We start from the raw sequence: 72,089 nt of genomic DNA on the forward strand, positions 1-72,089 counted from the left end.
GTCCTTCTTTTCTTCAGGGTGCCCCCTACATGCTAAATTTGGCGGTGTTATAGGTAGGTAAAGGGCAGGGACCAATGGGTCCCTTCCCTAGGGTGGTTTCACCCCCTATTCTGCCACTCTCCAGTGGGAGGTGGGCAGGAGCCTGACCCTAGTTGGCTGAGTCCCCCCCCATCCTCAAGATGGCAGGGACTCGAGATAGTGCTTCACCTCGCCTCCCGCATCTGAGGGGTGGGGTTGGCAGAGGTGGGCACACCTCTTTTCCTCACTTGTTTTTCCCGCCGGTTCTCCCGCCCAAAGTGAGAGGGTAGAACCAGTGGGGACCAGTTGCTAAAAGCAGCAATTGGTCTGGAGAGGCTCACAAAGGCGGTATATGCCTTTGAAGCTTCTCTTTCTTTAACCCTGCCCATCCTGGGGGAGGAGGCTTGGCACCTCGTCCCAAGATGTGCATTGTTTCAGGCCCCCGAGAGCAACAAGCTCTCGACCCAGGGGTCCAGAAACAAGTCTGGTGGTGGCAGCCTAAGCAGCCACTCAGTCAGGTCACTAGGAGTTGGTCGAGTTTCAGGGGGCATCTCTAAGATGCCCTCTGTTGTGCATTTTACATTAAGTCCCACACTGGCATCAGTGTGGGTTAAATGTGCTGAGAAGTAGGATACCAAACTTCCCAGTCTTCAGTGTAGCCATTATGGTGCTGTGAAGTTCGTAATGACAAACTCCCAGCACCATATACTCTCAATGGCAGTACTGCACTTGCAGTGCCCAGGAATGGACTCTGGCACTGTAGGGGTACAGGGCTCATGCACCTGTACCCTCACCACTGGCATAGGGCACCCAGCTAGAGGGGTGACTGATGTAGGTCAGGGTAGTTGTTTGTGGGCATGGCACACATGGATGTGTGCCATGTCGACTCTTCACTTTGTTCTGCACCAAGACACGCAGCCTGCAAAGGCAGTGTGTGGGTGTCAGGGTACAGGGCCTCTAAGGGTGGCACAATAATTACTGCAGGCCTTAGAGGCCTTCTCTGGTCACAGTGCCCTGGGTACCTGTGGTACCATTTACCAGGGGCTGACATGTGGCCAGAAATGCCAATTGGGTTTAGGCTTCAATGCAGTTTTACGGAAGGAACATAGGCCCTGGGTACCTGATCAGCAGGAGCCCATGGTACACTCAGTCAAAGAACATCAGCAATTCAGCAACAAGTGGGGGCATACCATGCAAGAAAGAGGGCACTTTCTCGCAAGGTTTCAGCAGAGTATGAAGGTTGTGGGTAGTATCACCTTTACGCCTTGGGTGTTTACACTGAGTAGTCTCTCTTTTGGAGAAATACTGCTTGAGTGAACACTGTTCTTAATATATACCTTTTCAAAATCTGTGGTATATTCCTCACGAGATTTTGGCTGTTTGCAAACAGTGTGATACAGGGTAAAGTCTCTGCATATTTATTTATTTATAAAGTTTTATATAGCGCGAACAATATCCCAAAGGATATCAGAGCACTTTACAAAGGAAGGAAGGAAGGAAGGAAGGAAATAAATCCAATAGACAACAAGTAAGAATAGACAACAGGAATAATTGCATAAATCCCAGACCAATAATCGCACAATTACCAGACAAACAAATCCAGGAGAGTAGTACAATAAACGGGTATGTAGCAGGCTACGAAAGGGGCTACACAATGCGGAAAAGAAGAGCATAGATCCAATATCGACATCAAGTAGGAATACACAACAGGAATACTCGCATGTATCCCAGACAAGTGACTCAAGGAGAGTAATACGATAAACAGGAATATAACGGGCCACGAAAGAGACACACAATGCGGTAAAGAAGAGCAGCATCACATGAAGGCACAATGGTTGTAGCAACAATGATTTCGAGCAAGTGATCCTAGCCCAAGTTAAGGTAAAAATGTGTTCATTAGGAATCCTTCGGATTCCAGTTTGAAAGCAGTCGTTGAAGAGATTCTGCATATTTCTGGTGGAAGAGAGTTCCATATCCTTGGGGCAGCGCCAGAGAAGGCTCGGAGACCATAGGGTAAATATTGTTTACATTACCCACTTTTCTACACATGTCCACTTCATATCTCATTAGAGGTTTGCTATCTGTGAAGTCTTTGATACAGGCTAAAGGTAGTCCGTAGGAGGGCATTAGTTATGTAACAGGGTTTAAGTGTCTGGAGGAAGTTGTTTTTTGTGAACAGTTGTACAGTTTGAACACCATGTGTAGTAGGGGTTACCCATCTATGTATGGTTGATTGTCAACATGAGATCAGCTATCCATAAAGTGTATGGTAGAGGGTCACATTTCACACATAACAGAAGCTTGCTTCATCTAAGGGGGTTGTCTGTGTGATGGCATGAATGATGCTTTATATTATTGTGAGCTATTTGGCACTTACTTTCATACCTCCAATTCCATACTCCTTTGAGAGTTGCTAGACCGTGCGCGACGGAGGGTTGGCTGCAGACCCTGCTACCAACCACTCGCAGGTAAGCAACCCCACTCTTCGCACAGTTTATGCATGCATGCCACGGTGCTGCCCAATCCCACACGTGCAGGCAGTCAATCTTCTGCCGATCAGCAGCAAGGCGTAACGTGAGCCAGCAAAAAAAAAAAAAAAAAAAATTACATCCATTGTTCCACCCCCCTCCCAAGCCAATAGAGGCCTCGGGGAGCTCATACCCCAGGGCCTAAACGCATATGCCTGGGTCACTTAAAAAAAAATACGTGGATTTGTGGGTGCATCTCCCTCTCCCCGAGGGAGTATTGGCCTCAGGGACCCCATTCTCCGGGACCTTCTTTTTTAATAAAGAGGAGGGGGTACATGCACCCACCCCCTAAAGGCCTGGTGTCTTTTTTATTGTTTAATACAAAGGGTAGGGGGTCGTTTGCCCGCAAGCTTCTGATGGCCCAAGGTCTCCATCCACCAGGGCTTTATATATTATGAGTGGGTGCCCCACAAAATAAGGGGGGGGGGGGGGGTAGCCGCAGGGCACCCGCATGGCAGCCAGCATTGGTCCCGCATGGCAGCAGCAGTTGCTTCTGTTCTCTCCCTTAGTTTCCCTGCCTGCAAGAGCATGGGCAGGGTAACAAAAGTGTGCTCCCCCCACGTGGTAGCATTTTCAAAGCTTCTGTTGGGTAGGGGCACACTTGCTTTCCCTGCTCGCGCTCCTGCGGGCAGCGAAAACTACAGCGTCCCAGAAGTGGGTTCCTCGGGACTCAGTGAGGAAGGCATCCATGAGGACTCTACAGGCTCGGGAGAGGCCACATGCTCCCTCCTATAATTTATTTGTTTGGCAATAGGGGATGGGGTCCCAGAGGCCTTTTAAGGCTTGGGGGAAGAGGGTGTGCACCCCCTCACTTTGAAAGTATACTTTCCCCCAGGGATGGGGTCCCTGTGGCCCACCTGTGGCCCGGGGGATGAGCGCATAAACTACTCCCATGAATCTATATTTTTTTTAAATAAACAGCAGTTGTGATCCCGCTGGAGTCCCGTGGCATCGCAACTTAAAAAAAAAATATATATATATATATATATATATATATATATATATATATATATATATATATATATTTGTTTTAGAGGTCAGATTCATAATTTAGATAGATTTGAGCAGACTGGGATTCAAAGATGCCCACTGGGGCTGAATTATTCAAAGTAAATGTTGGCAATTGACACTTAAGAATAGAAACGATACTTATATAGAGAGTAGATGCTGCTATACCCACTAGGGTAGTTAAGTGAATATTTACAAAAGAAAAACATTTGCTTGATTTAACAAGGGTTGTGTTAGTATACAGCGGTTGAATAAAGTTTTATTCAAATTGTAATTGAATGCATTGGAACATTTATAATTGCAATTAGTTAAAAATTCCGCCTAAACTAATTGTTGTATCAACAGCTACTTTAAGAAAATATATGAATTTTCTCAAAAGATGATTGCAGGAAAAACTGACTATTCCGTTTTGAAAGAACTACCAGTCTTTCATCTAATACACTGGTTTTGTAGTAACACAACGTGAGAGGGTTTTCACATACTGTGGTTAAAATGGCCGATTTACAAATGGTTAAGCTATTAGTGAACAAGCATGCTGGGCAGGCGAACCGCGTCTTTTCAAGCTGTCCTAATAAATTATTTGGCCAGAACATAGCGTTGTCAATCTTTACCTGCGGGAAAAGGAGAGCGCGATATTACGGACCATTCCTGGGTGGTCCTTTGGAGACGACGCACCCGTTGGTTTGGAGAGCAGCGGCTGTACCTAGGAAGAGAGGAGTAAAATATATTTATATATTTTTTGGTCACAGGTGGTGCTCCCTCTGGGCCCCCACTAGGCCTGGGGGGCAAGGTATCCTTTAAAACTAAGCCATTACAGGACTTGGGACCTAGTCCACTGTCCTGAGCCGTTTGCAAAAAAAGTTCTCATGTTACATACAGTCAATCAGAGGCTGGCCCCTGTAGGATCAAGATAGTCCAATATTTTTAGAGCTTACCATTTCCAAAACTACTGAACAGGTCTACACCAAATCACAAAAGGCACACCCTTTGGACCAAGATCTAGCACCCTGCCAAATTTGGTGCAATTCCATTCAGCAGTTTTTGAAATATAGCTTTCCAAATAATTCTACGGAAAATGCATGGGGACTGTGTTTTAGGACCCCTTTTTTTCTCTCAGCTTCAGCTTGACAGTTCACCCCGAACCTTTCCAGGAAGATGCAGAGCTGAATTTCCTTTGATTTTTGGGAACTTTTCATGAAGATTAGCCAAATGGTGCCAACGTTATTACCACACCAAAAAAGCTCTGCCTACGGAAAAGCAGAGCTAACTGTAACTACCAAGTGGTGACAGCCACTGGGATGGAGATGGAGATATATACACACACACACACACATATATATACACTTGCCAAAGAGATCATCTTCTATGATGATGATGTATGCCATGGGTTCTTTCTGTAAACAAAAATTTGTACAAGGTATTCACGGGTTATAGCCCATTTGTAATAATGGCAGTACACTTCTGGGATGGTCACAGGCTGTTTATTCCAGCTCTGACACTCAAGGTTACTAAATCGTGAGCTATGCAAAAGGCAATGAGCCGAGGATTAGGAATAAACCTTTGGTTTAAGGTTTTATTAATTGGCCAATGATGTTTTAGTGAGTTTTGCAAAGTTAGATGCTAATCTTTTGCAAATGGCATTAAGCCACTTTTGTTTCAGCTGCTGGTGATCCAAATAAGTGTTTCCCTAAGATACTGCAAAGATTTGTTACTGTTGCTATGCAACATTAAGAGGGCAGGCTCGCATTTGGAATGGTAAAACAAAAAACTCAGTCTTTTTTTTTTTTTTTTTTACAAGTATCTCAGGTATGTACGCATATGCAGCACAAGGGCAATACAGTTTAACATTCCGATGTGTTCCACGAGTATGGAAGACCTGCAGTCAGATTGTAAAGGAAAAAAGACCATACAGCGAAGATATTAAAGGTGTGATGAGAGCATTCAGAAATAAGAATTTACCATTTGGAATGTAACTTATTTCAGGATAATAGGGTGGATAATTGGATAGTCCACATACAACAAGATAGTTTTCTATAACAGCTTCAATCCTAATGTTAAAATTAAAAAGCCCAGCCAAAGTCACTTTGTGACTAGACCACGTCATACTAGATGAAGCAGAGCGGACTGTGCATGAATAACACTATCATCCTAGTAACTGGAGTCACAATCAAATTCATTGTTATTCAACGGGCTTCAAAGTGTAGAAAAACACCCTCACACCACACCAAAAGAAACAAATATTGGAATTCTTTTTCATAATATTTCGTTCACTCCCTAGGTCAACAATTTTGTAAAAGGTGCAAACATGCACATCAATCCCTTTTGTTAAATCCTCCGATAATCCACGCCAACCACTGAATAGAGCTGGTCCTTGCACATTTCATCTACTGCTAACATCTGCTTCGTAAGCAGGTCCTAATAAAACCAGTCCTCAACACGCTCCAATGGCTTCCTTTTGATGCCAAAATCAAAGTTAAGTTCCCAGGTACTGTTCATAAGACAAACCGAGACAAAGGCCAGGTATGCCTACATGAAGTGGCATCTCACAATACTACAACCAAAGCACTTTACTGAATGTCTGCCCACTGGATTAACCACCAATCACTCAAAAGGAAAAGGAAGAAACATGGAGGAATATTACTGGGCATAGACAAATGTAGACTCTGGAATGCTTTCTGCCCAAGTCTAAGATCTGAAACCATCTTCCCTGATTTACAAGACCCTTTTGAAATTAGCAATCATCCATCTGTCTGGACTCAAACTTCCTTCCAAACTGTACATCTTTCACAGCACTACCAAGAATTCTGAAATAACCAGGAGAAAGGCGGTCCTTTATAAAACTATAAAAGCTAGAAATAATCTTATCAGTGTCATATCAAGAAGACATCTTTTTTCAGTCAAGTATACATTTTGATTGAAGGGTAGCTTTAAACAAATGCCAACCAATCAATGGATGTGACATGCTCACAAACGCCCCACCATCTTTATATTACCTTCCTTCCTTCCCCTTATATTCACATAATCTGTTCTCACAAACTCTTGATTTCCTGCATGTTCACATTTCGCCCTCTTTCTGCTACCCCCATAACCACAGAATATACAAACAAGGCCAGGATATGCCAAGTCAGGCAACAAGAAGACAAGTGATCAAACAATTCCCAAGATCAAATCTCTCATTGTAGGGTTTTGGGACCCAGGAAGAAAATAGTGCTCTCCTTTTCTTATTAAAGGACAGAGGACACAAATCTCTTGAAAAGTCTTTCAACACTGGTTCCCAAAGAGTGATATTTTAGGGAAGGCCGTAACATAAAGGTAAGACATTAAACATACCCACAATTCTTCGAACTCCCTACCTATGTCCTGTGTAATAATTCCAAGTACCACTACATACAGTGTACTACACCATATAAAAATATTGGAGCGTGCATCTGTCACAAGCCACAGCACTGTAACAGCCAAAAATTAGCAGTTTGGACTAATTCATTTTCAGAGCCACAAGGAGACTTTTGTCAGTTTGTCACAATAATCACGAGGTAAAGAAATACCATTCTTTAACAGGATATAGATTTGTATAGATTCATTCAATTAATCTCTCTGCTTCGCTAACGGCTAGTATACTTCTCTTCAAGTCGAAGTATTTAAAGAAGGTCTTCCTATTCAAGTAATAGAATGATTACTGTCCCTGAAAAGACAGGAGCTCCGAGTTTGAGAAAAGCTGACCTAATATCGCCATGCTCACCTTGAGCCACAATGTCGAAAATATCACCCGTTTCCTTCTCAAAGTGTTTTTTGTACCATAAAAGTGCTGCGTGAACAATACCTGGGTCTGGGCGTACTGTTCTGTGCAAGAGCATCTATATTTTTCCAGTGTGGTAAGAACAGGTCAAAAGTCACGTTTTCAATCTAGCGCATTAGTGTTAAGGGCCGTAACATGATGCTCTACTTATTAATGGGTATTATTCTCTTCCACTTATCTGTATGCCTCAGATGCGTACTATGATTTTGACATGCATACAAAAAAACACTGCAAGTGAACAAACGTCAGGCTTCCACTGTCCCTCTCCTTCTGCTGCACCTGAAGATTTACCTTTGGCTTCCATGCAAGACAAAGGAAGTCCACCACCTTGTCAGAACAATGTACACCGTGTCTTGCTGGCCACAGCAGGATACATCAGTTCAGGGGCCATCAACACCTTAAGCAGAATTGATAATGGGGCATTTAGCCTCTTAACTATGCAGGTCATTCTTTAATCTGCTATGTAAGGTCTCAATGCCTAGGGTAGATGACCAAGGATGCAATGCTGCAGTGTATGGCACCTGCAACACTGCGAGAGAAGGACGGAGGGGGGAAAAAACACTCGTGTCTCTGCATGCCTCCCCTTGAAATTGAAGTTGTTAATACTCAAAAGGATTACTGCCCTGATTTTCCAGTTGTGTGAAGCAATGGTTATAGTGGGTGGCGAGTTGATCATGAAAAAAGGTTGGAACAGATCATATAAGGTCAGTCGCTCTGCCACTCATTCAAAGCTTTAACTGTTTACTGCTGCTCCGCGTGCGGTTGATATATGTGGACCTACTCTCACAAAGGGATCGGAGAGTTCTCATTCTGTTGAGGTGCATGTGACTTGTATTCCGGACACCCCCATTTCTTTGTAACTTAAGCAGCTCTTCTCACTTCACAGGTTTGGAGCTGTAACTGTTTGGGCAAGAGATATTTCTGAGCATTCCCTGTTGTTGACGGTTGTAGGAATGCATACATGTAGAAGTGTTGAGGCCTAGAGGTTAGACACAAGGCAGACTCTCTCATTAAGACTAATTATTTATAATGAAAACAAAATCAGTAGAGTTTAATGCGAGTCTCTGGGAAGCTTATAAAGTTCTACGGCATCAGGCCACATCCAAGACAGCGTGGAAAAAAATAAAATAAAAGGTGCTTCCCCTTGTGCCAGGGAGTTGAAAAGCAACTTGTTAGCTTGTGCAGCAGACTGTCCAAGCGCAAGCGTCATGCCACGCTGCAGAAGATTGCAAAGGCAGCGACTAAAAGTCCTTTATTAGAGTTCCTGAGAATATTAGATACTGGTAATAAAGAAAACAGGTAGAGTGTTTGAGTAGCAGTAACAAAGGCGATACACGAGTAACGGCAATTGTGATAGCAGCATTCCCGGTGACACTGACAGTTCAAGTTTCTACAAACTATTATGAGCCAATATGACTCCTAATTATGCTGTGGGGAATAGGACTGGAGGACTCATGTCGGGAGTACACGCCTTCCAACCCTGGGTGGAGAAGGGCAGGAAAGTCTAGAGCATTTTACACCAGAGGGTGAAATATCTATTGCAACATCCCAATTGCAGGAAGGCAAGGTGGCACAACTTTTTAAAAGAGTGACAAGCAGTTCTTCCCTAACAGTTTCGATATGGAAGTGTCGAGAAAGAAGGGTTGTGTACTCCAGAACAGGGACCTGTCCACTATGCTGGTTATTTACAAGCCACGCAAACCCAGAGATGAATAGCAATCCTACCGTCCCATCTCATTACTTAATAGAGGTGAAGGTTCTTGTTAAGGTCTTGGCCATTCGATTGCACGAAAATCTTTATGTACCTTATCTGACTTTTTCTGAATAAATTTAGGACACAAGTAAAAACTTTGTTTACATCTACGATAGTTGCCTCATGATGCATAACAATGATGCCTTAGTCAAAATACAAAAATATCGAGGTGTGTAAAAAGGTTTAAGGAACATATGGAAACCTCATTTACCGATAACAATACATTATTTTGGTATAATTTCTCTCTTCATTTATCATGCTAGAGGTATTCTCTTTTGTATACTCCAACAATAAGCGAGGTCAGTAAAAGTGGTGATCTCATTGGTGGTAGCCAGAAGTCTCATATTCTTTTGGGGATAGAATATCATACTTTATTTCTCAGAGTCAGAATCACTAGTAGACCAATGACAAGTTTAATGAAGTGTTTTTTTCCCTTTCTTGCTTTCTAGCCTACATGAATTTCCTCCACCGCTCAAGGATGCAAGAAACAGGTCTTGGGAAAGACATTTTTTGGTTCATCTCCCTTCCAATGCCCCAAGCAAACTTGATTCTCTCTCACCAGATGAAGCACCTTCCTGTCTGAACTCTCAATTTAAAACTCTCCACTAGTACTGGGTTTAGTCCCTTCCCCATCACAGCACAAGAAACAATGCAATTATCTGTATTGTGTGGTATAGCGGGGTTGACATTTTTACCCATCTGCTCCCCAACAAAATAAGAATGCAGCCTATTTATACAATTTTTCTGAAACTGATAACTTTATTTGCCCCACTAACAGAAACCTAGGGCAATCCTGTACCACAACGACTAATGCCACACAAACACTACAGTTTAAAACATCTACCAAAACCATAAACCAAGTCAGTCTCATTATGCCAATTCAAGAAAATGGCTGCAAAATCAGTTATCAACCACAAGCTGGAATAGATCAATACTCTGTACGTGGCTCCATTTACTATATAAAGCTATGAGTTATAAAAGATCCAAAATCAAGGCTCCCTGTTGTTCCTTAGCCTAATACAAGACCATAGTTCTTAATATCCACAAAGCCGCCACTACTGGAGCCAATGACCACATTTCCCCAGTGCAAAAAGTATTATATGACCAAACAATAAGAAATTAAACAACAATGTGGTATTAAACTCGTTGAAATTTACGACTAGCAATTTTGCAACCAGTGTGGCATTTGGCAAATCAGCCTATGTACTAATAGGTCAGCTCCTAAAAATTACAAATACGAGTTTGCCGCAATACAATCAACCGCATTAACATTCACGAGGTAGCCTGCAAACTGCGTCTCACTCTGTTTGGACAAAATTACAAGGATGGTGGCTTGCAAGGCCACCATGCTTGTCATGGTGTTAAAATGAAATTATTATATATATATATATATATATATATATATATATATATATTTTTTTTTTTTTTTTTAATGCAGCCCAATTTTCTTAACAGAAACAGGACTGCGCTGAAACAGAAGGTTTAAAAGAAAGAAAAAAAAAAGCACACCGTCAATTGGCCACTGCCTAGCCTTATTGACACATTTTTCAATATTCACAACCCGGAAGCAGCGCAGAGGGGACTCTTTCCCATTTGCAAATGTGTTACCAACCCATCTAGGGGTACAGTAAATGTTCCATGGTTTATGACGGGAATTAGTCACAAACCTAGAATATGTTCCATACCGGTAAGTATGTCCAAGGGACTAACAACACGTGCCTTTCAAATACTGACTGGGTGTCCAGTCACTATCCCATTGTATTATTCAGGAAAACGTTGACTCTTAAAATGGGATTGGTACATTGGAAAATCCATTTTTGCAATCGTGCCCTCAGATTCGGATTGCTTGCAATTGGGATAAAAATTGATAGCACATCTAGCCCTAACTATATATGCTTTTGAAAACCTTGACGCTGAAGCAATCAAATAAACAATAAGATGCTGTTTAAATTATCTCCAGATCTTGCCGGAATGTAACCAATATTATCACAGTGAGCAAAGTAGACAACATAAGATGCGCAACAAGCTCAGTACCCCAAAACAGAACGCTACAGTCATGTCCTAGAACATTGCCCGGCACCTCACCAATCAGAAACGGACGGCATACATTTACATGTTTAATCTTTATTAAAAACAAAGGCAAGAAGTTTCTTACATGAAATGTGATCTACATGATTAATTAGAATAGAGGTTCACATAACATAATACAAATAGAGAATGTATCACTGCTTTGTGCAAAATGCACTCGACTTGTACAGTCCAAAGCCAACACAAGGCAGAAGTGCAAGAGACACTTGTGTCAGCTTTAAAAACGCTGAAAGACAATATTTCAATATTCATTATGAACAAGTTAATATAAATGCAATATTTTTTATCTTTGCAGGTTTGCACAAGACATCTGAGGTACCAGACATTGGAGGCATCCGGGGGTCCCCATCCTTGGCACAAAAACAGCAGCTCAAGAGTGGCAAAAAAGTCAGTTTCCATATATCCTAAATGCATCACATTCTTACTACAGTAATATCTGGACATTAAGGGGAGAATGGGCTGTCTCATATATACATATTGGAGAGAAGAGAAATACTGTAGCCACAAAAGGTGAGTAATCATAGCCCACTCCTCCAGGTCCTCAATGAGGCAATGTAAAGACCATTTACAATAAGTATAAATGCAGCCGATTCCCAAGGTTAGCCTGCCACACTAGTGATTTTCTTTAGTGGGTGTTTTACTTTAATACTCCAATGGTCACAGCAGTTTTAACTAAATGGGATGTAATATGGCCATCAAATTAATTTAGACTGGACCACATCTATATGTCAATCAGTAAAACAGACTCCAAGTAACATTCAATTCAATACATCAAGTCTGGATTAATTGATAAAGCATTTCTGGTTTAATACGCCAAGCACCAGTAAATACTTCACCCTTACTTCGAAAGCAAATGTAAAGTATGCAAAACAAGAGTTTAGGATGACCTGGAAGAGAAGCAATTTTCCTTTCAACCACATGGTGCTTCAGAAGTAGGTCCATGTTAAGAGCGCCCACAAGAAAAGTGACTATTCCATGAAGAATTAGAACTTTAAGATCACCAAAAAGTAATCCTTGCCAGATTTCTGAGCGAAGGTAGCTATGCAGTGGTTCGAAATGAGCATTTCATGGAGCAGATTGGATTATAGCAAAACCAAGCTTTTGGTTCTTGATTAGTCAAAGGACAAGGAATGAACAAATTGGGGTGTTAAGCAGTGGCGTGGTGGAGGGATGGCTGACCTTGGACATTGCAATTCTACATGCTCAAAAATTGATTGGTTGCAGTATCATAACAACTGATGACATAAAATGTGATTTATAGAGACAACAGAAGAGCACATAATTCATCATCATTCCCGAAAGGAAAAATCACATCCTAGAAAATGGTTTAAAAATTGAAGCATTTACAAAAGGTGCACTGGTAAAAAATATATATATAAAAAAAAAATTAAGAGAAGTGGAATCACCTTCACAGAATTATTGCCACAAGTCAAAATTGCCAGCAGTTCCTTTAGGACAAATAGAATTGGCTCAGAGGTAAACCCTGAAGTACAGCTAAGGAGCAGAGATCAAATATAGAGGTAAACTGTGGATACTTGTCTGAGTGAGAGAAATATTCACAAAAAAGGATTAATGTGTATTGGAAACACAAACACATGGTTTTAGCCTGGAGGGCCCCTTTCAGCTCGAGTACAGAGGGTCTCCAAAAATCGACAAAGAAGTCCAAACCAGAATAAGCCCTTTTTAGAAAACAAAAAAGGCATTTAATTCAATTACTCCTGCATGTTGGATGTCCGGCGCCTCTAGATACTAAACTAAATATTGAACTGAGCCAACGTCACCCACTTTAAAACTTTAAATCAAAGGGGGAGGTTTAAAAAAGTTAAAATATCACAGTTCGATTCAGAAAACAGGTTCCATACAAAAAAAAAAAAAAAAAAAAAAAAAAGTCTGAAAAGAGTGTATGTTACAAAGTTACTGAAGCAGTGACCGACTTTAAACTTGAGCCTTAACATTATGCAGCGAATTAGCCACCACCTGACTCCTTAACATCTGAAAAACAAAGCAACATATCTTTGCAATTTGTTAAAGTAATTAAAGTATACGGCCAGGCTGTTCGCTCCCCGGATCGTCGTCGTTTTTCTTTCGAACTCCATTTCCGTCAGAAAATTATCCAAATCTGCAAGAGAAGAACGTAGAGTAACAAAACACAAAAAGCAATAACTGCAGCAGTCACCACTGAATCTGCAATGCTTCACCCCTCCAGCGTGCCATTCTGTAAGGTGCATAGGGAGCATTAAGACTTAACCCAACGCTGATAAATGGAGCTGGCTTGATTACCATTCCAACCTATAAGCTTTTAAAGGGAAAAAAAACGCTTAATGAGCCTGCTACTTAACTACGATAGCTGTAGATGATGAGGGACTATTCAGTCTACAGAGGGGTGAATCTTTAGCACAGAACTAAAGACTATTGAAAATAAGGCTTAATGAGACTTTCAAAGCACAGGCCATCCACGTGCATAAGTGAGTAACAGGACCACATGCAATCCTTCCCAAAAAATAAAAAGATTAGCGAGCCATTACTGAAATTGTTTCGAATGCGGAAACTGTTGCTAGCTATAAACAAAAGAAAGAGGAGCAATTTCATGAAACAAATATTTTTAACGCAACAATTAAACTGAGCTGGTACATTGCTGAAAATGGTGCCAAAACCACAACCCCTTTTGCCACCACTCAGAAGTCATAACGAGAGAAGAGCGATCCACACTACACAACGCGGCTTTACTTGCCATCCAACATCGCTTCACGCCTGCACATCAACCAACTCGGGTGGCATCGGCGACTTGGGATGTTTGCTCTCAAAGTGCTGTTTGAACGTCTTCGGGTCGGGCATCTGTGTCTGAAAAGGAAAAACGACCACACCACTTAACACTGGACAATAACTGAAAATAAGGTTATGTGAACAGCTCTGTACTACTTAGTACAAACAGAAATGATGGGTCAAGCTACCTGACAACATTAACTGAAAAGTTAAACGCCGTCATGACATCTTTATTTGCGTTAAAAGTTTTCAATGGTCCAAACACAGTAAAGTGCATATAATGCATGAAAACAGAATGCAACACATCACATAGTGGACTTCGGATCATACGTTTCTGAAAACTCGGTAAGGAGAAGCCAGCAATAAAGCATCACTTGCTTTGCTAACAAATTAAAAATATATATCATATTTAACTTTAAGTCCAAGAAAAGCGCACTGGGCACAGCTATGTTTGTGACCTAGTAAAAGGGGGTAAAATAGAAAAACAAATTAGCAAGAAAAAAAGATTCGACTGCAGATATTTGCAACAAACCTCTTTTCCCGTTTCTGAAGAAACAAGCACTGGCAAAGCAAATAGGTTTCGCCTAGGAGAGAGCGATTGGCTTGGCCAATGTCTTTTAACCACGTTGTACAGCAGTGTGGCTGCTATTCAGCATGGCTGCAAGTTAGTGATGTGGCGTAGAGGAGAGTGGCTTGGAGTAGAGTCCCACAATGGAGTGGCACAGAGTAGTACAGTGGGGGGAGTAAGTTACTAAAGTGCAGATAGATGCTGCAGACAGCACGACTGCAACATAAATTTGATCCTGTATGCCTGTGTTAATAGTAGGGAAGCACATTGCACGTCTAGAAATAAAACTAAAATGCTGATATATATTATTTAGTGTTGCAAAAAGACGCAGAAGAACAAAGACGTGGAAAAACACATGCACTTGGTACTAGCTCCAGAGAGAAGCTAACAAGGAGGAAGGAACACTTATGGGAACAAAGTAATCAAAAGATTAGAAAAGAAAGGAGAGTGACAATGAAAACAGTTACTAGAATGCTGTGGATGGGTTTCAAGCCGACTGAATTGTAAACAACACATCTCGCAGCAAGGTATAAAGATGCAAAATGACACAATGCAATAAAAAACAAGAATGAACTAATCCACGTGCACAAGTGCCCTGTCAAAACTGCCCACAGCCCTTTCCCCTCTTAGATGTTCATTTAGTGAGTGAACGAAGAAGTGGTTATCAAAAACCATGGCTACACATTTTAAAAGATGCTACTCTTCGATACAATTGCGGCAAGACCCTAACTAGAGTATAGACGTGGACAAAATATGAACACTTGTTCCTTTTCCATAACACTGCCCATGGTCACAAAGTGCTTGTGACGGCATCAGTCTTTGAAAACCCCAATTTGTGTGGGATTTGAGGACAGCATAGTTACATATAGGGTGTTGGTTATGGGGTGCGTGCAAGGAATGAGGGTGCATGGTGCAGACAATTATGGATTTGGCGCAACGCAACCTAAATTGGTTGAGGGCTGTGTTTGAGGTTGCCCAGACCACCTCTTATCTCAGAGTCATCCCTTTCTGCATGACTCTCCTGAATTAGATTGCAGGGGGTTACAGTGGTCCTGGGAGTGAAAATGCCAAGTCTTTTAGCCCTTGAAACTTGCTGGCAGGCCATTAGCAGAGCACTCAGCTCCGCCCTCTCTTTCTTCATATCTGCATCAGCAAAAAAGGTCGCCTGTTAAGCAAGTTCCATAAGAATCTTTAAAAGGTTCGCATTTCTGGGGCAGCGCTTGGCCAGTGGTTCGGAGTGGTCTTGGATTCTAAACTCAATAAATTAGGTCTACAACAAGAAGGCTAGGGTCTGGTGTGAGGACACCCTATGCTCTGCCTTGTTAGAAGGAGAACCTTCTTTCTAGAGAAGAAGTACAGCCAAGCTGTGGCATGGAGACAGGATTGTCATTGGACTGTGCCAACTCGAAGCAGTAGCCCTCCACCCCCTGCATTCAGCAGTTTAAGGACATCTCCAAATTTCCATCTGCCTACATACTGAAGGGCAAGAGTAGTGGCTTTTCAGCTTTGTACCAAACTCACTAATGCTGCTGGATAATTTTCGAATGCATCTCAGTTGACTCCACTAAGCCTTGAAGATCACCTCAGCCTTCCCCTCCACCCTCAGTGCTTGAGGTTATTAGAGACGTAGATGTAGGAGATGGCACTAATTTAGGGACTGATGACGGATTCCAAATCTATTGCTCGGTTGCTGAAGGACAATCCCCCTACTGACTGTCTTATAAGTCACATTACTGGCCGTCTGTACAAATTGTCTTACATTCTACACAGTACTGAGAAATACAACATCTGTCCGGTGATGTAATAAAATACGATTATAAAGAGCAAGGGACAGTGCCAGAGAGCTAAATGCTGCCTTGAAGAAAGGGGGGAAAAAAATCTGTGGCAGGGGCCCAATACATCTAAAGGCCCAAAGGGAGGAGAATCTTCTGCCATAGGACCTCATGTTAACCTCCTCTGGCCCCCTGGTGGTTCTTGAGAGAAGCAACATCACACGAAGAGCACCTTCCAGATGATCTGTTTGAGGCAGAGGCATTTTTGTCTTGCAGGTCTCCATGGCGGTCTTACACCTTACAAGGAGAGTAATAAATCCAGTGAAGTGGTGATAATCCAAAGAAGGTTTATTTGTATTCAACCACCGACATAAACAGGTCTGCTCTTCAGTGCCTCTCTGGTCAGAATGCCAGTCTCAACCTAGAACTCATGAGACACACATTCTGTTACCATGACCACTACAATCAGTGAAAACATACTCAAAGAATACTTGCAGGTAAATTACAACACAGAGCTTCGACAGAGGTGTTTTTTTTTTTAAATAAAGAGAATGTTGCATGAAAATACATTCAGAAGGAAATAGGAAGCACCCAGAAAAAGGTCCCAGAGGTCCCATCTTTGTCTCAAGAGCACTTATTAACTTCTTACACTACAGCTTTCAACACATCAGATTCAGGAGGTCCTGCATTACCACAGAGAAGTCCTTGCATGGAGACTCCACAACCTCAAAAAGGATGACCGTCTAGGAGCAAGCAAAATCCAGATAAACAATTCTCATAGTTGTCTACACTGTAACAGTGTAAGGAGATGCAACATTCCGATCAAAACGGAGGATGGAACAGACTGAGCTGTTGCTACGTTAGCAGCATAAATCCTTCAGTCGCCAGTCTCTTGGACAATATAGCGAAGTAGCGTGAGATGTCAAACAGGGGGCCAAGGAAACCAAGACAGCTCTGCTGCACAGATCAGTCACTTGAGAAAACGCACCAAAAGCCTCCAGTAAGATTGCTAATAATTCTGATCATTTATAGTTAGCATCTTTCAAGTAGCCAAAGTTTATCAGCCAAAAATAAATAAATACAAATAACCCTACACTCATTATTTTTAGGAGAGAATTCACCCGCAGCAAAGCTGATGAAATCAGCAGTAACAACTCTATTACAAGGCTTTGCTCCAATATCCTAGACCGTTATCAGGCTGGTTGTAGATCAGGCAAGAGCATCAAACTGTTTTTTTTCCTGATTATAGGCAATCTGAGGATGTAAGTTGACAGAGGTTTCAGACCCTAATCTTTTGTCCCTTTAAGTTGCCATCAACACACTTGATCATCCCCTCCCTACTCTGATACTTTTCAAATGTGAGATAAATATTACGTTTCTATGATGAATCTAAATTATTCTACTTAAGAGATGCATTTTCAAACATATTTGTTTGGCAGAAAGAACACACACCCATGCAGGAATAGTTCTATATCACTTGCATTTTATGCATTCCAAGAGGAACAAAATTTGCGTCAGAAGGGTCATGGTTTGCCATAACCAACTGTGTGCGCCGCTGATTTTACATTTTGTCTGGGACTCTGTCCAGTCCTTCAATACCGGTTAAGGATGTGCCCTCAAAATGCAAAAACTGTGCACTCAGATGTGCTTCGTGGGAGATCCTGTGGAGTCTCCAGTTCCTTCTAAGCCTGCGAGTCGGCCTTGCCAGCTCAGCAACGGGGAAATCTGGGGGGGCGGGGTTGGGAGCGCTCAAATCCTCAATAGCCAAACTGGGATTTCAATTGAGAACATTAATAATTCCCCAGAACATCTTAAACCCGCAGCTCCTCCTTTGTCCATTATAGACGATGACAATGACTTCAAGACAAAAGATCCCAATGCCCTGGATGAGACTACCCCATTTGGGCTGGAGCAAAAATTGTGTGGCTATACAATTACTCATCAAGGTAATAACAGCACTCTGAGGCCTCAAGGCACTCTGTCCCTAGACTCGGCTGGTGAACACTTCTTTTTAGTGTCAGGTGGCACAGACTCCGCGGCTGAAGAGAGTTCATCTACCTCAAGCGATGGAGATCAGTCTGATAACAATCGTAGTAATTTTTGTAAGGAAACCGGTATGGTGCAACGTAGGGAGACCCCGTTTAGTAAGCGAGAAGGGAAGCACCTAGAGAAGCATAGTCAGCTTAAATGAGACTATTCCGACTATCAACTTACCTTCCCCTACGGCGAAGATTCTGGCAAGCCCTTAGCCCCAGATAATCAGCGAGTCATATCGGATCCTTCAAAAGAACCCTCTTTGACTTCTATATTACTATCAATTAAGTAGTTCCAGGAGGAAGTACGGTCAGACAGCCGACTAGCCAATGGAACTGCTAAAAAGCTGCAAGGGGGTTTGAGAAGACAGAGTAAAACCTGCTCAGATATCGGGGAAAGGGTCACCATGATCGAAGGCCGCACCGAAACTGAAGCCACCACTTTGAAGAACTTATGCTTTTCTCAAAGCGCATGCATGACAGACATTATGTGGAAAATGGAAGACCAGAAGAACAGGGAGCGCCCAAACAACCTCCACCTTCTAGTGATACCCGAGAGGGAAGATCCCCGGCATTACATAGTGAAACTCCTGAAGGGGGCTTTTCCAGAACATACGGATTCGAACTGGGAGCATGAGATCCAGTGGGCTCACCGTTTTCCTTTCACTTTGAAAAAACAACATGCCAGTGGGGGAGAGAAGCCCAGAGCCTTCCTGTGTTCTTCGGAAACTTTTTGCTCAGGCAAATGGTCTACGAACAAGCCCAACCAAATTCCCAGAGGAGCTTTGAGGGGGTGTCCTTTTTTGCAAAGCTGGATTTTTGCCACACTACGGTGGAACGGAGGTGGCGTCTTCGTCAGCTATTCTCACCCTTTCAGCAGCTGGACGCACAAGTATTCCTAATGATCCCTGCTAAACTAAAAGTTATTCTGAACGGGTCCTCACGCACGTTTATGTCTGAAGCTAAAGCCCAAGAATACCTTAGCGAAATTAAGGCCAGGAAGAGACAAAGTTAGCTACCACCATGTACAACAAGTCTTAAATCTATATATTAAAACAACCCTTTTTTTCCTGCATCGGCAGAGTGTATGTGAAAGGCCCCTGGCAGGCCCGCTAGGTTCTGGTTTGGGCTTAGGAGGGAGGAAAAGAAGCCAGGGATTCAAGGGCGATCTAGGGCTGGACCAGGTTTAAAGCCTATGGTCCTGAAAGCGGAGGCAAAAGTAAGGGTTTCTTATTCCCTCATCTTATTGGCCTAAATAGGTTTAAATCTTTGTCAGAAATTTAAGCGGGGCTGGGTGGCGGGGTTTTACTACAGGTGATCATCATTCAGGTTTTACCGGATTGCTCTATTTTGGGGGGGGGTGGCGCTGAAGGGGGGGATGAAGGAAGGGCAGGGAGGGTTAGGTTGGGAAGGGTTCCTCTTGGGTTTGGTTTTCTGCAAAAGCTTGGAGTCTTCTCTCCAGCAAGATCGATTCCCTAGAGTCAGACAGGGCCCCTTTTGGGAGTTTGGCTATGTATAGCTTATATTTTGATGTACTTTTTTTATGCTATTCTCAAACATAGTATTGTATTAATATGACCAATGCAACATACTTTAGAATTGTTTCTATAAATATTTGTGGCTTAAATGATGTACGGAAAAGACAGAAGGTTGCCCAAGGGTTACGATTAATGGGGGCTGACGAGGTTTGCCTTCAAGAAATGCACATTGAGGGGGTCGCAGGTACATCTTTTAAATTCATTGGGATATTGTGTAATTGGGGGGGGGGGGGGGGGGAGGAACGGGGGGGGGGCACGTTTGAAAGGCGTAGGTATTTTGGCTCAACGTAACCGCTTAATTCAGTCCTCTCGCACCAAACCTGATCCTTATGGGAGATGGGTTTTAACAGAATGCTGGCTAACTACGGAATTTTCTTTTACTCTTTGCTCAATATAAGGCAGTTTTGCAGACGAATCCCGGAGTAATAAATTGGGTTTCTGAGGAACTAGCCCACTGGCCCCTCACAGTTATTGTATATGGAGATCTAAACATGAATCTACCGAGTAACTGGGGGGGTGAATAACCAATGGAGGTATACAGGCCGGAAACCAAAGGTCTTACAGGCCTTAAGGAATTTAATTCCCAGGATGCCTGGTCTAAGCTTAAATCTTCTCAGCCAGGGTATACTTTTTATTCGGCTCCTCACCATTCTTTTGCAAGATTGGACTATTTTCTGGTATAGCCTTCCCTCCTCCATGAAAGTAAAATGGATATTGTACCACGATTTTTGTCAGACCATGACCCGTGAGAGCATCACTGCTAGATTCGAGTTACCAAATTCATATGAAAAGCTGGATTCAGGACTTTCTAGAAAAAAACATTGGGTCGGCCCCTATTATGGTCTTCTGGGACGCACTGAAAGCGTGTATCCGAGGGGAGACACTACAGTTTTCTTTGAGAAAGAATAAACAAGAGAAGGCGCTGATTCAGGAGCTACAAAAAAAGTTGGCTACGGTGGAGGAAAAACTGATCGGTGCTGTCCAGTTGGGGGCAGAAATTTAAACTGTGCAGCTGGAAACGGCAGCCATTAGGGCAGAAATCGTTTCAATCCTGGCAGAGAATGCCGCTGCAAAATGGGCCACTGCACGCGAAAAGATATATGAATGCAGTGAGCAAATTGGCCACCAGTTGGCCATAAGAACTAGGCAGCGCCTCACTGCAAATGGGATACATTCCATCAGGAGGTATCACTAGTGACCCGAAGGAGATTCGTGCAGCCTTTCGGGATTTTTCTCTTGACCTGTATACCGAAGAAGGTAATGGATCACAGTAAACTAGACAGGAAGAGATTGATAAGTATCATTGTCACGCCTTGGTTCAGAGGATCATGGACAATTAGAAGACGCTCCCTCTTGGGAAGTAGTAGCCACAGCTTTGGCAAATTTACCAAATGGCAAGGCGGCAGGTACCAACTGTGTACAGGTCAAATTTTATAAAAGTTCTCTCCCCTCAGATCAGAGATATTTTTATGGCCCTGGTGGCTCAAATTTTCCAATGCTGAAACCCCTCCCGACTCTTGGGCGAAAGCCAAGATAATCATCTTTCCTAAAAAAGATAAACCTCCTTTAGAAATGGGCTCTTACCGCCCAATTGCACTCATTAATGGAGACTCCAAAAATCTACTCCAAAATCTACTCCAAAATCCTTGCATCTCGATTATCTACCAAAATTTAACGTCTAGTTTAAATATGGCAACACGGGTTTATCCCCGAGAAGGGTGCAACTGATCATATGTGGAGGATCATTACTTTGTTTGACGCACAGACCACTGAAGATCCAATGGCGCTAATACTTCTTGATGCTGAAAAAGTATTCATTCTGGTCTCCTGGCAGATTCTGTGGTGTGTCATGCAGAAAATGAACTTTGGACCCAAGGTCATTCAAGCTACTAAAGCATTATACTCTAGTCCTACAGCAAGGGTATTAATAAATGGGAAATTAAATGAGCAGTTCGAAATCACATGGGGGACCCGGTTGCTTTTCGCAATATATATATATATTAGACCCCTTTATTAAAAAGCTTAAAATCAATCAGGAAATCATGGCTATAATTAGGCATGGTCTAGAAACAAAAATTATGTCTTATGCGGAGGACCTAGCCTTTGTAACCCCGGATCCCGAGAAAGCTATAACAGTATTTAGGGGTTAATATCTTGGCAGAAACAGATTTTATAGTCCGCGAAAATTTGGACGCCATCGCTGTGGAGACCAAAAAGGCATTGAATCGGCTCAATAATTTACTTCTGACAAGGGTGGGCCGTTGCATTGTTCATAAAATGATTTTTTACCCCCCTTTTTTTATAGCCATCCCCCTAGAATTTACAAACCTAATAATGCAGAAATTTGATCTGTCTCTTTTATCCCCAATTTATATGGGCGTACTCTAAACACAGGAGATCACTCAAATACCTATCACTTCACCTCGAAAGAGGGGGCTGGGTGCACCCAAAATTAAGATTATATTATTGGGCCACGGTCCTGCAGGCATACTCAACATTGATTCAAGAACAACCTTCGATTTCAACAATGGGACTCCCGTCGCCCTTTGAACCATTATTGGGTCCCGAGGCCAGAGGTTGCTTGTGGCGCCAACTTGAATTGGAGTACTATAAAAAGGTTCGATTCAAGACCCTCATGGGAACCTACAAGGTATTTACAGCTGTATGCAAACTTCCAGGTAATTGGGCAGACTGAACCATTATACCCCTACCAATAATAATACCAACTTGCCTGAGATATTTGGGGGGGTCATATTTTCAAGATTGGTTCAATTCCTGCATAAAAAAAAACTAGGGGCTTTGTTCTCGTCAAATGAGGTCCTGGCATTTGAGGATCTCAAAACCCAATTTGATCTGGGTCATGGTGAGGCCTTTAAATATCTTGCAATCAGGGCTTTTTTAAAACTTAAGGTTGGCGGGCCCTTAGGGTTTACTAAATGCGAACTTATAGAGTATGCGAGCCCGCCATCCCTTGTATTGGGTCCATCTATGCTTTACTGAACAGCCTTATGCCCGATGACATGGCCAAAATTTCTAATAAATGACAACAAAAATCTGAAATATCCAACAGCACCTTTCACTTAGCTTTTCAATATGCTCTAAGCGACCTACTATCAGCAAATCTAAAAGAACAATTCCATAAAACTTTTTTTTTTTTTTTTTTTATATTTTACACCCAGCAGAACTGCGAAGTGGGGCACTGGTAAAGGCACGCCTTGTCCTCGCTGCTCGGAATATAGGGCAGATTCTGTTCACATGTTTGCCACGTGTGCAGAACTTGGGACACTGCTAAGTACAAGACTTTCTCAGGTTAGTATTGTCGCGGGATATCCTGTTAACCCCCATGACCATCCTGCTGGGGATACACGATACTGTTGATAGAAAGAGCGAAGGGGCCTTAATTTGTGTTGCTATGGCTATTTACAGGTTATGCATAACATCTGCTTGGATAGACCCAAATCCCCCACTATTCTCGCAGTGGCTGGCCCGGCTATTATCAATAGGAAATCTTGAGAAGGCTATTTATGCTAAGAAGGGTATTTGGGCCCAAAAGAAAGGGCTTATTATCTGGGAACCCTTGTCTAGCTGGCTTCACCAGGCTAACCCCTAATTAATTTAGGGAAGGAAGTAAATCTTTTTAGAGATTTACGTTGGGCCGTGAAAGTACTAGAATACTAGTCTGCTCATAGACTGGATGACTGGCTGTTTCTATTTTCCCATGTTATTAGTATGGTTGTATAATGCATCTTTAGCACCGTTTTTGATTAAGTTTTTCTTTACAATCTTAGCCGAATTCATTATATTATTCCTACTGAATGTACATTAGAAAATAGACTAATTGTACCGTATTGTTGCATTTTTTGTAGAGATCATCATGAAGGCCTATGAAGTGGTATGTGCATATTGATCTTTCTGCTATTTCCAGGGATTAATCTTAAAGATTGATTCTATTTTGTACACTTTCTTGTGGCTTCATTTGCACTGTTCTGTCTGATTGCGTATTGTGCACTTTTGCACTGGTCACTTTACATTAAGAAGTTACATCTTTGTTAAATTATGTAAAAGATCGAACTACAATTTTGCACTTCATATAATGAATTGTATCTAGGTCAGAAGTTTGTTTTTAGGAAAAACTACCTCTAATGTTATTGTGGGCCTGAATTGTTGAATAAGGTTGAAATTCAATTGGACTTTTCTGCCTTTGGCTTATAGATATGTTGGACTAAAACGAGGGGGGGGGGGGGGGGGGGGGAAGAGGTTTTGGCGTGGTCTCAAATGTCACTGTTTCTTTTGTAAATGGCATATTTAAAAATCATTAAAATATAAAGTCGTACTTGCTACACAAAGGATGTCAACCACCTAAGCCCATACCGGGTCTCAACACTTAAGATAATAGGAATCTCCTCTACAGAGGTCTTGAAGAAAGACAGGGTCTTAGCTTAAGTGGCAGAAACACGCTGACCGTACTTTTTTGAGATGCAGGGGACCATTAATCTATCCCCATTGACATGCTTTGTGTTTTTAACCTTAACCAAGTACCCATAGACCAAATAAACTATACCTGGTACTTGAGGTAATGTTACACAGATTACAGATCCTACTGGCAATTCCACTTAGAAGTGCTTCCTCCCTCTGGAGGTTGATCCCACCCGGACACGTTAGGTGTTCTGGGTGAGGACTCTATGATTAAGCATGCTACTAGTGAAAAGGAAAAAAAAAAAAAAAGAAGAGTAGAGGAATAATAATAAGATTCCCGGATTAGGAGAGGATTTATAGTGGCTCCACTCCTTGAGTTCTATGAACACCACCACTAAGACTCATCTCTGGCAATCTAACTAGGAGAACACTGTGATGAAGGTGTCAAATGCTGCCAAGAGATCCAATAAAATGGTAAAGCATGCATAGTTTTGATCTACAAACCAAAGAAGCATATCTATGTACACCAACAGACTAGACTTACTTTGTCTCGCTGAGAAGGAGCTTTGGACTGGTGAGCACACTATTAATTCCACAAGAGAAATTTATATCAGTAAGTCACATCTTTTCCCAGTACAATTCCAAGATAGGTAATAGGCGGGAAGTTGCTTGGCTCTTCTGGGTCCTGAGCTTGATGCTCAAGAGACTAGCCAAGGCCAGGCTTGAGATGCATTGATAGCTGGTGACTGTTCCAATATATTTGCTTCAAACTGTGGACATAAAACCTGAAGTAGCCAGAAATCCACTGGATCTTATAAGGGTGGCTGTAATATAGTAAGTTACCAGTAAGAAGACTTAAAAAGAGCAAGGGATAATTGGATGACAATGTAATTAGAGGCAGCACATTGATCACAGTCAGGGATTTCATGAAGAGAGGCTATGAGCTCTTATAGATCTTAAGAATTATGCAAGGAAAGTAGTGAATGTTGCAAAGCAGTTGAGGGGGAATAAACAAAGTCTGGAAAGAGTTCAAGATTTTATGACCGATTTTGAAAATATCTGTTCGCAGGTGAAGAATGTAATATGGAGGCAAAGTAAATTTTCTCCATAGCCATAACTGACATATTACATTCTTATATTATACTGGTCTCCTATTTGGTTTTCTTCCAACGCCTGTTCTGCATACCTCAAACAATGGGTATGCAGACCAGGTCTTGGAAGAAAACTAATAGGGGGATCATATAACAAGTGGTGGTCAGAATGTGAATGTGATTAATTTATCCGATTTTATCTTGGCACCAGAAATGCTGTCTGTACTTAAGAAAGGTATGGCTGTTTTGAATGTATATGCCTTCTGTGAGGACTAAGAATCTTTACCTCTGTATGAACTGATGTTAAGGAACATGGACTAGAAGAAGTAAAGGAAGATTCATAAAAGACTATGGAAAAGATACAACTCCAATTTGGAAATGTATATTTTATTCTACTTTGAGTGCTCAGGAAAAAAAATTCAAATTATATTTCTTGATAAAGTGAGTATCGCTTGCCCTCAGTTGTGTGTTTTTTTTATCTTCTATATACGTTTATGGGATAATCGGGTATTAGAATTGCACCTTAAGTCCACTCACCCCATGCGAGATCGCTAGTTCTGAAAAGAACAGATAAAGTTCAAAACTGATGTAGTTGAAGAGTTGGCATAAGGCAGAATTTGATCAGAATATTTTAAAGATCTTAAGGTACAGCATGATACCTTTAGCTAGGCTGAGAGCTTTGCAAAGATCAACAGAACCCAAGGTGAGTAAGTTAGGGCAACGCAATTAGTCTTGGATTGTTTTTCTCTGAAAGTATTAAACAGTAGTTCTGAGAAACTGATATTTTGAATGGATATAAAAAATTTTTAAAAATTCATAAAATATGTCCATGCTTATGTATAGGATCTCAGAGCAGCTGGATATTGCCTGAAACAGGTAACAAGCAAAACAGGGCTTTGGTCGCAAGTCTAGAAACAAGTTCAGTCCACGTGTTAAAACTCCTTAGACCTAATCAAACAAAGAGTGGGTGCAGCGAGAGAAAGGTGGTGAGGGTGGTCACACAGGCTTTCAGCGTGTATTGATCCAGAATAGTGCATCTAGATTTAATCAGTTATAATCCGTGCTTGAAATAGAAATACAGAAGTGTGGGAACTCACTATCCCAGAGTACTTGTATGTTCCTGAGAAGTACATAAACACCAAGAGTGCGGAGAGTAATTATTCAAGGAGATTTTCAATCTCCCTACCTAACATTTATAAACCCAAGTGGCCAGTCAACAAAAATATTCTGGATGAGGTTGTCTCACTCACGTAATGTGGCGTGCTTCATCAGAGACCACGTCACCCACCCTGGTTAGTTGGTACTATCAGGGCGGACACAAATTCAACTATGTTAAGGGTGTTCTTAAGATATATTGATCTTCTAAATAAAATAGGGATCCAGTTATTCTAAAATTACTGTAAGGTATACCACAAAGATTTCCTTTATTAGGTGGTTCCTTAGGTATGATAAAAATCCATGTATGTATAGTTACTGGATGCTTTCCCGATACTATGTCCTCAGGAACCTAATATTCCGTCAACATGTTTCTTCCCTTTTTAATTAGCATCTGTAGGTCTTTGGCATACTTCAGTGCTCTAAGGTATCCCTATTACTAGTTGTGCATGGATAAACACCCAGCACTGAGAGAATGAAATTCCTACCTTCTCCGTAAGCTAGTTTCACCTGGAGTATGGAGACAAAAATCATTAGGACTCTTAACATTAACATTCTCCATTAGAAGACACGAATATAAAAAGTCAACCATTCATAACCCGGCACCTATGTGAATGAGGCGACACTTCAAACACAATTACACACCATGCAAATGTTGTGACAAAGAACTTGTGGATATTCCATGGCAATACTTAGGAGTGCTCTGCTGGCTTACCCTATTTGGGATATTTCTATGCTTCATGGTCTGCAGCAGGGAGGTGACTCCTTTAGTCACACACATGTAATGCACCATGAAAATCATCAGTAATAACTAATATCCTCTCTCATCTCATTTATGATTGTAAAGTAGCTTTTGGCATCCCCGCTTGACTGCTAAATGTTATGCTTTTCAGTCAGTGTCCTTGCCCTGTATTGTGCTAAAAGTGATACTCCTAAAATTTGTTTTATCTCACAAGACAGGACAGCGCAGAAAGGTCTCCTCGTCTAGGTCCCGGGAATGCTCCTAATCAGTGCACAGAAACAATCTTTTCATTATGCTCCTGTAACAGATGAGCCCCAATGACTCACATGGTCTGGGAGATGCACCTGCAATGCGCATACTTCACACCTGCTCACAGCCGAACTCGGAAAAGCGTTTTCCGGGGTTCGTCCTGCATTTCAGCCAGCCAGCTGCCATTGTAGGGCTTGGCTAGAGCGTTAGGTCACACGTGATGTAGGATAACTCTGACGTGGGCAACTCCTCCAAAAGTTGGACAGGCCATAGTACAGAGGAAGTGACACCCAGTGGGAATTGTAGTTCCTGTAAATCCTGTATGGGAAGTTCAAGTCGTGTGATTAAATATCATGGGCCAACACTCCCCAAATGTAATGACTAATGTAAAGGATGACTGCTTTAAACTAAGGTTTGAGATTGCAGAGTTTGAGAAGGATAATACTCAAGATTTTCTTCTTCATCAAAAATGAAATTGGAGAGAAGAAAGACAGAATGCAGGCCTCCATAAACGCTCGACCTTTACTCCAGCATTACATCAACTACCTCCAGAGGTGGCAGCATTGGAACAAGCTGCTAATCTAGAGATACATGGGTTAAAAGATGGTAATACAAACATTTTAAAATCTTACAAGGCACAAAAAGGGAAGCACTGGAAGATACGAGTGAGGATCGGTCTATTGCAATGAAGCCAGCTTATAGGGGAGGTGGGGGTGGGGCAGTGGTGATACTACCAAAGAATATGCATCACAAGGAGTGTCTCTGCTTTCTCAATGACGAGAGAAATTACAAGAGATTAAGCAGAGATCCCACTATAGAGGTAATGGTGAAGATTTCATTTTGGGTACGAAAAGGCTTGGAAAGTGAGTGGATCATGAAGAAGGAAGAGGATTTCCTAATAAAGAAAGAGCCCCGGACCACATACTTCTATATACTTCCGAAAGTGCACAAAAATAAACATCCCCCACTGGGTCGCCTGATAGTATTAGGGATAAGCTCGGGACTAGAACCACTGTCACAGTTTTGTATCTTCTTCTTGAAACTGTTGGTATACACCATGCCCTCATACCTGAAAGACACTAAGCGTGCATTAAAAGACAATAAATGTGATCCAGAAAATGAACTGGATTACTCTAGATGTAGTCCATTTGCATAACCATTCCCCAAGAATCTAGAGGTGACATGCCTCAAAAAATCATAAAAATGTTAATAGATCTGCAAGTCTAGTAACTTGAATAATCTACTTGACCTAACTAATGTACCTGACCCATAAACTGGTCTCATTATTCCATCCTAGGCAAATATTTTACTTTGCAGTGCCACCTTTTTCTTCACCATCACATATGGGAGAACCTTCCAAAATGCGAGTTCTGCATTCCTGCTGTACAAAAAAACGATTTGGTTTGATTTAATAGACTAAACGTTTGCTCCAAGCAGAATAAGAAACTAGCCCACATATAGGGTACAGATGACCCCCGACTTGTCTCCAAGTTTACTAATAGCATTTATTTCCATGTGAGGGGAGGAATACATCTCTTTAAGAAAACACTTAATAAATATATTACTACAGCATGAGGTGGTAGTGCACGGTCATTTACAGATAGCACATTTTCTATTTAAATGGCCGAAAACCTTCCCACTTTAATGAAGTTTTTCTTATAAAACTATATAATGTATAAACAAATCAGTGGAAATTGGGTTTCAGCAAACATTTATCATTTGCACATCACCAAGTAAAGTGTTCTGATTTGTTTTCCTCCTATTAAAATATTTTTTCATAACACAGAATTACAAAACAAGGGCTTTCACAACTACTGACATTTATTTTGAAATGTTTATACAGTTGATTTTTTAGTTATTTAAATGTGTTAGAATGAAACATGACATTCTACAGTCTTTCATTTCAAACTTTTTGTACAGCACATTTGTTAGACTGTTCACTTTACAAAACCCTCGAATTATGCATTTGGAGAAATTAAAGTATTTGTAAATGTAAACGGACTTTTGACCTCGCTCTCTGAATACAATACATGTGACAAGATAAAAACAAGATTTAAAGGCATCTTTAAAGCTTGTTCACTTTGCGAGTAAACAGAATACATGTTTGTCAGCTCACCAGAAGGGGGGAGCAGGCCCTAAATATAGCACGCCATGATAAAATCTGACTCGCCATAGCGAGTGGGTGAGTAGATTTGTCGAGGCCTGGGCGATTGAGAAATTGCTTACATCTAGAGTTTGGAATAGGATGACACCTTCAGATTTGGGGTTAGATGGTGCACATAGACCATAGGACCTTACTGGAGGATGGAAATTGGAAACGGAGGTACACTAAAAATCAACGGACAGGAGCAGCCTGCTGCGCTAGGACCGTTTACACACATGCCATCTCAAGGAGGGTCTTTCGGTAGGAGCCCAAGATGTAACTGTAAAGACGGGAGTACATACAACATACATGCTGAACTAAGTAACAAGAGAAGGATTATCCAGAAAATATCATTAAGAGAGCAAGAAAGAGGGCCAGCAATAACAATACGGAGGCACTTATGTCACATGAGTAACAACCGGTCAATAGACCCATTTGTGAGGCAACATACTGTCCCAGCTCAAACAAGTTGAGAAAATTGATCAACAAACAAGAATATCCTAGTATCAGGCAAACTAAAAATTGAAAGACTTACGTTCTCATTTAGGAGTGGACAGAACTTGGGGGGAGAGAACAGCACGCACATGCCCTAAAAAACAGACTCCAGACGAGAGCATAACAGCCCCTATAGGACACCATCCATGTGGGGGATGCGAGGTATGGAGGTTTACAAAGAGATACACAGAGGTTAATTTGGGATTGCAGACCACATGGCATTTAAATAGCCTTAAGAACTGTAACTCCAATTATATGATTTGCGTGCTCAGATGCCCATGTTCATTAATGTATATATGAATGACAACTTGAAAGATACAAGTGAGAATAAATGAACACAGGAGCACTGTGAGATGCAGGAAGGATACTACAAAACTAACACATCACTTGATTGAGAAAAGACAAAGAATATGAGATTGAATGGTGTGTCATTGAGAAATTAAAATCTGTTCAAGCTGTGGTATCAGCCCTCTTGAAATATACAGACAAATAGATATATAGGCTTACAACTAACATAACTAGACTGAATGATGAGAGATTCCATTAGGACAACTGAACTCCTAGATGTATATTCTAGTCCTTTTATCACAATTACCCCACTTGTATCACTCTGCCTTGCTCTTAGTATACAAGTGCCTATTACAGTTATATTTGAGTGCAAGTACAACACAGGTGGATTTCCACCTGGAAGGGGCATTCAGTGATAACAAGTCTTTTTATATATATTTTTTATTTCTTGAAAAGGGGACTGCCTGCCTGCTGTTGGACCCTTCGAATACTGCTGAAACTTAAATACATTTGGGGAGGGTCCCCACGGGATCATTAATCACACAATTTGAACTTACCATGCTTAATTTACAGGAACTACAATTCCCACTGGGTGTCACTTCCTCTGTATGAGGGCCTTGTCCTACGATTGAAGGAACTGCCCACGTGACAGAGTAATTCCGGGTCACCTGGTCAGACAAGACCTCCTAGCCAAGCCCTACAATGGCAGCAGGCCACCTGAAATGCAGGACAAACACCGGAACAATGCTACTCCAAGTTCAGCTGTGAGCAGCGGTGAAGTAGGCACATTGCGGGCACATCTCCTTAACGACGTAAGTCACAGGGGCTTATCTGTAATAGGAGCATAATAGAAATATCATTCCTGGGTACGGGTTAGTGGAATTCCCGGGACCTAGACAAGGAGACATTTTTGTGGCGTCTTATCTCTTGGGATAAAAACATTACTTTTAGAAGTATCACTTTTAACAATACAGAGCAAAGACAATAAAAACCATAGAATTTAGCAGTCAGGCATGGATGCCAAAACTTACTTTACAACCCTAAATGAGATGAAAGAGGATATTAGCTATAACCTATAATTTTCATGGTGCATTACATATATATTTGTGTGTCAGGTGTGTGACTACATGACTCACCTCCCTGCTACAAACCATGGAACATGGCAATATTCCAAACAGGATAAGACAGCTGAGCAATCTTACGTATTGACATAGAATATTCACAAGTTCTTTGGCACAACTTTTGTAAGATGGGTAATAAGGTTTGCAGCGTCCCCTCATACACATAGGTGCCGGGTTGCAAATGGTTGTCTTCTTATATGGAGGTTTTCTACCGCAGCATGTTAATGTTTGGAGTCCTAATGAAGTTTGTCTATATACCCTCGGTGAAACTGTAGCTTACGGAGAAAGTAGGAATTTCCTTCTCACATTTGTGCGCAATAATAGGAATCCCTTTGAGCCCTGAAGAATGCCAGAGACCTGCAGAGGATGATTAAAAAGGGCACAGACATGCTGGCAGAATATTAAGATGCGGAGGACAAAGTACCAGGAAAGCATCCAATAACTACACATTACAGTGTTTTTAATCATGCATAAGGTACTACTTAATAAAGGAAATCTTTGCTGTATACCTTAATGTATTTTTAGAATACCTGAGTCCCTGTTTTATCAAGATCAATATATCTTAACTCCCTTAACATAGCTGAGGTTGAGTCGGCCCTGGTAGTACCAACTTCTCGGAATGGGATGAGGTGGTCTATTATTAAGCATGCCACATTACGTGGGTGGGACAACCTCATCCCAAATATATACTTTAAACCTGGGCTTAGATGTTAGGTAGGGCTATCGAAGCACGTTCCTTGAATAATTCCTCACCACACTTGTGTTTATGTTTGATCGGAGGATGTTCGGTGAGTGATCCTCTTGCTTTCCCCATGTGCTAAAAGAACTCCTGAGAAGTGCCAGTAGTCTCCCAATAAAAGTATTACACCCTTGCTGAAAAGTGCAGGTAATCTCCCCTTTGAATAAAAGAAGCACAGGTAATCAGGATCGGCCCATTTAAAACAGTGGTTATGTTTATTATGCCTTTAATGCAGCTTTTGTCAACGAAGAGGCTAGTATGTCAAACGTCAGTAACGAAAACTATTTATTATCTGTTAAACTTTTCAAATTCACAGATCAGTCAGTCTAATGAGTTCCACAAATGCAATATTGAGAGAACAAAATAAAGACTGGCCATATTAGAGAACAGACCGAACCATACCCTGCAAACGGGACAGGTGAACACAAGGGCTGCCTTGGCTGCTGCTTTCTGGTCTGCGCCATGTTTCTTTTTATCTGCCTGCTTCTTGGCATTCTTTTGCTGGGACTGAATCTTCTGTTGCCCGCGAGCCATTGCAAATTCCTGGAAAGAACACATAAGGGTGGCTTAAGAATGAGATTTATTAACCCATATTTGGGTGTGGAGGTCGTAAACTATGCAAGTCTAAGAAAAAGGCAGCAGAAAGGAATTGGTGACTATAGTTTGATACAATTGCGTCACATACTGTGACAGTGTATTTACATTCCAGCGCGCCCAGGCAAAGTCAGCCCTACCAAGTACCACATATCAGGGGTTAAACCAACGCATTTTAGTTTAGTGTCCGCATCACCACACTAAAATGCATCCGTCCCGCTTTCTTAACACCCTGACCACCCATACGTAGCACACTCTACAAAGAGATAACTTAAAGCAATGAGCATTGTGCTTTCAGCAGGTGCAATCTGTGCTGACCGCTGCCTGGACTACACGGTGGAAAACCTCTTAAGTTAAATAATTATTCACAATATATATGCTGCAAGAACAGAATTAAGTATTTTATTTTTAGCGGTGCAGGCCCAATACCATGTGGTTTCACTCAAAGCGTACTGTAAACACCTGGGAGTGACTGCCTTTATGTGAATCTCTGGGCTGCGCCTTGCCTGTTGTCGTCCGGTTAGGTACCACCTATTCTGGGACCATGCTGGTGTCTGATTGGCCACTAAGGCAAAAGGCGTTCGCTTTGATTTTCCATACAGCGCCCACCTCCACCAGTGGTGCCTCCTGTGAATAACATGGGACGTCTGTGCTGCTTAATACTGCAGAAGAGGTTGCATTCTGGGCCCCAGGCAAGATCATGTTTTCTTCGCCTGTCGGATGAGAATGAGTGAAAACAACTCACCTGCTGCCCTCTGTATTTTGGCACAGATAAGACTGTCAGGTGCAGGTCAACTGCCCAAGGCTCTAAAAGGCACAGTTCCACTGACCAGCCAGTGACTCTTGACTTGAGGACTGCAGTGAGGTCAGAGAAAACTGCAGCAGCATTAAAACCCCCGGGAGGCTCACACCTACCAGTGTGATGTAGACCTCGTCCTCCAGCCAGCCAGCCAGACTTCAAGTAAAGTTTTTTTTTTTTTTTTTTTTTTAAGTGTGAGCCTGGGCCCCAGTTTACTTGTGTGTGTGCGCAGTCAGTAGGTGTATCAATACATCAGACATCAGCACTGCTTTTGTTTGAGTGGCATCCTGCCTGGGGGCTAGCTGCAGTTTAAAACCCTAATGCCTATGCTGTCAAATGAATTCAACTTGCCACGTCACAAGTGCTTAAACAATGATTAGGAGGCAGGTTTATGAGTGTCCATAATTTGTTGATCATAAGAGATGCATGCATTGTATAAAAGGTCACATGTTTAATCTGCTTTAAATAAATAAATTTGCAAATAAGTATTTCTAAAGTACTAACAAGTCTTACTACCCAAAAAAAACCTTTATAGCAACCTTAGAATAAGTAAACCCTGGAAAATAAATTACGTTCCCAACTGATGCACTGCAGTCTACATGCAGCTGGTTAGTGCCAGTTCGTAACTCACTGAGCTTTAATTCAAGAAGTGTAACTTGTGACCTGAGGGTAACAAAAGGATCTGTCAAGCATAAGCAGTAACCGGCTGAGCTGTCTACACAAAATTTAAATCTGTGAACTGCGTGATACAAGTTGAGCTTAGCAGCAGGCATATTACCCCCAATGCTGCATGATGTGCCAGACTTGCGACTAGACTGCACAGAGATTTTTTACAGCAAGTACGCTGACCATCAAATAGTTTAGTGTAAATTAATCTTCATTATCAGGCGGTCTGCAGCAGTTTCAATGGGTTCATTTCTGATATTTATCTCTTTACATGGACGTTACTACTTTCTTTTACTTGAAGGGTCACATATTTGGCAGTAGATTGATTGTCACTCATACTATACTGAAACCCTGAAAATGTCACGCATTAGCAGTTTAAAGACTTAGCAGCTATGCTGAGAACTGTAGTCACGCAGTCTGTCTCCAGTTAGAGCCCTTCCATTTCTGGTTCTTTGCAGCAGTTTTAAGATCTGCTTAAATTTTCTCGTTGCTCAAATGGGTGCAATTTCTGATATTTATATGTTTCCCTCTTCTTCATTGCTTGATTTTGCTTGCGAGAGTGTCGCTCGTAGTCGTTGAAATGTCACTCATATTTACACTGAAATTACGGAAATATCACACATAAGGAATCTGAAACCTTGGCAGCTATGTCAAGTATGCCTGTCAGAGTGGGGTCCAATCACTTGGTGTAACGTGATATCCCAGAGTAACAGGGTCCGCTCACCCTACCAACAGAAACTGGCACCTTGCTCCGTGTTGACAATGCACACGGTTTCAATTCTGGGGCGTTCCTTTTACAAATAAATCACTGTTGTCAGGAGAGCGAGTCCAAATTGAATCAATCTAAGACTCCAACGTCAGAATGCAACAACAAAGCACATTGCTGGAAACATGGATTATTATGGAAAACCCTGTAGAATGCCGCCAGTGCAACCTACGAGGTGCTACGCAACCGAAGAAGTCGCGACATAAGCTCTCTTTGCAGCATTCACACTACACCAATAACACGGTCTACAGCGCAGCAGTGTTCGCTCGGTGCTTATCCAACAATAACACGGTCTGCGTGTTTGCCAATCCCCAAGAACTGCTTTCAACACATACACCAACTCCTCTCCAGCGCCACCGCCTTCAAGTTTTAAGCCACTTCCTGTCCGACCCACCGGTCCGTTCTCTCTGAGCCCCGTGTCTCGAACCTCTCTCTCTCGCTTGGTCCTTCGGTGTTCCGGCGGCTCTCATCACAGATATTCCAATTAGTACCGGGTTTGGGCTGGCGTCACTTCCTCTATCAGCCGGCGGAGGATGAACAAAAGGACCTCCTTAGCAACCGTCTGCCCCTGGCGACAGCAGGCTCAGCCGCACGACCATAGAGCCTGCCTCAGGGGTAGAGAGTACCAACGCGAAGCAATGGTGCTTTTTCAAATAGTACTCCCAAAACTTGGTTCTTTTAAATACTATTTAATAAATAGTTGTTCTGGCGGTATGATTGGTGCAGTGTCAACTGAAAGAAAGCCAAAGCATTGTTTCCCTGGTGTTGTAGTTTCTATAGCACATAAAACCAAGCAGCAATCGTGAGGTATCCTGCTATTAGTGCATAGCTGTCAAGAGTCTCAAGTCTATGGGTGACTACTTGGGGCAGTACCGTTGTTTTTCTTAGAATTCTGGGACTTGTAGTATTATTATACGATTTCTAGTACAGGCAGGGCAAACTAATCCTTTTATTCTGAGTTCGATAGAAAGATTGCCATTCAAATAGATAATACTGCCTGCCACCTGTTAGTTACAGCATCTAGAAAAGGCAAACACATCATAAAAAGGTCACTAGTTTTTTACAGTTACCACAAATCTGATACATTTACTTTTTGCATAACTAGGGCCACTGAAATAATGTGGCAAGGGAGAACCACATTTTCCAGCAGGGTTGAGTAAAATATGCAGTGTAATACAGCACATTCTGTGGTACTACTTTGCCATTTTCTCATTTCACCATACATTAATACCGTCTGGGCAAAAAAGTTCAACTTGTTAAAACCACTTTTACACCAGAATACAGAAATCATTCTCCCACCTCGCCGCCAGGACATGGAACACCCTCCCCATCCGCCTACGGCAGACCCAACTCCTACTGACCTTTAGAAGACTCCTCAAGACCTGGCTCTTCGAACAGTAGCAACATCCCCCCACCCCCTTAGCGCCTTGAGACCCTCACGGATATGTAATGCACTTTACAAATGCTATGATTGATTGATTGATTGAATCAGAACATGGAAGTAGGGTCGGATTGGTAAGGCGGGCAGTGGCCGAGGGGCCGGTATCGAAGTTCCAGCTGTTGACTGCATTTTTGGCAGCCTGGGGGGCTGATTTGCGCTGTGTGTGGATTGTTCAGATGTCCCCAGAGGCCCAGTGGGGCCCTGAGTGGCTTTTCTGGAGGCAGATGGGCGTCCATTACCTTCCTTTTATCAATGGGCAGAGGTGTCCATCCCTTTCTCTCGCTTGACCGGTCAGTTAATACATGCTACATGCATACTAAGCTGGGGCAGAAGGCCTGAGCAGAAGTGGTCTCACTTGTTTTCAGGTGTTTATAAAACTTCACCTAAGCAGTGTTTTGAGGAAAGGCAATATGCAAATGTGGGCCACTTTTTTTTAGCGTGCCCAGTCTGATTTCTATTCCCAATACAACACTGCATGGAAGATAACAAGGTAACCAGTTAACCTTCACAAAGGGAGGAAAAGTAGGTCGCACACCGCTCGTCACACCAGCAAGTTGCTGGTGTGACGAGCAGTGTGCGACCAATTTGTGTACAAATTATTACGGCTCCCTTGAGCTAACGGGCTGACGAGCCTTGGATCTGCACCTGCGCGCCATGAGGGGTACTTGACCTGTTTTTAATTACATTTTGGCAGTCCACACGGCACCCCTTTACACTGTCCTACTCCCTGCTGACGAGAGGCAACTACCTCGAAACACGTGTCCAGGGATGGCTAAATGCAACACATACTGTTCTCTTTACACATCGTGGCATAGGCGTACCCGCCGTCTCCACTTCATTTACCACAGTCCTTTGGGGCAACTTGCTGGTGTGACGAGCAGTGTGCGACCAATTTGTGTACAAATTATTACGGCTCCTTTGAGCTAACGGGCTGACGAGCCTTGGATCTGCACCTGCGCGCCATGAGGGGTACTTGACCTGTTTTTAATTACATTTTGGCAGTCCACACGGCACCCCTTTACACTGTCCTACTCCCTGCTGACGAGAGGCAACTACCTCGAAACACGTGTCCAGGGATGGCTAAATGCAACACATACTGTTCTCTTTACATATCGTGGCATAGGCGTACCCGCCGTCGCCACTTCATTTACCACAGTCCTTTGGGGCAACTTGCTGGTGTGACGAGCAGTGTGCGACCAATTTGTGTACAAATTATTACGGCTCCCTTGAGCTAACGGGCTGACGAGCCTTGGATCTGCACCTGCGCGCCATGAGGGGTACTTGACCTGTTTTTAATTACATTTTGGCAGTCCACACGGCACCTCTTTACACTGTCCTACTCCCTGCTGACGAGAGGCAACTACCTCGAAACACGTGTCCAGGGATGGCTAAATGCAACACATACTGTTCTCTTTACACATCGTGGCATAGGCGTACCCGCCGTCGCCACTTCATTTACCACAGTCCTTTGGGGCAACTTGCTGGTGTGACGAGCAGTGTGCGACCAATTTGTGTACAAATTATTACGGCTCCCTTGAGCTAACGGGCTGACGAGCCTTGGATCTGCACCTGCGCGCCATGAGGGGTACTTGACCTGTTTTTAATTACATTTTGGCAGTCCACACGGCACCCCTTTACACTGTCCTACTCCCTGCTGACGAGAGGCAACTACCTCGAAACACGTGTCCAGGGATGGCTAAATGCAACACATACTGTTCTCTTTACACATCGTGGCATAGGCGTACCCGCCGTCGCCACTTCATTTACCACAGTCCTTTGGGGCAACTTGCTGGTGTGACGAGCAGTGTGCGACCAATTTGTGTACAAATTATTACGGCTCCCTTGAGCTAACGGGCTGACGAGCCTTGGATCTGCACCTGCGCGCCATGAGGGGTACTTGACCTGTTTTTAATTACATTTTGGCAGTCCACACGGCACCCCTTTACACTGTCCTACTCCCTGCTGACGAGAGGCAACTACCTCGAAACACGTGTCCAGGGATGGCTAAATGCAACACATACTGTTCTCTTTACACATCGTGGCATAGGCGTACCCGCCGTCGCCACTTCATTTACCACAGTCCTTTGGGGCAACTTGCTGGTGTGACGAGCAGTGTGCGACCAATTTGTGTACAAATTATTACGGCTCCCTTGAGCTAACGGGCTGACGAGCCTTGGATCTGCACCTGCGCGCCATGAGGGGTACTTGACCTGTTTTTAATTACATTTTGGCAGTCCACACGGCACCCCTTTACACTGTCCTACTCCCTGCTGACGAGAGGCAACTACCTCGAAACACGTGTCCAGGGATGGCTAAATGCAACACATACTGTTCTCTTTACACATCGTGGCATAGGCGTACCCGCCGTCGCCACTTCATTTACCACAGTCCTTTGGGGCAACTTGCTGGTGTGACGAGCAGTGTGCGACCAATTTGTGTACAAATTATTACGGCTCCATTGAGCTAACGGGCTGACGAGCCTTGGATCTGCACCTGCGCGCCATGAGGGGTACTTGACCTGTTTTTAATTACATTTTGGCAGTCCACACGGCACCCCTTTACACTGTCCTACTCCCTGCTGACGAGAGGCAACTACCTCGAAACACGTGTCCAGGGATGGCTAAATGCAACACATACTGTTCTCTTTACACATCGTGGCATAGGCGTACCCGCCGTCGCCACTTCATTTACCACAGTCCTTTGGGGCAACTTGCTGGTGTGACGAGCAGTGTGCGACCAATTTGTGTACAAATTATTACGGCTCCCTTGAGCTAACGGGCTGACGAGCCTTGGATCTGCACCTGCGCGCCATGAGGGGTACTTGACCTGTTTTTAATTACATTTTGGCAGTCCACACGGCACCCCTTTACACTGTCCTACTCCCTGCTGACGAGAGGCAACTACCTCGAAACACGTGTCCAGGGATGGCTAAATGCAACACATACTGTTCTCTTTACACATCGTGGCATAGGCGTACCCGCCGTCGCCACTTCATTTACCACAGTCCTTTGGGGCAACTTGCTGGTGTGACGAGCAGTGTGCGACCAATTTGTGTACAAATTATTACGGCTCCCTTGAGCTAACGGGCTGACGAGCCTTGGATCTGCACCTGCGCGCCATGAGGGGTACTTGACCTGTTTTTAATTACATTTTGGCAGTCCACACGGCACCCCTTTACACTGTCCTACTCCCTGCTGACGAGAGGCAACTACCTCGAAACACGTGTCCAGGGATGGCTAAATGCAACACATACTGTTCTCTTTACACATCGTGGCATAGGCGTACCCGCCGTCGCCACTTCATTTACCACAGTCCTTTGGGGCAACTTGCTGGTGTGACGAGCAGTGTGCGACCAATTTGTGTACAAATTATTACGGCTCCCTTGAGCTAACGGGCTGACGAGCCTTGGATCTGCACCTGCGCGCCATGAGGGGTACTTGACCTGTTTTTAATTACATTTTGGCAGTCCACACGGCACCCCTTTACACTGTCCTACTCCCTGCTGACGAGAGGCAACTACCTCGAAACACGTGTCCAGGGATGGCTAAATGCAACACATACTGTTCTCTTTACACATCGTGGCATAGGCGTACCCGCCGTCGCCACTTCATTTACCACAGTCCTTTGGGGCAACTTGCTGGTGTGACGAGCAGTGTGCGACCAATTTGTGTACAAATTATTACGGCTCCCTTGAGCTAACGGGCTGACGAGCCTTGGATCTGCACCTGCGCGCCATGAGGGGTACTTGACCTGTTTTTAATTACATTTTGGCAGTCCACACGGCACCCCTTTACACTGTCCTACTCCCTGCTGACGAGAGGCAACTACCTCGAAACACGTGTCCAGGGATGGCTAAATGCAACACATACTGTTCTCTTTACACATCGTGGCATAGGTGTACCCGCCGTCGCCACTTCATTTACCACAGTCCTTTGGGGCAACTTGCTGGTGTGACGAGCAGTGTGCGACCAATTTGTGTACAAATTATTACGGCTCCCTTGAGCTAACGGGCTGACGAGCCTTGGATCTGCACCTGCGCGCCATGAGGGGTACTTGACCTGTTTTTAATTACATTTTGGCAGTCCACACGGCACCCCTTTACACTGTCCTACTCCCTGCTGACGAGAGGCAACTACCTCGAAACACGTGTCCAGGGATGGCTAAATGCAACACATACTGTTCTCTTTACACATCGTGGCATAGGCGTACCCGCCGTCGCCACTTCATTTACCACAGTCCTTTGGGGCAACTTGCTGGTGTGACGAGCAGTGTGCGACCAATTTGTGTACAAATTATTACGGCTCCCTTGAGCTAACGGGCTGACGAGCCTTGGATCTGCACCTGCGCGCCATGAGGGGTACTTGACCTGTTTTTAATTACATTTTGGCAGTCCACACGGCACCCCTTTACACTGTCCTACTCCCTGCTGACGAGAGGCAACTACCTCGAAACACGTGTCCAGGGATGGCTAAATGCAACACATACTGTTCTCTTTACACATCGTGGCATAGGCGTACCCGCCGTCGCCACTTCATTTACCACAGTCCTTTGGGGCAACTTGCTGGTGTGACGAGCAGTGTGCGACCAATTTGTGTACAAATTATTACGGCTCCCTTGAGCTAACGGGCTGACGAGCCTTGGATCTGCACCTGCGCGCCATGAGGGGTACTTGACCTGTTTTTAATTACATTTTGGCAGTCCACACGGCACCCCTTTACACTGTCCTACTCCCTGCTGACGAGAGGCAACTACCTCGAAACACGTGTCCAGGGATGGCTAAATGCAACACATACTGTTCTCTTTACACATCGTGGCATAGGCGTACCCGCCGTCGCCACTTCATTTACCACAGTCCTTTGGGGCAACTTGCTGGTGTGACGAGCAGTGTGCGACCAATTTGTGTACAAATTATTACGGCTCCCTTGAGCTAACGGGCTGACGAGCCTTGGATCTGCACCTGCGCGCCATGAGGGGTACTTGACCTGTTTTTAATTACATTTTGGCAGTCCACACGGCACCCCTTTACACTGTCCTACTCCCTGCTGACGAGAGGCAACTACCTCGAAACACGTGTCCAGGGATGGCTAAATGCAACACATACTGTTCTCTTTACACATCGTGGCATAGGCGTACCCGCCGTCGCCACTTCATTTACCACAGTCCTTTGGGGCAACTTGCTGGTGTGACGAGCAGTGTGCGACCAATTCGTGTACAAATTATTACGGCTCCCTTGAGCTAACGGGCTGACGAGCCTTGGATCTGCACCTGCGCGCCATGAGGGGTACTTGACCTGTTTTTAATTACATTTTGGCAGTCCACACGGCACCCCTTTACACTGTCCTACTCCCTGCTGACGAGAGGCAACTACCTCGAAACACGTGTCCAGGGATGGCTAAATGCAACACATACTGTTCTCTTTACACATCGTGGCATAGGCGTACCCGCCGTCGCCACTTCATTTACCACAGTCCTTTGGGGCAACTTGCTGGTGTGACGAGCAGTGTGCGACCAATTTGTGTACAAATTATTACGGCTCCCTTGAGCTAACGGGCTGACGAGCCTTGGATCTGCACCTGCGCGCCATGAGGGGTACTTGACCTGTTTTTAATTACATTTTGGCAGTCCACACGGCACCCCTTTACACTGTCCTACTCCCTACTGACGAGAGGCAACTACCTCGAAACACGTGTGCAGGGATGGCTAAATGCAACACATACTGTTCTCTTTACACATCGTGGCATAGGCGTACCCGCCGTCGCCACTTCATTTACCACAGTCCTTTGGGGCAACTTGCTGGTGTGACGAGCAGTGTGCGACCAATTTGTGTACAAATTATTACGGCTCCCTTGAGCTAACGGGCTGACGAGCCTTGGATCTGCACCTGCGCGCCATGAGGGGTACTTGACCTGTTTTTAATTACATTTTGGCAGTCCACACGGCACCCCTTTACACTGTCCTACTCCCTGCTGACGAGAGGCAACTACCTCGAAACACGTGTCCAGGGATGGCTAAATGCAACACATACTGTTCTCTTTACACATCGTGGCATAGGCGTACCCGCCGTCGCCACTTCATTTACCACAGTCCTTTGGGGCAACTTGCTGGTGTGACGAGCAGTGTGCGACCAATTTGTGTACAAATTATTACGGCTCCCTTGAGCTAACGGGCTGACGAGCCTTGGATCTGCACCTGCGCGCCATGAGGGGTACTTGACCTGTTTTTAATTACATTTTGGCAGTCCACACGGCACCCCTTTACACTGTCCTACTCCCTGCTGACGAGAGGCAACTACCTCGAAACACGTGTCCAGGGATGGCTAAATGCAACACATACTGTTCTCTTTACACATCGTGGCATAGGCGTACCCGCCGTCGCCACTTCATTTACCACAGTCCTTTGGGGCAACTTGCTGGTGTGACGAGCAGTGTGCGACCAATTTGTGTACAACCTTCACAAAGGGATTTAGCCATTTGTCTACTAAGCCACTAGGGTAGCTCTGTGTATGAGGTTTCTTAGTGTAGTGTTGTGAGACTATGTGCGCTACGACTCTTGTAGTTCTGGGCAGACTCAATGGAAGAATTACGTAACTTGCTGGAAGGTGTTAAGTGTGATTAATAGCACTTACAACATAAAGAGAGTTGCAGTGTGTGATTGTATGCCGAGGAATAAAGACGTCTGTTACAGAGTTAGGGGAGAGGTTGTAGCCTTACGACTAGAGCGTTCGACCTCGAAGCTGGGGAACCGGGTTCGAGTCTCAGCAACAACGCTAGCATCCTGTGATTCTGGGCATATCACTTAATCTCCCCGTGCCTAACAAAAATGAATGTGTCCTTCTGTAAAAAAACTGGTGCTATGTAAAGTGCTCCGATACCCGATGTTTCGGGTCTTGTTTGTGCTATATAAAACTCAAAAAAAAAAAAGAGTTCTGTCTGTGACATATTCACTTGCATGCTTCCAGGCTGGGGAGGATGCTACAATTGGCAACGTGCAGGGGATATGTGCCCCAAATAAATTAGACTGCTCTCCCTGAGTGTTTACAACGATACAGCAAATTGCATGTGCTTGGCACATGCGCCCAAATCGATGAGAAGCAGTTCGAAGGTGGCGTATGTGGTGTTAAAGTCCCGCTCCAGCCCTGACACAGCCCTCAAAGAAGGTGAAGGTCTTATAGAGGAGCACTGTCGGTAAGCCCGGCAGAACTTGCTGGTAAGGCTGAAAGAAGTGAAATTGAGCTGTGCCATAATAATGGAGAAATTACTTGAATGAAACAAAAAGACGACAGTTAAGACAACCAGGTGCGAGAAACAAAAAAACTCATTCACGGTCAAGGATGAGAGAAGTGCTATACGATCTCCAAGCGGGCATGATGAACCAAAGCTAAAGCACAAGGTTGGTGATTACAGAATGTGTAGATTCAGGTGCACATCAAAAGCAGTCGGAACACCACATGCTCTCAAAGTCAGCAGAAGGGAGCGCGAAATACACGGTAAACCACCATCGCCATTCGACACCACCAAGAAGCAGAATACTGGAACCAGGCAGACTGCATGTTTCGAGACGTTTGATGACTTCATAGATGCCTTGGAAGAAGATGATGAGAAAATCATTAAATACTTAAAGAACCTCGCAAGTGACAGAGTAAAACAAGTGCTGAAGTAAATCTTGTAGACTGATGCAGTATAGTACCGTCAGATCAAAGAAGCATGCAAACCAAGTTAAATCGGGTGCCGAATTTCGACTATGAAAGGTAACTTTTCAATCAAGCGAGACAGCAAGATGGTGAAATGATGGATGAGTTTGTTGAGAGACTTGACGTCCTTATCAAACATTGTAAGTTTAATGAGTTTACTGACGAAGACATACGCCTCAAAGTCATCACTGGATGTCTTTCAGATTCATTCAGAAGACACATGTTGAGAGAGACGGTCAGTTTGGAAAAAATATTAATAGCTGCAAGGGACAATAGAAGAGCAGATCGACAAGCTGCTTATATGGCAGCTGGAACAGTGAAAAGTGAAGCAGAGTCAGTCATGAAAAACAAGCACAAGGTAGATGCACACAAGTCGATGTCTTCAGAGAAGAAAAAGTTGTGTTTCTGATGTGGGTTTTCGTTTGCCCTAGAGGGTTGATGTTCAGCCATCGGACAGGCATGGAAAGATTGCAGGAAAGACAATCACTTCAAAATAGTTTGCAAGGCAAAAGAGAAACCAACTGCGTCACAGCAAGAAGAGAAAATGATTGCCAGAAGCATTCTCACCAAGCCCACATGGCCAAAAAGCAACATCAGTTAAGACAAGAAGAAACCAGATAAAGTTCATTGTCATTAAGTTCACCCTATAAAGGCTTGTCAACATCATTATCAAGCGCCAGTGAAGAAGATGGATGTGCGATGATGGTATCTACTAAAGAACGACATGCACATGTAGGTTTGGCTGCTTACAGAGAAGAACAAGGGACAAAGACACACCAACAACAAAACAACAGAATTCATTTGGAAACTGCCTCAAGATTACAATAAAGGTCAACGGTTTCCCCATAACCTATATCAAAGACACTGGTGCGTCAATTAAATTCATGCCAGTCAAAACGTTTAACAGCCTCTCTCCGGTGCCAGACCTCAACTCGTCAAACACAAAGGTATACATGTAGGCTGCCGCCAAACCATTGCAGAGTCAAGGGTCTTTCATAACTACCATGCAACATAAAACAAGGGCAGTGCAAGCACAATTCGCATTCTTCAAGGACTTCATCCATTGCATGCCTACTCAGGTTTTCCACTGCTGCTTACATGGGACTGATATCTCTTAACTATAACCTCCAAAATCAATCTGAAATTGTGAGTCAGTTCCCATCATTGTTTCATGGCCTACGAAGGCTTAAGAAAATGAAAGTGCAACTTCATATGAACGCGGACATTTTCCCTGTTGCCCAGCGGCACCGCAGAATCGCTTTTCACTTGCAAGCAGCCATTCAGAAAGAACTGGAAATGCTGTTGAAGCATGACACTATTGAGCGTTCCACTGGTACTATGTCCTGGGCATCGCCCATAGTGGTGCTGCCAAAAAAAGGACAATGGAGGTGCAGCGCATATCTGTGTTGATATGTGCCAGGCCAACAAAGCAATTGAGAGAGAAAGACATCCTGGTCCACACATAGCGGACATGATCATGCAGTTGAACGGAGCCAAAGTCTTCCACCGTCTTGACCTGAACAAAGGATACCATCAACTCGAGCTGGAAGAGAACTGTAGGTACATTACTATTTTTTTGACTCATGTGGATTTGTTCTGATACAAAAGGTTGAGTTTTGAAGTGTCGTTGACTGCAGAAACATTTCAGGATCTTATATGTCGAATAATTCAACCTGTTATACATGCTGTTAACTACAGTATTGACATACTGTTATTTGGGACTACGGAAAAACAGCATGACAAGACTCTTACAGAAGTGAGCCAGCTACTTGCGGATGCAGGTCTCACTCTGAATGAAGCAAAGTGTGAGTTTCACAAGACCAAAGTTAAGTTCTTTGGGCACATATTTTCTGATGGGGGAATGACTCCTGACCCAGATAAAGTGCATGCACTGTCAGCTACTTGACCCCCACCAGATGTCACCACGCTGCGATCCTTGTTAAGCAACCAGTTATTGCTCGAGGTACATTCGTGACTTTGCAACTGCGTGTGCCCCATTGAGAGACTTGACAAAACTAGATGTTCATTTCTAGTGGTCTCCTAAATGTGATAAAATTTTTTAAAGAATAAAACATGCGATTGAGAATGCAACTGAGATGGACTATTTTGATTCCAAGTTACATACTGAGATCACAGTAGAAGCGAGCCCGGTGGTGCTGGGGGCAATCCTTGCTCAACCTAATGGTCATTTGAAGGCTCAGAGACACATTGTGGCCTATGCCAGTCGAGGCCAGTCTGACACAGAACGTTCCGATTCTCCACCGGAGAAGGAGAGTCAGACTGTATTGTGAGCCTGTGAACATTTTCATGTGTTTCTATATGGAAAACGTTTCAGTATTGTTACAGACCACCATGCGTTGCTCACTATTTTTGGCAACCCGAAAGCCAAGATGACCTCTCGCTTTAAGAGGTGGAGGATGCAACTGCAAGAGTACGACTATGCCATTGTACACAAACCAGATAAATATCAGAACACTGCTGATTACTTTTCACAAGTAGCACTACATTGTCGCATTTTGACATCCAAAACAGCGGAGGAGTACATCAACTTCATTGTGAGGTCCAGCACGCCAGCAGCCCTATCATTGAACAGATTATTGCTGCTACTAATCCAGGAGAGGGTAGTAGCACCACAAGGCGTGGAGGCTTACATCATAACACTTTTTTAGCCAGGGGCCAACAAGACCCGCCCCAACGAGGCAGAGTGAAGAAAACCCAGTGGTGGTACAATCCACCCGGAGAGAGGAGGACACGCAACAATTTTTACCAATGGTAATAACAGACACTCCCATCGAACAGCACACTGACGTGATCCCCATCTTTAATCTCTCTTCCCACTCACTGACCTCAGATGAACTCTCCCTCCTCAAGAAAGGATTATCCTTTGTTCCCACAATTCCACCTAACTTCATGGATCTACAAACTGAACTTCTCAGATTTTTCCGTCGCATCCGCCTACAAGCGTTTTTTCAGTTGCATACAACGCCAGATTAAACGGCAAACACACCCTTTCGGCCCCCATCTACTTTCTTACCATCTGCCGGTATGGTACCCCCAGAGATAATCACTTTTGAAAAAATGATACTGAAGGACCTATCTAGTCTACAGAGTAATAAAAGGTTTATTCCATTTAACATCACACTAAAAGAAAAACAAGCTATCAATCACCTGAAAAATATTGACTCACTTGTAATCAAAAGTGCAGATAAAGGTGGCGGAATAGTGCTCCAAGAAAAAACAACGTATATATTAGAAATCGAATGCCAACTAAACAACAAGGACCATTACATGAGGCTAGCATCGAACCCCACTAAAGAGATTCAGGGATTGATCCTTAGCACGACTACAGACGGACTCCGTGCCGGCTTCCTTTCAAAAAAGGAATTCAATTTCTTGAATGTAAAATCAGCACGCACTCCTGTAATATATACGCTCCCCAAAATCCACAAAAATATTTCAAACCCTCCAGGCCGCCCCATCGTTTCTGCTTGCGGCTCAATCTTGGAACTGCTTGGGGCATATGTAGATTTTTTCATCAAAGACTTCATCCCCACCACCCAATGTTACGTTAGAGACTCAATGGCAATGATTAACATGATTGAACATCATCCTTTTGATCCTTTGTCAGAGACTCTGTGTACTATGGACGTGGTGTCTCTCTACACCAATATTCCTCAGACAGCTGCCCTTCTGGCAATACAAAGGATACTGGAGTCACGCCCGCGCCCACACGCTGTCCCCAGGAATTTCATACTACAGCTCTTAGAGCTATGCCTTACCCGCAATTTCTTCATCTTCAACAATACCTTCTACCAGCAAATCAAAGGCACCTCGATGGGTGCGATTTTTGCCCCAAATCTGGCAGTGCTCTTCATGGACCAATTGGAAACTAATGTCATTCTGACATCTTCAAACCCCTTTTTTCCAGGTATCGTTTTTTGGCGTAGATACATCGATGATATCTTCATTATTTGGAGACAAGACGTCGATGTCCTACGCCAATTCCTACACTGGATGAACAACAATTGTTCTGGGCTGTCCTTTACTATCACCACTGACACTGACTATATAGCATTTTTAGATCTCACAATTTTTCACAAAGATGGCGAACTACTAACACGCCTGTACCGCAAACCTACTGAACGCAACACCCTCCTTAACTACGCCAGCAATCACCCTAGGGCTCTAAGGGATTTGTTGCCGTATTCTCAATTTTTGAGAATTAGGAGAAATTGCTCATGTAAGGCGGACTACTTCAGAGAATCAACTGTTGTTCATAGAGATCATAATGGCACGGGGGTATTTAGGATCTGAACCTGCCGGGGTCATTTGCTGTTTTTGACGGAGTGGGAATCGATGAGCTCTCTGGATCTGAGTCCCCCAGTCCCACTGAGAGAGCTCCGGAAAAGCCTCGATGAACAGTTGAATTATGAATTGTCTTGTGTCATCTTGCTCCACCCCCTCCCGAACACCCAGCACGCGAAGATTATTCCGTCGCATTTGGTTTTCGAGCTCAGATAATTTCCAAGTAACATCATCTTTTTGCTTTTTGAGAGCAGTCACCATATCTGTCTGCGTGGATAATGCATCTTCCAGAGCAGAGATGCGGTTCTCAGTCTCATTGACTCTAATACCTATCTCCGCAGTTGATTTATTAATACGTCTGATAGCGTTTTGGAGTTTACGACAAGCATTTTGGGTTCTGGCGTTCTCAAGACGGGTCTCCGCTCTATGTGAAATCATTGTCTCATAACTCATTTCTAAAGTTATAGGTTTAGAGGGGTCCGATGGTTTAGAAACAATTGAACTCACAGAATCTACTTCTTGACTGTTGGAAGTGGGGTTCGCTGCGGAGAAAGAATAATCCCATGCGAGATTTTCCCCCAACTCCAAGTTCTCTTCCAGCGTTTCAAGATTATTATCTGATGGAGTATCGCCAAAATGCCTCCCGACCCCACTTTTATTATTTCTGCGAATAGTCCCAGGAGTCTTATGTATGGATCGAACCACGTCTTCTCCTCTAATTACAGACTCTGCCCAATCTCTACCGATCCCTTCTTCATCAGAAGTGGTGGATCCATCTGATAGTGGAAAAAAATATCAAATAGTTCATTATCCACGTTATGAGGAGTCTGAGCCATGCTTGACCCATCTTGAAAAGCCAATGATTGCGAAACTTCGTTAAATTTGGGAGAAGGAACTACTGGACCCAGAATGCATCCTGCTAAACCATCCAAAACGCTTACAGTCTCATCCCCAGCTTCTGACACATTTCCATCACACTTACTGTGACCAGCCTCTGATGTATTCAATAAGCCAACCGCTTCCGTGGGGCGAAGGATAACATCTGAAGTCTGCTGATCCCCGCTGTCAACCGTTTTGTTCAAGGATTGTGTCACCGCCTTCGTTGCACATTTTACAAACAGCGGGGCAGTTTTCCCAGCACCGGATGGCGCGGAAGCAGGCAGAGAGCCCCTGGGGGCTGAGGCCCCCACACGAGGTGATAGACCGGGGCCGGGGGGGCCGTTCAAACCTGCGCCTGCCGCCGGTGCCCGTCCGCCGCCGGAGATGGAGTCCGCAATCCCTGCCTGCCTGGTAGCTCCGCGGGACTTCGGGTTCTTCGCAGGGGGTTTCGGGGCGGCCTTCGGTGGCATTGGGAAACAGTGCAGTGCAGCGCCGTTCCGAAAGGTGTTGCAGGGCACGAATCCGTAAAAGGAACAGTCCCGGTATAAGGGAAGGAAGCGCCAAAACCCTCCACGAAGCCAGGTAGATGTAAGCGCGACTGTAAGTATTTTCATTGCCAAAGTAAGCTACAGCTAGGCGCATTGACAATATTTTCTCATCTTCTATAAAATATCCAACCGCTTATCGCAGCATAACGACAGGGGGAGATCACCGCGAGGAGTTCAGCCCAGCTCACTCGGCTAAGAGGTCAGCCGCCATCTTGGCCCCGGACTTCCTAGCAAGAGATGCTGTTTTTGACCTAGCTCGCCCCAACCGTAAGCGCCTGGCAAAGGGGATCCACTTTTTTGTCAGACCTGACTTCTCCCATGAAACAGTTTCCCGTCGATGGCATTTGCGTCAACTAATCCCTATGTTTCAGGCCAAGGGGGCGCAGGCGTTTTTAATGAACCGGGCTAAATTAAAGGTGGTGGCGCAGGGTCGAAACCAATTCTTTCTGTCTGAAATAGCTGCAGAGGAATTTCTGCAACAACTAGCGCCTCTGGGCTGAAGATAGCACAATGATTGAGATTAAGATTAAGATTGTAATCTATACTACGTAGCCACGTTGTCATTTTTGTCTTCACTTTAGTGTATAGGGGCACCGCGGGGGGGTCCATCCAGCTCTTCATCACCAGGACCAAGGTCCTAACGCCTCATTATTGGGTGGGTAGGTTGGGAGGGGGGAGGTTTGAGATCGGGGTGGGGGGGGCTCAGCAGTGGGGGGGGAGGTTTGGGTTGAGGGTGAAGGGAGAAATGGGGGGAAAAATAATATGTTCCGCAACCGTCCTTCTTATTTCTATGTTTTGTTATTTAGGCAAGCTTTGATATACTTTATTAAAGGGTTCTTAGGTCTCCAACCGAATGGCTAGTTTGAATTTAAAAATTGTCACGTATAACGTGTGTGGTCTTAACCGATATGAAAAACGTAGGAAGATGCAAAGGGAGTTACAACTTATTAATCCTGACATAGTATGTATTCAGGAAACACATATCTCGTGGGCGGTACGACAGAAGCTAGATGATTTGGGGTACATTTTGTTAGTTGCTTCTAAACAATCGGATACTACACGGGGAGTGGCTATTCTCGCTCGCTCCTCTATCATTAAAACTGAGCGGATTTCAGCTGATACACAAGGTAGATGGGCAATTCTTGAGTGTTTAATTGGCGATAAGCGCTTTACCCTCTGCACAATATATGGCCCTAATGTGGATGATGCAAATGTCTTTAACTTTTTAAATGGTGAGCTCGCTCTATGGCCTTCACCAGTTGTGTGCTGTGGGGACTTTAATATCCATCTAGATAGTGACTGGGCAGGCCCTCCTTCGTCCCCATATCGGGGCCGTAAACCCAGGGTTTTCCAGGCATTAAAGAATTTGATGGCAGACCATGGCCTCGTAGACGGATGGAATTTCTTACATCCTCAGACACCCGGCTACACCTTTTTTTCCTCTCCACACACCAAGTTTTTTCGGTTGGATTATTTTCTTATCCCCGCTGCTTGGGCTTTCCATTGTCAAATTCAAATTTATCCTAGATTGCTATCCGACCATGCCCCGGTAACCATCTCCTTTTCTAATGTTGCCACCATACGACACAATAAAACTTTCACTTTTGATAGGAAGCTTTTGCTAGACACTTCTTTCGTGTCGTATATGAAAAAGTGGATCTTAGATTTCTTTCAGTGTAACCGTGGCTCAGCAGAACCCGCTGTAGTTTGGGACTACTTTAAGGCTTGCTTTAGAGGCGAAGTCCTTAGTTTTGCGTCCCATTTACAAAAATTGCGCAAACAAAATCTGCTGCAGTTATACACTCATCTACAGAAAGCGGAATTGGATCTTATAACTAATTTACAGGCAGCCACTGATCCCAAGGATAGCCTTGATATATTAGCTCGTTGCAAGGCTGAGATTAATCTCGTTTGGGCCCAAGAAATAGCACTTAAATATCAACTTTACCGGAAACAGATGTATGAATATGGTGAAACAGTTGGGAGATGTCTAGCTCAAAGGATCCGGGCGAAAAAACAAACATCCAATATCAAAGCTATTCATAATGACCAACAGGCACTAATCCAAGATCCCGTGGCTATCATGAAAGTTTTTCATCAATTTTATTCTGAACTGTATAGCCAGCCGGATTTTGATGATATCCCACCTGATCTTGGACTTCCTATTTTAGAATGGGACAGACTTGACCCTGCCGCCGTAGAAAGATTGGATCTTCCATTTTCGGATGATGAAATTGAGCATGTAGTTTTTAATCTACCCTCCGGTAAAGCAGCGGGCCCTGATTCCCTTCCATCCGAGATTTATAAGACTTTTTTTCAGGAACTTCGCCTCGACCTGCTGATCACTTTTCAGGCAGCTAGGTTGGGCACTCCACCTGAATCATGGGCCGCTGCCCATATAGTCATATTCCCGAAGAAGGGGAAACCCCCTGACCAACCTGGGTCATACCGTCCGATTTCGTTGCTAAACTGTGATGGTAAACTATATGCGAAACTATTAGCAAACCGCATGGCCCCTATCGTTGCGGGATTGGTTTCATTTCAGCAACATGGTTTTGTGCCGGGGCGCGGTACGGTAGATCATATCAATAGGGTCGTCGCACTTCTCGACGTCGCGCAGGCTGAGTCCAGACCTCTGGGTCTTGCCCTGCTCGACGCCGAGAAGGCGTTCGACTGCGTATCCTGGAGGTTCTTGTGGGAGGTCATGACTCGCTTGGGATTTCGCCCTAATTTTCTCCGGGCTCTCCAGATATTTTATCAGGCTCCTACTGCAAGGATTTGTGCTATGGGCCTTAAATCTGAGGAGGTACAGATCAGTAGAGGGACCCTGTGGTAAATAAAAATTCCTTTACCGGGACTGAATTTGATACAGAAACATTATAAAATAGCTCAGTAAAATGAGAGGCAGAATCCGTGATATTAGAGTTTCGGAATGGGCTTTATTCCAATAATCGATTATAATCGGATGCTTCAAGTTCCATCACCACGGGGGTTCAGGAAGTGAAGTACATACTTTATTGACAAGAAGTAACTTTTATAGTACATACATTATAATGAAGTGAATACAGTAGGCGTAACAATTGATAAGGACATTGACGTTTGGTCTGCGTAACCGAAAATGGGTGTAATAATGAGTAAAAAGGAACATGATTGGTTATGATGTAATACATAGGTGGATCTATAAGATAATACTTGGCATAGATGCGCGCGCAGCAGTATGACGTGTAATTGACGTGTAATTAGGGGGTGACGGGGACTTGACATTTAGCTCTATATGTGGAGACGAGAAGTCTGGGGGGTCAAGTCAACCTAATCCCAAATCATATCTAACATCCTATGTTTAAAGAACTATGTTATCCATAAAAGAGGGACTCTCGGACAGAATCTATTCTATACTGACTGTGCGTGCGTGTACAAGCGTCTAAGTGTCTACACTGAATGCGAGGGGGTAGGAATATTCCATGGTAACAGGGCTATGAATTACTTGCATGAGGACAGAGAAGATGGGCCTTTTTGCTTGGTAACTGGAAGAATGTTTACTTAAACTACTAGGCAGGAATGCATCGGCTGAGGGGGAGGCAGATAATTCGAAGGTGAAATACAGTTCTTGGCAGAGAGTAGGCTGATGTCAGGCTTCGTGAGCCGCGCAGAGAATGAGACAAAGTTCATGGTCACAGATGCAGGCTCGGACTGGAGCTTTCAGAGGCAGAAGGCAAGAGGAGTTTTGATGACAGAATCAGGGCCTACTTGCCTGGACTGTAAAGTGGCATAAGTGAACCATATAAAGCCGATGGCCTTTCATATTTAGGAATGGGATATCCGGCCTATACATGGCGGATCTGTCAAAGGACTTGTTGACGGTGGACGCACATGTATTTGCGTCTTCATAACTGGAACTGGAGGGAACATACATGTACTTGTGACATGCACATGGAACCGTTGGGGTCCAAGATAGGGGACATAACTGACCAGAAAAATCCATATTTCCACATTCCCTCCTTGTCCCCTACTTGCCCTTCAAGAGATATCAATCTTCATCAATCCATTGATCTGTTCATATAGCATCATTTGTTCTTCTTTCTTCTTCCGGGATCTTGAATGAAAATCTTGATGTGGAATGCACGATGTGGCACACAGACCACAAATTGCTGGTCCACATTGTAGACATAGACAGCAACTGAATAGTATGAGAAGGCCAATACCTAGGAAGGATAAAACTCTCCATCCCCAGGCTGATACCGCATTCCAAAACCAACTGGACCAAGTCCAAGTGCCTGGGTTCTGGTGTATCTGGCTTACAATCTTATGAAGGCGAGTGATGGCTTTATATACAGATGGCGAATTTTCTGGTATGAATACGCAGCAGCTTGATCCGATGACCCTACAAGCTCCGCCCCTATCAGCCAGGATGACGTCAAGGACAAGACGATTTTGAAGCACAACAATCCGCATAGCAGACTGCTCTTCCGTTAAATTGCCTAAGGCGGAAATAGTCTCATTCACTACTGCTTCAAGGGTTCTAGTTAATCTACGTATCAGCTTACTATTAGTAACAGTACCTATATAGGGAAAGATGCCTTTATTAAAATCTACATACTTGTCCCATGCCGTCTCAGTGTAATCGACAATGGGGAGATCTCTCCGTTCTCTGTTGTGTACTAAATGAATATTTCTGTAATAATCAGGAGGAGCTAGGAAAACAGGTGGCAAAAGGAATGCAATGTAGCAGGTACCATCCCAATCTAGAGGTAGACGCATATATGCAGTCTGACCACATATAAAGTAGGAGTGGCGAGAAGCTCTAAATGAGGATTTTCCTTGATCACTGAATTCTACTATAGTAGTGCATTTACTATGGCCCATATGTATGGAACCAACCTTTCTTACACATAATTCACCCCTCGCTGGGAATACTGACATGGTGGGTAAGACTAGTTCAATTTCAGATACGACATTTAGAATCATGAGATTAGGTGTAAAATTACCTAATCCATATACTTCATTTTCTAGATCAGTTCCTGTTCTTTTGGGGCGACCCTCCTTGTCAGGGTAACAGACCTTGAGTAAAGCTAGGTTCAGATTTCCCCATACCCAATGATCTTGGTAAACTGCTGTGTCTGAGTCTATGGAATTAATTAAGCTAAACCATGCTCCACAGGAGCCATTATGTGTAAATGGATGTGGAAAGAAAGGCAGGACTCCTTCATAATTCTGATAGGGAGGGAGTCGGCCACACACCCAACAATTGGTGGCATTACTAGTCTGATGGGAATGATGTAACATACTAATGAAAGTGTTATTGCGCAGCGCAAGTCTATAAGACAATTCATGCGGAGGTAAGTCACTAAAAGAATGTTCAGCAGCAACATTATAAACATGTCTAGAAATAGGGTAATATATGTGCAACAACATACTTGTAATAATCATTAAAAGACTCAATAAAAACAAAATTAATAATGTCACTATGCAGTGGCTACGCAGTGATTTACAATACGCCTGTCGTTTCAACATTTTTCGGGTATTTTCTCTACTCAGGTCCAAGGGATACATGTCAGAGACAATTCAACCGCTTCAACTTGGAGAGGACTTAAACAATCAAATTGCTCGACTGGTTGGGCCTAAGCTTTAGTTTGTAATTTTCAGATTTGTTAGGTTCAACAAAAGGGAGTTTTGTATCAGTCTGTGAGGGAGTGCAGGGCACAATGTCTATATCCGAAGATAGTCCATGAAATTTCTTGATGTGGCTTGAATGAATCCAGCCCTTGCGGCCCTCGATCTTCACGGCTGTTCTTGTGGTCAACAGGACCAACTTGGGTGCTTTCCACCTGGGCTCCAGCTGAGTCTTTCGGTCGAAATTCCTCACAAAGACAAGATTACCCGGAACAACGTCATGGGGTTTCACCTCAGTGTTGTCGGGAAAGGCTGCAGCTACCTGTGAACGAGAAGATTGTAGTGCAGACATCAAGGAAGCCAAGTAATCTGTCAGCATATTACAGTCAATATCAGTTATTTTGCGTGGTATAGGCGTCCCCCACATATTCGGTGGTCTACCGAAGATCACCTCATACGGGGATAGCCCTGTTCGAGAGTGTGCTACCATTCTCATGTAAAAGAGTGCAACTGGTAACGCTACTACCCAGTCGACACCTTTCTCTCTGCATATTTTGGACATTCTAATTTTCAGTATCTGGTTATGTCTTTCTACGAGACCTGCTGCCTCGGGATGTCGGACACAGTGGAATTTCCACTGATATCCTAACAGAAGTGAAACGTGTTTTATTAATTCGGATGAGAACGGCTGGCCGTTATCTGAGTAAACAGCACGTGGTAAACCGTATCGTGGGAAGAATTCTCGAACCAACTGTTTGGCAGTAGTCGGGGCAGTGTAATCTGAAACCGGGTATGCCTCCGTCCAACGGGACAGAGCGCAAACAACTACGAGAACATATTTGAATCCTCTGCATCGTTCCATCTGGATATAATCCATCTGGAGGACTTCAAAAGGATGATTAGGGGTATGAAATCCACCCTGTTCTACGGGAACGCTTTTTCCTGGGTTGAACTGACAACAGATCATACAGGTACGGACCTTTTGTTTTGCTGCTGCTCGTAAATGTTTATTGAACCAAATGTGTTGAATGCTGTCTAGCATAGCTTTTTCTCCTAAATGTGCTGGACTATGTATAGTGTTAATTATGACTTGGACCATTGAATCAGGAAGGAACCATACAGACCTTTCCTTCATCATCCATCCTTGGTCCGTTTGGATCCCTCCTAATTCAGTCCATTTCTTTATTTCGTCTGGTGTAGCATGTGTCTGTATGTCAATTACGTCAAGAGTAGGATCTTTAACTGTCATACAATGTGTCGGTGTCGGGACTATTGTCTTTGTCATATCGGGGGTTTGAGTTTGAGCAATCAGTTTAGCTGTTCTGTCGGCTAGATCATTGCCTTGGGAAATGATATCAGTAACCTTTGTATGGGCCTTACATTTCATAATTGATATTTCAGTGGGTAGATGTATTGCATCTAATAATGCATGAATGAGGGGTCCGTGCTGAATGTGGGCACCGTGGGAAGTTAAATAACCTCTCTCTCGCCACAGCACGCCGAAGTCATGTACAACTCCGAATGCATAACGTGAGTCAGTGTATATGTTGACTTTTTTATTCATGGCTTGAATACAGGCTTGTGTCAGAGCGATAAGTTCTGCGGCTTGAGCTGACAAAGTAGTTATACGATTAGTTTCAATGACCTCAGTATCTGTTGTGACTGCGTAGGCGGCTACTAACTCTCCTGTACTTGTTCTCATGCATGAACCATCTACATACAAGGTCAGGTCTGGATCTGACAATGGGACATCGGTTAAGTCTTGTCTGGGTTTTGTTGTTATTGTAATAACTTCAATACAGTCATGGGCTAGTGGGTCTGTTCCGACTACTGGTAAAAGTGTGGCAGGATTCAATGTGTTACAGCGTCTGATTTCTATATGTGGCTGAAACAATGTAAGCTCGTATCCTGTAAGTCGCGCTACAGTCAAGTGTTGTGTTTGCGTTCTATTTACAAGAACCTCTACTGCATGTGGTACTTGAACTGTCAATGGATGTCCTAACACTATGGCATCGCTTTGTCTGATTGCTAAAGCTGTTGCTGCTACTGATTTTAGGCATGCAGGCAAAGCCTGAGCTACGGGATCTAATGTACTAGAAAAATAAGCACATGGTTTGTGTGCTCCTGCTTGTTCCTGTGTGAGTACTGACAAGGCCGTACCTTCGCGTTCTGTAACAAAGAGTGTAAACTGTTTTCTGTAACATGGCGTTGCTAAAACGGGTGCTTGACATAAAGCTTTCTTTAAGCTTTCAAAAGCTTGTGTGTGTTCCTGAGTCCAAGGGAGAACAGTCGGTGTGGCTGCCTCCTGTGTTGTCAATTGAATGAGTGGTTTTGCTAGAAATGCATACTGAGGGATCCACTGTCTACAATATGAAGTGAGGCCTATGAAAGCCCGCACCTCCTTTTGTGTCTTGGGTATTGACATGTTAGCAATTAACTGAATGCGGTCGGGTGTAAGCTGCCTTCCCTCCTTGGACAGCGAGTGACCAAGATAAACAACTCGCTGGACACAGAATTGCAGCTTAGAAGGGGACACCTTGTGCCCCTTTTCGGCTAGAAATTGTAAAACTGTCAGTGATGCTTTCTCACATTCGGGTTCGCTTCTAGCGGTGATCAGCAGATCATCGACATATTGAAGCAGGGCAGTGTTAACCGGCATGTGGATACTGTCAAGTTCTCGTTTCAGTGCTTGGCTATAGATGCTGGGGCTTTCTGTAAATCCTTGAGGTGCGCGGGTGAATTTAAAGCTACGCCCATTTAAACTAAATCCGAACAAATATTGGCTTTCCGGATCTATTGGGACGCTGAAAAAGGCATTTTTGAGATCAATTACAGTAAAGAATGTTGCTTCGGAATCAATAGCTGTCAATAATGACGAGATATCTGGAACCACAGGAAATTGTGGCACAATACATTTGTTTAACTCGCGCAGATCAATAACCAATCGATATACTGGCGGAGCTGTAGGATCTGTTCGTTTAAGAATCGGAATTATCGGTGAATTACATACATTGGAGTCTGTTTCTACAACTACTCCTTGGGCAATAAGCTCGTCAATGATTTGTAGTAAAGCCGTTACAGCATCTGGTGGTAACTTGTATTGTCGCATTCGTGGTAGCACCACTCCTGCCTTTAGTGTGACTCGATATGGTGTAATATTCATGCAACCAACATCAGTAGGGCCTTGTGCCCATAGATGTGTAGGTAAAGTCTGCAGTCGGGGATCCATGTCTCTAGATACATAGTGACCTTTAAAATCACGTAAAAACAACCTTACTCCTTCCGGAGAACAACATATTATGGCTCCTAGGGCTTTCAACGTTTTTATTCCTAACAAGTTTTCTGGACATGATTTAGTAAGCAATAAATCTGTAGTTCGGGTCAGAGGTCCTATCGTAAGTGGAAGAGGCTGTGACACTTCATTAACAATAGGTTTTCCTGAAAAACCAAGGGAAATATTCTGTGAGCCTGAGAGGGGTGCCCCTGGGACTTCACTTCGTTTTATAGTTGTTCGACTTGCCCCTGTATCGAGTAAAAATTTTCTATCTTGACCTAATAATTCACTATGTACATAAGGTCCTTCTTGATCTACAGGAATCTCGATAAGGGGTAAGTCAACTTCCCTCTCTAGGCTAGTTCATGCGTAACGTTGATACTCCGGATATTCATACTGTGCAGTCTGATACATTTGTCGTGTTGTTGTCTGTGTGGCAGCAACAGGCAACGGTGGTGCAGCTGGCACAAACTGTATTGGCTGTTGTGCGGCTGGCATGGCCTGGGCATGCTGCGTAGCTCCTTGTTCATTCTGATCTTGTCTTAGTGGCCGTGATCTTTCTTGTGTTTTACCTATGGCGATATTATGTTTTAGCACTGGACAATCGTGTACGTAATGACCTGGCTTTTTACAATAATTGCATGTCCCTTTTACAGGTCCTGCTGAATCGGAATGTGTCATACCCTTTTTATGTCCTTCAGCTGGAACTGTCTGGGAAACTAGCATTTTCATTTTCGTGTCTTTCATGCGTCTGTGTTCATGTTCTTGTTCCTCTTTAATTCTATTGTGGTGGTACTGTAACATTTGTAACATTTGTGTTGGAGTGTTACCTTGCCAGGTGCTCTCGAATTTTAATATTCTATTCTTTACTGGGGGCAGGGCATTTTCCACTAATTTTGTTACAAACAGATGCGGGTATGATTCGCTACTTGCTTTTATGCCACTATTTATACCAAAACATTTCTCGAATCAGGCATAGTAATCGCTAGTGTCTTCATCTTGCTTCTGTTTACAGGCTGAAATTGTACCCCAATCTTCCTTTTTCGTAGTTAATAAACGTGGCAGTACCTGTACTAGTAGACCTGGTAGTGCTTTAGTTTTGTCCCCAAGCCCCGAACCTGGACCTCGGGCCCTTTCTTCTGCTTCTAATGCTGACCATTCTATCTTTTGATCACCTACCTCCCACTCTTTTTCCTTGAGTTTCTCATAAATGCCAGCAGGCATCAACACCTTTAATATTGTCATAATGTCGGGGTAGGTATACTCTCCCATGAGTAACATGTCTTTAATTTCTCGGTGAAAACCCGCTGGGTCCTTGTCATGACTGGGTACTACTTTCTTCATTTCTAACAATTCTATTTTCGATATAGGCGTATATACAAATACACGTTTAAACTGATTGTCCTCGCCTTTTATTGGGTGTACTTCTCGTAAGGGATTCTGTCTATCCAGGTGATACGTCGTTCTTTCCTTGACAGGCAATGAGACATGCTCTGAGCATACAAAAAGAATATACTGCTTTCTCGATACTAGAATTTCTTTAATTAATTTGGTACCTGGACCTCTCCATTTATTCATAAGCAATTCAGTCAATATGCCAGGTAAGGGACCAGGGTCCGAATGCTGACTCTGATATAGTATAATGAGTTGTTGAATCATATAAATCCCAGCTAACCTCTGCTCATCTGGGGTGAGATTCAAAAATGTGCGTACTACTGTCTCATCACTATATTTTCCGGGACTGTCCACCCAATGAACAGCTGCCCTTGCTAAATCTTGTTCATCCATAGAATCGAGAAAATGATAACCCCTTCGTTCTCGGAGTAGTTTGTCGGCGGTTTGGAACGAATGCTCGTTAGACCTTATGTTAATTATAGGTATTTGGAAATTCCTGTCATTATCTGGACATATTGGACGTATTGGGTCAGTATGACATCTAGTCTGATTCCTATTACAAGATCTTCCTCTACCTACATAGGCTATGGTGTCTGACTGTCCGGCGGGCAGTCCTGACCCTTCTTCCTCGCTTTGCTCGAACTCGTCTGTCTCTAATCTCTCTTCGTGTAGGCGTTCTATTTCTTTACGGATCTTTCGGCACATGGCTATTATACAATTTTGCTTATCGTGTCTCCCTTCTGATATATTCTGGCTCCATTTTGTAAGAATTTTCATTGCTTCCGGATCTACCCCCGGTCGGTCTTGATTTCTGATCACACAGTTTATGAGGAAACGCAACAGTTCCCCCTGTATCTCTACCTTCTGGTATTCCATAGCTCTGTTAATACATTCTGGATCTCGCCCTGTTTGAACAAAATGATATATTTTATCTAGATGCGCAGTCATTCCTGGTAGCTTCGCTAAATACCCTGCGGCTCGTCTGATACGTAATGATGCCAGGATCATTTCGTCCTCTTTACCGAGCACCGGGTCATATCTACAATCTATAAGAAGTTCCTTAAGCGTACGATCACTTACGAATTTGGGTGTACGTGAATGCGCTGACTCTTGGAAAATAAGTTTATTTATTCTAGGTGGCGTAGAAAAAATATTGGTAGCACCTCCCGTGGCCCCGTCTGGGGCGTCGGGTGTGAAAGGATTCGTCGAACGTGACACAGCAACTATAGGTGTGGACTCAGCTATAGAAGTACCTGTAGGAACAGATGCAGAAACAGATGTGCTTGCCGGAACTTGTGACTCGATTTGTTGCTGCAGGGATACGGGTGCTGGATCTTGGCGTTGGACCTCCCTGGTATGCGGTCTACGTGGGGCGGAATTAGCATACTCGGGAGCTGCGTCATCTAAATATGAGGAAAGAAAAACATCTTCTGCGGTTCTAGGATGCCCCTTAGGATGTACCTTGATTGGGAATAATGGGGGTGGCAAGTCTTTCGGTATCTCTGGAGTAGCCTTAGGTAATCCTTCGGCCAGAAGGGGATACATACCATTCATAAGGGCATTTCTTTGTCTGTCTACTTGTTCTGATTTCACTCGGATACCTTCCTCAATTAATAGATTTTCTTGAATTTTGTTTGAACTCTCTTTACTCTTCTCTTCCTGTCTACGTGCTTTTTCCGTACGTCTATGTGATTCTTTACGCCATAATTCAACGGCGTCTTTCTGTGACTGTCTGACTTTTCTTTTCCATAACTCTTCCTCGACTTTCATGATGCACTCTGCATCCCAGGTCCCCGCTGTGGGCCACCTCTGACTTTCTGGTAATCCCTTGGTATAGTCTACCCATAAATCAAGAAATAATATAGCGTCTAAGCCATGTTTGTGATACATAAAGTGCCCTGGAGTGTCCCTAGGAGGAATAGGGACGGCTTCTTCGAGAACCCCTTTTCTGGTAGTGATCTGTCTTAATTTCGAAAAAAGCGGCATATTGAGAACTGACCTTATACTTGATTTTGACCTGATACTTGAATTTGAACAGACTTAATACAATAAACACGATAATGAACAGTCATTCATACCACGATATACAGAACATACTTAAACACTTTAAACATTTAACATTAAACCTTTAACTGAAACAACAATGATGATCGTCTGCATAACTAATCACCAAGCTTAATTCTCGACAATAACTAGACAATAACTAGATACTTCGGAATACTTCGGAATACTTGATATACTGCTAAACAGTACAGATACACTGCTAAAACAGTGCAGACCGGATTTGTGTACCCAAACCCGTCTTGACCGGCACAACCTATGTGCACGTCAGAAATGCCTCCCCAGCAATGGTACTCACCGGGTAGCTTCGGAAACGGAAGGCCTCAGTAACTTGAACTTGAACCGGACTGGACTCGACTCGACTCGACTCGTCGGACACTGGGCTTGACTTCGGACTGGTGGGTCTCTGTATACCTCGGATCTTGCTCTCTCAGCTAGGCTCTGGTCGGGATAATTCGCACTTCTCACCGCCTCGTCTGGGTGTTGATCGCAGTCTCAGTCGCCCCCGCTTGACCGGAGGGAGATACAGGAAATCCTGCTGGTACGCGTTATTGTCCGTCCAGCTGTGGCAGGAGACCGGGCCTGCAACGCACCGCCGGCGCGTGAGATGAGAAAGTGTCCCTGTTCGGGCGCCATCATGTGGTAAATAAAAATTCCTTTACCGGGACTGAATTTGATACAGAAACATTATAAAATAGCTCAGTAAAATGAGAGGCAGAATCCGTGATATTAGAGTTTCGGAATGGGCTTTATTCCAATAATCGATTATAATCGGATGCTTCAAGTTCCATCACCACGGGGGTTCAGGAAGTGAAGTACATACTTTATTGACAAGAAGTAACTTTTATAGTACATACATTATAATGAAGTGAATACAGTAGGCGTAACAATTGATAAGGACATTGACGTTTGGTCTGCGTAACCGAAAATGGGTGTAATAATGAGTAAAAAGGAACATGATTGGTTATGATGTAATACATAGGTGGATCTATAAGATAATACTTGGCATAGATGCGCGCGCAGCAGTATGACGTGTAATTGACGTGTAACTAGGGGGTGACGGGGACTTGACATTTAGCTCTATATGTGGAGACGAGAAGTCTGGGGGGTCAAGTCAACCTAATCCCAAATCATATCTAACATCCTATGTTTAAAGAACTATGTTATCCATAAAAGAGGGACTCTCGGACAGAATCTATTCTATACTGACTGTGCGTGCGTGTACAAGCGTCTAAGTGTCTACACTGAATGCGAGGGGGTAGGAATATTCCATGGTAACAGGGCTATGAATTACTTGCATGAGGACAGAGAAGATGGGCCTTTTTGCTTGGTAACTGGAAGAATGTTTACTTAAACTACTAGGCAGGAATGCATCGGCTGAGGGGGAGGCAGATAATTCGAAGGTGAAATACAGTTCTTGGCAGAGAGTAGGCTGATGTCAGGCTTCGTGAGCCGCGCAGAGAATGAGACAAAGTTCATGGTCACAGATGCAGGCTCGGACTGGAGCTTTCAGAGGCAGAAGGCAAGAGGAGTTTTGATGACAGAATCAGGGCCTACTTGCCTGGACTGTAAAGTGGCATAAGTGAACCATATAAAGCCGATGGCCTTTCATATTTAGGAATGGGATATCCGGCCTATACATGGCGGATCTGTCAAAGGACTTGTTGACGGTGGACGCACATGTATTTGCGTCTTCATAACTGGAACTGGAGGGAACATACATGTACTTGTGACATGCACATGGAACCGTTGAGGTCCAAGATAGGGGACATAACTGACCAGAAAAATCCATATTTCCACAACCCGACAAGGCTGTCCGTGTTCTCCAATTCTTTTTGCTTTTTATATTAATCCCTTTGTTAAGATGCTCGAGATTAACCTTCAGATTCCCCCTTTTATAGCTCATGACGTAAAGTATAAGGTTCTCGCGTACGCGGACGATATAGCCGTTATTACATCTGATTTGAATATGGCTTTACCCTCCATCGAATTGTTAGCCGAATCTTTTGGGAAATACTCTGGGTATCTTCTCAATAAATCTAAAACACAATGTCTGTGCACAGATCAAACTCCTGCACTTGACAATAGGATTACGGAAGAAGTGGTTTATTTGGGCATTAAGATCAGGCCTAATTTGGTGGAACTCCTTAATACCAACTGGACTGACATATTGGACAAATCAAAACACGCATTGGAATCTTGGCAGAGTTTACATCTCACTCTGGTTGGCAGAGTTAATTTACTTAAAATGATTATATTACCCAGAGTACTTTATTTTTTTCGTGCAGTTCCCTTATTAATCCCCAGGCCCCAAATTCGTCAGTTACAATCAATTTGTGAAAAATATCTATGGGCCCCAGGAAAAATTCGTAGAGCTTCACACTACATGACGCTCCCTCTTGTTCGGGGGGGTTGGGGAGTACCGGACTTTGCCCTTTACCAGATGTCATGTTTACTTTTGAGAATGCGCACCCTCCTGACTGGAGAGGAAATACCGAATATGGCAGAAAATCCTTCGATCTACCATATCACTCTTGGCTCACTTGCAAAAAGCTGTCTGATTTCTAATTTTGATAGCAGTTATTACAAACACACACGGTTCAAAACTATTATATCTGCCTTCAATACATGGAAAAGTGTCAGGAAAATGTGTAATATACCTAAATTCACAATATATACCCCATTCAGGGCTTCACACTTATTGCCGCCAATTTTTGGTGACGTAGTCGCACGATACTGGTACTCCAAAGGCATTACATGTCTTGGCGACTTCGTCTCTGCTGATGGTTCACTTCTTTCTTTCGATATACTTAGAACACAATTTGATTTAGATAATAATCAATTCTTTAAATTTTTACAGATAGGGGATTTTTTATATAAACGTACTATACCGCTGTCCTCAAATGACGTTATTGATGCTATCAGGGTACAACCACCGATTGGAACTATTTATAAACATTTATTAACATATCGTACCGATGACATTGATAAAACCAATCAGAAATGGTCAGGCAAGTTAACATCTGCCCCCATTAATATCCAAGAATCTATTAAAATGGCCCATACTATTTTCTTTTCCGCATCATTAAAAACACAATTATACAAAACCATTTTTTTTCTATATCACACACCGGCTGTGATGAAGAAATGGGGTAACTCACCTTTATATGCTAACTCTGGTGAATGTTTTCGCTGTAAAGCTGGTGAAGCCGATTTAGTGCATGTCTTTTTTGCATGCCCGTCTTTAACACCTTTTTTAAATCAAATTTCAAACTTTCTCGGCTATATTCTTAGGAAACCTGTAGTTTTTTCACCAAAGTTAATCCTATTGGGCATAGATGAGGAAATTACTGTGGGGCATCCTCTATTTGAGTTTCGCTTTTTTCTTTTTATTATTTCTGCTACAATTCGTTTATCTATCGCAACTGCTTGGCTGCAACCTCAAGCCCCGAGTTTTGATACATGGCGATCTAAGTTATTTAATTTGTATAATATTGAAACTAGTATATATCTGTTAAAAAAACCTCGCAAAAGACTTTTAGGCCTCAGAATTTGGCGCCCTTTAAAAGATTATTTTGATCTTTAACGTGTATAAGCTGATATGTTTGTATGAGATATATGTGACTTAATTTGTTTTATCTTTGTGATATATTGTAATGGTCGGTTTGTGGAACATTAATAAAAAAAAAAAAGAAAAAAAAAAAAGAGAATCAACTGTTCTGGCCTCTAAACTAAAAGACAGGGGTTACCCAAAGAGAATTGTAAAAAAGGCTTCTAAGAGAGCCTGGTACTGTCCCAGAGAAGTCCTTCTGACCCCCAAACCTAAAAAGGAACTGCAGAGAATTGCATCTGTAACTACTTTTTCCCTGGTATCTAACAAATTGAGAAAACCGATACTGCACCATTGGCCTATTTTGAATGCAGGCAGTCTCACCATCGACAAACCTCTATTCGCTTTCAAAAAAAGCAAAAATCTGAAGGATCACCTTGTTAGGGCTGCATTACCTGTCACCTCCAACACTACTCTTACTGCTAGCTGGGGTCTGTCCCCCATCATTGGTCATTCGAAATGTGGTTCGTGCAATGTTTGTTTGTTCACCATTGAGGGCAAAAGCTTCACGTTTAAGAATATTACAGTGCACTGTCAATCATTCACCAACTGTAACTCTTCCAACGTTATCTATCTCATCCAATGTCTCTGTTTGAAAATATACATTGGACAAACTACGCAAAGAGTCAAGACCAGGATTTGTCAACACAGAAGTCGCATCCGATGCAAGACACTGAATGCTCCTCTTGTCGAACATTTCTCTGACGCCAATCACAACGAAGACGATTTACGTTGGATAGTCCTTAAATCACTGAAGTTACCCCAAAGGGGTGGCAATATGGCACAATTGCTAAACAGAGAGGAATTAAAGTCAATCATCCTCTTTGATTCCATCAACAATGGGCACAATAGAACAGAGGACTGGACATCCCTGCTGTAAACAACTGTAATTTTGCATTAATGTGTTTTTTACCTCAATCTCTCTCAGCCAACATGACTTCCACTATCAGCTCAAACTGCCCTAGTTTGAAGCTAACAATGTAAATGTATAAACACCATGGTTACACATTATGGCACCATCTTTTCCTCCAGTAACTACATTGTATCACATTGAAGTCCTACCTGCTGCTTTTCCTAACTCTCATACAAGTGTTACCGCAAAGTAAATGCTTTTATTCATTATGGTCAGTAATTTGGAACATAAACTGTAAATATGTATAGAACAGTTCTTTACTCTCCAAGGCTTGAGCACTTAAGCACCACGCTGCACTGTTGTCTGTAGCGAGTACTTGATCAAATTCACTTCACTTCCTTTTCACCACTGCAAGATGTCTGCCACTGCAGCACCCTTTTCCATCATGGCCACCGTTTTCGGCCGACTTTATCGTTTTCACAGTCCCTCTTCTGTGTTTCCTCCCCCTGGTCCTGGCCACGCCACCACCTACTTAACACGTCAGCTACCCCGTTGTTTTCCTGCTATTATGCCATAAGGAACAGCAGACTCTTGCTCCCTCCGGCCCCCGGTGACTCCTTTGAGGTAAGCCTATGCCAGAAATGTTGTCTCGCCAGAGCAATCCCCTGCTCTTTTCTCCTCCCCACTCACCACCTTCTCCCGCTCTCACAGCTCCGGTCCCGTACCGGTTCACAGCCATTGCCGCTGTTCGAAATCCTTACAACTCCCTCCATCCACCCAGGCCCTGAAGGACAACACTCTCCGGCCTCCCGGGCTTCCGGCAACTCCATTGAGGTAAGCCCACGCTAGATATTGCTCCTTCTCTCAGCAGTCCATGCTCCCCCCCTTCCCCCATTAACTACCTTTTCCCTCCCACAGCTCCGGCTCTCCACAGCCCTTGCTTGTTGGTTCTTCCCTGCGCCATTCCCGCAGTTGCATCGCCCACCTGGGCTTGCCAGTCCGGCAATCCCCGGACCAGGACTCCTTTCTCTTCCCTCGAGGTAAACACACTGCCCATTCCCGATAATTCTTTTTCATTCTCTAGTGTCATCTTACTTATTTCCTCCCACCCCCCTGTCCTAGGTCCGCCCTGAGACACTCCCGTGCCTTCCTCCTCGTATCAGGCACTCGCAGAGCCTCTTGCAAGGTTAGCGCACAATTTTACTTGCTAGCATGTCACACCATCACTGCGCCGTTCTTTGTCACAAGTAGACACCCCGCATTCTCGTCATCGCCCACTGCGTCACATCTTTAGCGGCAATAGCACCTTCCCGGTCTACCCCTGAGTAGGCCTGGCACCGCCATTCCCTGTGTTGCCACCCGCATAGGAGGACCTTGGACACCACTCTTACTGCCAACAGCCCGAAAATACACAACCAATGTGTTTCAATCTATGACGTTCACCACACGGCTTTTTCACTAAGACTGCGTGTTGTAGCACACAGCAACGATGTCATTCGTGTTCGCATGCAGCAGAGTGCCATGCTCACTTCACTTTTTCCTTAACAATATGTATATATGCTCTTCATTATCCGAACGGCTGTCTACTCGATATGCTTAATGAATGGTGGACCTTAGTAATTGTGTAAATCTATTTATTTTCTCCTCTTTTCTCCCCCCTTTTTTCCTGTTTTAATTTTACGGGCTTTTTAAATCTTATCAGGCAACAGTTCAGATTCTAGTCCTGATGATGATCCCACAATATTAAGAGCTAGGGATCGAAACGTCGACTTGTCTAGCAACACCGCAATTTAACCATTCTGTAAACTATATTGTGGTGTTTGTTGGTATGAGCTTACCTAAGATTATTGTGTAATGTAAGCCACCTTTTGCTCTCTAAGTTTTTGCCTGCTATTTCGTTCTTGTTTCCATTCTTTCAATTCCTTTCCTTCCAAGCTCGGTACAGGATTGTGCCTTTGTTTCACCTTGTGCTGTTTCCTTTATTCCGTTCATTCCCTGTGTATTTGTTTGAATAAATGTTCCTCTGTCCGGCTGGACATTGGAAGACTTTCCATAGCGCTCATTGTAGTCTATGCCAAAATGCTCTCACTATCTACTCTTATGCTAAGGACCCTTGTTCTTCCAAATAACTAATGCAGGCAACAACATGCTTATCCTCAAAGACATAATTTCAACTCAATTGTGGAAGAAGAGTACTCGACCTTTTGCTAACGATGTTGAATTTCAGACATTCTCAAATGTACAGGATGAACTATCCATTACCAGGGAAGATGTTGTATTGAGAGGCTCAAGATTTGTCAAACCTGAGACCCTAAGACAGCAAGTCATTGAACTAGCCCATGAAGGACATTGTGGCATTGTAGCCATAATAAGAGATTTAAGTGACCAAGTATGGTTGCTGCATCTATATATATATCTTTGCAACTGCCTTTCCCACAAATTGGTGCAGCATCCTTTGACAATGTCTTACCTTCCTGTGAAAGCGTTGCAGTTGATTTTTTTGAGCCCATAGGAAATGGAGATCTTCTCATGGTAGTCAATGATGAGTATTCATGCTTTCCTTTAGTGGAGGCGTTATCATCAACAGCTCATGACAATGTCATCGAACGGCTGAATTACATCTTTGCAGCATGGGATATCCCCTCCATTCTCAAATCTGACAATGGTCCACCATTCATTGCAAATAATTCAAGGAGTTTCTAGTCAGACTCAATGTCAAGCATCAAAAGAGTAAACCTCTGTGCTCCCAAGCCAATGGTGTTGTGGAACGATTCATGGATACCCTCAAAAGGGTAGTTCAATGAGCATCAATGGAGAGAATTGAGTTAAGCCAGGCCCTGTGTCGAGGCCTCCGTGCTTATCATTCAACTCCTCACTCCACAACTGATGACAGTCCTGTCACCTTGCTATTTGGGACGACTATCGGAACCAAACTGCCACAATGGACAGCTGACCAATTCATGAATGCTGATAAGGTTCGCGTCACAGATACTTCTCGGAAGTGCAAAATTAACACATATGCCGATCGGAGTCAACGTGCTCAGGAAACAGTCTTCGATGTAGGTGACTGGGTACTGGTCAAGGAAAACCGAAAGCAGACCCTCTATTTTCAGTTGATCCTCTGAGGGTTGTGACGTGCAAAGGACACATGGTAACAGCACACTGACCCGGAAAGTCCATCACATGGGAGTTGTCACACTTTAAGCAGCAACCTCCAAATTTGTCAGCTCCTGCAATCATGAATGAGATGACCCCACCAATAGTCCAGATCAAGCATTAGAACCTGTGCCATCAATGCACAATTAGAGTGCATCTCAACTTCCTCATACCACAGGATCTGGCCGACTAGTGCGAGTTCCTTGATGGCTTATTGAAGAACTATGATGTGACTGTTGTCTATACTTTTCATTTAACAAAGCAGGAGATGTAATGTTGTTAGATCTGGCATCTTTTGGCGTGTTTCACCCTGTCTTTTTGCTTTCTGACCTCCTGGTTTTGACTCTGTTTGCTGGTTTAGTGTCTCTGCGTACTTTCTCACTGCTGTTCAGTGTTAAAGTGCAAGTGCTCCTATTGTAAATTGGATTATGGATTGGTGTTTCCATGATTAGCATATTTGATTTAACGGTAAGTCCCTAGGAAAGTGCACTGAGAGTGCCAGGGCCTGTAGATCAAATGCTGCAAGTGGGCCTGAAGCACTGATTGCGTGACCCACACGAGCAGCCTTTCAAAGGGTTCTCAGACCTGTCACTGCAGTGTCTGCATGTCGTTATTACTGCCATGTCGACTTGGCAAGTGCACCCACTTGCCAAAGCCCTAACCTTCCCTTTTAGTACATGTGAGTCATCCCTAAAGTAGGTCCAAGGTACCCCTATGGGCAGGGTGCAGTGTATTTGAAAGGTGGGACATGTACTGTTGTGTACGACATATCCTGATACTGAACTACAGTGTAATTAGTGTTTCACTGTTGAAAGGCTATCTGTCCCATAGGATAGAATGGGGCATTCCCTGTAACAGTTTACGAGTAGATCTTCCCATTGGGACAAGATAGAGAAATAGAGTTTAGTTTGCCTGAACTCAGAGTGTTGAAATGCATCTTTTAGTAAAGATGATTTTTATGTTCTGTTTTGAAAAAAAAACAGTTTTAGAAAGCAGGTATTTTCTTGCTTAGCCATCCTGTGTGCCTCTGCTGGGTTGTGGATTGACTGGCTTCGGAGTGACAGGGGCTGGGAATGTGCATTCTCTTCAAACGGCCACTAGGGTGGGGGGCTAGGTGTGTCCTGCCTTTCCTGGATGAGTCAGGGCTGGGCTGAATAGACCTGGGCTGCATTTAGAGATGTGTGAGGAGATTTCCTTGCCTGGTCTGCCTTGGACAATGCTGTCTCCACCTCCCTCTGGGAAGCTGGGCCAGAGAGGACCAAACTGGCATGGACTAAGCACAGACACTCTCTGCCCAAGAGAACAAAGAGAAATGCAGTATAAATATTGGAGGCCAGACCCCAGAACTTTAGAACTCGCTTGGATCAAGGAACCTGCCGAGAAGAAGAGCTGGAAGAACTGCTAGGAGGAGTCCTGCCCCATTGCTGTGTTGTTGCTTCGTTGGGTTGGCCTGCAGTTGCTGCTTCTGCCTTGGGTAGTGAAAGGACTGGACTTTTGTTGTAATCTATTGTTGTGGATCTTTGCCAATGTCATGGAATGCAGTGATGCCTGGCATGTCATGAATCTTGCATTCTGTGGCTAGGCGTCCTGCTGTGTAGTCTCTGCTGATGTTCGTGGAATAAATCTTACTTCACCAAACTTTGTCAAGGAGGTTTTACTGGTGGAGTACAACTTTACACTGGCAACGAGTGGTCTCATGCCTGATTAGGGACATGCCTTGCCAGCACCGATTCCCCTACCTGCCTACTCTTTACTCACTGACGAAAGGTGTGAACCTTCGCTGAACCACGCTGAAGGCCCCAAGGACTGCACACTCTTCGGATATTGCTGCAGATAATTCATCACGAAATAGTGAGTTTTTGGGGTTTTACAAACAAGCGCAAGGCTTACCTTGCAACGGCCATGTCGCGAGGCCCTTAACGGCTCATCCTTCATGCACCGGGTTCACCTTGATCCATTGTGTCTCGCGCACACTTGCTGACGTGCACAAGGAAGTTTAGCCTCTTCTTGGTGCCTGCAGCTGGAATGCACGCTGTGCTACAATGCGATCACATTGTCAGTACGCAGCGTACGGCCATTTTGAAAGGATTTTCAATCGTACCCACAGTGTTTACCTCGTCACAGTGTGTCAAAGAAAA

The 72,089-nt window shown here is 43.6% G+C and overlaps 1 protein-coding gene across 3 annotated transcripts; it reads right to left on the bottom strand.

Annotated features, from left to right (window-relative positions):
- Positions 1-11,211: 11,211 nt before the first annotated feature.
- On the bottom strand, positions 11,212-35,679 carry LOC146857467 (transcriptional regulator ZNF706-like). 3 transcript variants are annotated; one of them, XM_085647988.1, is made up of 4 exons: positions 35,524-35,679; positions 32,707-32,847; positions 13,923-14,032; positions 11,212-13,310 (listed from the first exon to the last, which is right to left on the bottom strand). In XM_085647988.1, exons 2-3 carry the CDS (start codon positions 32,836-32,838, stop codon positions 13,937-13,939), a joined length of 228 nt encoding a protein of 75 aa, XP_085504114.1. In that variant the 5' UTR covers positions 32,839-32,847; positions 35,524-35,679; the 3' UTR covers positions 11,212-13,310; positions 13,923-13,936. The 3 variants fall into 3 exon arrangements, with proteins under 3 accessions (XP_085504114.1, XP_085504116.1, XP_085504115.1); XM_085647990.1 differs by having other exon boundaries at positions 35,557-35,664; XM_085647989.1 differs by having other exon boundaries at positions 35,465-35,625.
- Between the last annotated feature and the right edge of the window lie 36,410 nt (positions 35,680-72,089).

The sequence above is a fragment of the Triturus cristatus genome, chromosome 3_2, assembly GCF_964204655.1.
Source record: "Triturus cristatus chromosome 3_2, aTriCri1.1, whole genome shotgun sequence".
In the NCBI taxonomy this organism is placed as follows: Eukaryota; Metazoa; Chordata; class Amphibia; order Caudata; family Salamandridae; genus Triturus; species Triturus cristatus.

Excerpts from the sequence above, each read along its gene's own strand:
- LOC146857467 (XM_085647988.1), bottom strand. The coding sequence starts at position 32,838 with ATGGCTCGCGGGCAACAGAAGATTCAGTCCCAGCAAAAGAATGCCAAG. Across the intron at positions 14,033-32,706 it reads TCACCTGTCCCGTTTGCAGG|ACACAGATGCCCGACCCGAA; the intron begins GTATGGTTCGGT and ends TTTCCTTTTCAG.